This window comes from Anomaloglossus baeobatrachus, chromosome 4, assembly GCF_048569485.1.
Source record: "Anomaloglossus baeobatrachus isolate aAnoBae1 chromosome 4, aAnoBae1.hap1, whole genome shotgun sequence".
In the NCBI taxonomy this organism is placed as follows: Eukaryota; Metazoa; Chordata; class Amphibia; order Anura; family Aromobatidae; genus Anomaloglossus; species Anomaloglossus baeobatrachus.
In genome coordinates, this window is record NC_134356.1 from 698876091 (window position 1) to 698940935 (window position 64845).

The 64845-nt window shown below is 53.8% G+C and overlaps 2 protein-coding genes across 2 annotated transcripts; one reads left to right on the plus strand and one right to left on the minus strand.

Moving 5' to 3' along the window:
• The first annotated feature begins 29278 nt into the window (after nucleotides 1–29278).
• On the plus strand, nucleotides 29279–47151 carry RNF167 (ring finger protein 167). Its single transcript, XM_075346732.1, has 10 exons — nucleotides 29279–29864; nucleotides 40011–40103; nucleotides 40213–40299; nucleotides 40519–40641; nucleotides 40840–40927; nucleotides 41761–41851; nucleotides 42896–43001; nucleotides 43143–43236; nucleotides 43711–43791; nucleotides 46562–47151. Exons 2-10 carry the CDS (start codon nucleotides 40011–40013, stop codon nucleotides 46834–46836), a joined length of 1038 nt encoding a protein of 345 aa, XP_075202847.1. The 5' UTR covers nucleotides 29279–29864; the 3' UTR covers nucleotides 46837–47151.
• An 8185-nt stretch (nucleotides 47152–55336) lies between these two features.
• On the minus strand, nucleotides 55337–60574 carry PFN1 (profilin 1). Its single transcript, XM_075343270.1, is given in 5 exon segments — nucleotides 55337–55572; nucleotides 55574–55608; nucleotides 56466–56649; nucleotides 60357–60383; nucleotides 60385–60574. Coding segments are annotated over 5 exon segments (405 nt in total). The 5' UTR covers nucleotides 60481–60574; the 3' UTR covers nucleotides 55337–55509.
• Between the last annotated feature and the right edge of the window lie 4271 nt (nucleotides 60575–64845).

A 64845-nucleotide genomic window follows, 5' to 3' on the forward strand; every position in this document is an offset into this window, starting at 1 on the left:
TGAAGCTGGCGTAGCTAACATTATCGCTACGCCAGCTTCACATGCACTCACCTGCCCTGCGACCGTCGCTCTGGCCGGCGACCCGCCTCCTTGTTAAGGGGGCGGGTCGTGCAGCGTCACTGCGACGTCACACGGCAGGCGGCCAATCGGAGCGGAGGGGCGGAGATGAGTGGGATGTAAACATCCCGCCCACCTCCTTCCTTCCGCATATTCTACGGAAGCCGCGGTGACACCGGTAGGAGATGTTCCTCGCTCCTGCGGCTTCACACACAGCGATGTGTGCTGCCGCAGGAGCGAGGAACAACATCGGACCGCCGCGTCAGCGTAATTATGGATTACGCCGACGCTACACCGATGATACGATTACGACGCTTTTGCGCTCGTTAATCGTATCATCTAGGCTTTACACACTACGATGTCGCATGCGATGCCGGATGTGCGTCACTTTCAATTTGACCCCACCGACATCGCACCTGCGATGTCGTAGTGTGCAAAGCTCGCTTTAGGGACAAAAGCCTGGCAGGTGGTGATTAACCTAACTTAACAGGACAATGTACACACAAGGAATACACAGAATGGACAGAGCACCACACCTCAAAGACAAACCTACACAAAATTATACAACCCCCCCCCATATCCCACAATCACAACCTCTCCCTCCTTCTGAATAAGTGAGTACGCCATGAGGTCTACACAGACCTCTGGCCACCTCACTTAAGTCCATGTTGCTCAGCTGTGGATAGTCTATGGTTCTTCTTGCTGGGACAGTCCATCAGCGTTCTGGTGTTGGCTTCCACACTTGTATTGGATGGAGAACCTGTGGATAGTCCCTTGTACAGCAGTAGGATTGGAAGGACAAGCTTCCCTTTGTGTCCTCCTTCACTCAAACTGTGTTTCCTGCACCCACAAATCGGCATTGTAGATCTCCCACATCATTTCCTAGGAGAATATGCGCAGGCAGGCCACACATTGCTTGACCCCAAAGCCAAAGTCCAGGTCTAGTCGCCTTTGGGATATTCCTCCTTTGTCCTCCAGCCAATTCAATAACAATCCCTGGTCCATGATGTATCGCCTCTGGCCGAACCACCCAGGGATCAGCTATTGTGAGAAATGCCCCGGAGTCACAAAATCCAATGACTCTCTGTCCATCCAGCACGACCTTCTGTAAGTGCTTACTTTGATGGTAAGAGGAACTTGGGGCTGTGACTCGCACCCCATAAACCCCTAGTGGCCGACCATGAGTGTCTGAGTCATTAGGCAAGTCAACTTGAAGGGGTGAGAACTCTTCCCCCATTGTATTTGGCTGTAGAGAATGAACAGGTCGATTTGGTGCAAGGTCATTCCTCAGTCGACCAGCAGGGCAAGTATCTTGTAAATGCCCAGGCTGCCCACATCGATAACATCTCCTCTGCGTCATACTCCTTCCAATGTGCATTCTGGAGAAGGCAGTAGGAGAACCTGGTGACAAAGGCCGGAGGCCATACACTCCAACAGGGGCATCTATGGTGCAGGGGTCAGCGGTACCCTCCGGTGGAGGAGGTGGAAAGTCTTCCTCAGGCGGGATGGACTGCACAAAATGCACCGGACGAGATGGAAGTGCGTGGGGGTCCCTCCGAGTCCTTGAAAAACAACTGGATTGCAGGTGCCCAGGTTGCCCGTACCCATAACATCACCTCTCTCTGATTCCCCCAGGGCATGGTCGGAACTGTTGGGGCCCGGAATTGTGAGACGTGGTTGTCATCGGCCTGCAGCTGCGTGGAGGGGTAGACTCGTAGTGGTGTCAGAAGTTGTGCGTCCGGGGTGCCGGCACGAGTGAGACATGGCAGCCAATAAGGAATGGACACCGGGGGAAGATAAAGCTACAGGACTTAGCTGCTACAGGAAGCTTCCTAGGGCAAGTCAGCCGAGTTTTCCCCTGAGGACAGAAGGACACAGCACGGGGGTCCTAAGGGCCTGAAGCGTGAGAAGGAAAGTGACCTGCAATAAAGAAGGCTCCTGTATTGTTTATCAGAGTCTGTATGTGCGTTATGTCGCCATCCTTGTTTAAGACGAGGGCCCAGCAAATCGAGATGAAGGTAAAGACAGTTACATCTGAACTCATCCTCATATACAGAAGTCAGGGGAAGCAAGGCCGGCCATCACACGCCTCACCTCTTCACATGGGAAGTCTCGGAACTGTGCCCTATGTGAGTCTGGGGTGATAGGATGGTAATCCAGGATAGTCCGCTTTACAATGTTGTAATCCCGGTTCTGCTGTGAGTCAATGGTGCGATAAGCCTCTGCCAGGCTTCCGTTCAGGAGTGTTATGTCACCACCGGAGTCCACTCCATCGACTTCTGCTCCGATCGCCAGGCGACGCCGTGTTCCTGCCATGGATGGTGCTGGTGATGGGAGAGGAGTCGATGCCAGTGGCGCTGGTGGGTGCAGGCTCAGCTCATTCACTGGTCTGGGTTTCCTGGGGATCTGCAGTGCCACTGGCTGACTGTAGGTGGCGGGTGTCTCCCAGCTGAAGTACCATCATTCAGCTACAGCCTATGGGAAGACACCACACCCTTTTTAATGCCCCTCCTGTCTGCAGACCACTGCCAGAGATAGTTCTGAAAATTCTGGCTCCTGTTTCGTCCTGTGATTTCGTGTGCTGATTACCGCTTGTTTCCTGACTACCCTCCTGCCTGATGTTTTTGTACCTCGCTGCCCGATCCGGTTTTCACCTCTGTTTGTTTCCAATTACGTCCTTGCCTGCCGATTCTGTCCCTGTTCCGCAATTCCCGGTTTGACCCTGCCTGATGACTACTCTCTCAGACTGCAGCCTTCCACAGGTAGTGATCTCCAGGGCCCTGTGTAATTCCAAATCCCTGTATAGGGGTTAAAGGGTTTCAGGGTTCTGGGGGTCCTGCTTGGTGAGTGGCTCCCTCTAGCCTGTCCATAACAGCCCATCTGAGCCCGTGGAATCCAGGCAGGTGTTACATTATCTCTGGCCGAAGTCAGCAGACAAAAGGGGCATCAAAAAGGACATGGTGTCTTCCCATTGGCTGTAGCTGAATGATGGTACTTCAGCTGGGAGACACCCGCCACCTACAGTCAGCCAGTGGCACCACGGATCCCCAGGAAACCCAGACCAGTGGATGAGCTGAGCCTGCGCCCACCAGCGCCGCTGGTGTGACGCCCTGGACTAGTCAGGTCGTCCCAGGTAGTCACACACAACACCAGACCCCCTCCCGACTAGGTGGCATCAGTCAAACTAAAAACCTTGTAACCACCCTCCAGGTTTGATGTCCACACCAGGGGGCGGAGCCAGGCGGTTGACTCCGCCCACCGAGGAGTTCACAGGCCTGGAGGTGGGAAAACAGACACACAGTTGATATAAGATCAAGTTGACAGTGCAGAGTAGTTTTGACAATGAAAGAGAGAGGTTTGGGTCCAAGGCCTGCCATAGACTACTCCGGTGGCTGGGTTGGAGCCCAGTCACCTTTGGCAAGGAGGCAGATGGTGGTGGCCACCTGCAGGAGCTGGGATTACAGCCGGTGGAACCGTAGGGACCGGGGTCGGCGGTGGCCCGCTGGTACTGAACCGGGGAACCGATTGGAAACCGGAGCACCATGAGGGGTACTCAGACCCAGACGAAGCCCTGAAACGACAGGGCCGAGTCAAATCAACTGATTGCGGGCCAACGGGCTCCTACGGCATATACAAGTCAGGGAGCGGACTACCGGTGTCTAGGCATAGGAGTCAAACATTTACACACAGGGGTGCAGAAGAAAGGCGGAAACCACCAACTTATACCGGGAGAAGCTGCAGCCGGCTGCGGGCCCCGTTCATCACTCCGTTTGGTTTACCAGAGACTCCAGTGTATTGTGTCAGAGTGAGTACAGCAGTGCCTTTGGGCCGCACCGCACCCAGCACGCACTCACTCCCACGCCTCAGCACCTCCCTCTGGCCCCCAGTTCCATCGCTCCCCTACCCACGGAGGGGTCAACACCAAGCTGCGCAACACCGTCCCCGGGAGGCCTAGTTAACGGCAGCGGTGGTGTCCATCCATTCACCACAACCCGTGGGTGGCGTCACGAACTTACAATCCAAACCAAACAACCACGACCCCGGCCGTGGAACACCTCACCCAAGTCCCCGCGTGTAGCGCCAACTCCTTTGCAGAGCGACGTGACCCCCGGGTCCGTGAGAGACTCGAGCCACCACCCGCTGTATGAGCACGGATCCGAGCGGCTCGGCGGTCGCAGCCGAGCCCGCGGGGCGGTACACATCGACTCTTCTGGCGTCACGAACAGGATAGAATCGTCCACTCACCTGTGGAAGTGCGCCTTGAGATTATCGCCAGCAGCGTCCCGCTGAAAAATTGGAGAATCCGCCATCTTGGGCGCGAAAAGTTCCCGCCCGAGCCGTCTTCCCTGAACAGAAAGGGCGCGAAAGCGAAGCCCCGCCCCCCAAGAGCGGAGCGGAGCAAAAAGCAAGTGAAGTGCTCGGAAAAGACCAAGGTTGGACGGGAAGAAAATGTCCGTACCTACCAGAGATGGCGAAAGGGCGTCAGCTGCGGGAGCAGCGGCGCCCCAAGATGGGAACGTGGCGGCTCTCGCTCCAGTCGCAGGAGCAGGGGAGGCCGCGGGTCCAGCAATCGCCCAGGTAATGCTGATCTCCCTGCCATACGTACCCGGTGCTACCTGGCTACCCCAGTACGATGGGAAGCCTGATGCCTTGCAGGTGTTCCTGAAAAAGATAAACACTATCCTTGACCTGTATGCCATGACGGGTAGACAGCGTGCGACGGTAGTGCTAGGGCAGCTGACCGGCGCGGCCGAGCAGGAGACGGAGACCTGGGCAGACGCGGACCGGGCCTCGGTGACCACTATCTTCGAAAAACTCCAGACCGCCTTTGAAACCCTCACCGAGGCCGAGTTGCGGATGCAGTTCTATCAGTGTCGGCAACGGCCCGTTGACAGTATACGAGGCTATGCCTTGCGCTTGCAGACGGCCCTCCGGACACTGACGTGGGTGGACACCATCAGTGAGGCCAACAGCAACAAAATGTTAGTGGAGCCGTTTCTGCAGGGCCTGGGGTCTGCTGAAGATCGCAAACAGCTGCGGTTATGGACTCTGGAGCACGCCGACCTAGACTTTACAGTACTAAAGGAGCGGGCCATCAAGGCCCTGCAAGCACTAACTGTTGGCGCCCCTGACGTGGCCCCTTGGTCGGTTGAAACCGCTCCCGTGTCAGTAGCACCCTCCCTTGGCTCTACCGGCCCCTGCTGCACCCGTCGGGACGATAGAAGCGCTGGCCTCGCAGGTCCAACGCATGAATGAAGATCTCACTCGGATCCTCGCCGCACTACAGCTCCCGACGAGAGTCAAGCCCCAGGAGAAGATCCAGCTCGACAACAGCCCGGAGGACGTCCCTTGGATGCAGCGGAGGAAGGACACCGACCCGCGGTATGGGCCACCTGTGTGCTACAGGTGCAACAAGCCTGGCCATTACTCTAGGCGACGTTCGTTAAACACGCCTGGGCCCGTTCCTGGACTGGGGAAAAGGGGTGCTGCCCACTTCTTAGGGGCAGCATCAAGGCTAGGTTGTTTGGGTGGGTGACTGGAAGACCCGGTTCCCGTATTAATAAAAAAAAAATGTTTGATGTTTGTAACGTTCAAGTGTGTGCCTCCCGTAAGGGAAGATCCAAAAGAGTAAAAGTGTTGAAAAGTTTGTACAAATGTTAGTATACTTGTACTATGTTCCCGTTTTTCTACTTTTCAGAGAACAAAAATAAACCGGTGATGGACGGGCAGCCCGCGGACGATCTGCATTAAACCAAGGGGAAATGTGACGCCCTGGACTAGTCAGGTCGTCCCAGGTAGTCACACACAACACCACACCCCCTCCCTACTAGGTGACATCAGTCTAACTAAAAACCTTGTCACCACCCTCCAGGTTTGATGTCCACACCAGGGGGGCGGAGCCAGGCTGTTGACTCCGCCCACCGAGGAGTTCACAGGCCTGGAGGCGGGAAAACAGACACACAAGTTGACACAAGTTCAAGTTGACAGTGCAGAGTAGTTTTGATAGTGAAAGAGAGAGGTTGGGTCCAAGGGCAGACCTGCGCCCAGGCCTGCCATAGACTACTCCGGTGGCTGGGTGAGAGCCCAGTCACCTTTGGCAAGGAGGCAGACGGTGGTGGCCGCCTGCAGGAGCTGGGATTACAGCCGGTGGAACCGTAGGGACCGGGGTCGGGCGGTGGCCCGCCGGTACCGAACCGGGGAACCGATTGGAAACCGGAGCACCAGGAGGGGTACTCAGACCCAGACGAAGCCCCGAACCGACAGGGCCAAGTCAAATCAACTGATTGCGGACTGGACTTAGGAACCTATCCCACACAAGTCCCGTTAGAAGACAACAGCCCAACCATACAGGGTAAAGCCACCGCCAAGGCATAGAGACCCAAAGGGCCAGCGTCTGCTGGCAAACGGGCTCCTACGGCATATACAAGTCGGGGAGCGGACTACCTGTGTCTAGGCATAGGAGTCAAACATTTACACACAGGGGTGCAGGAGAAAGGCGGAAACCACCAACCTTTACCGGGAGAAGCTGCAGCCGGCTGCGGGCCCCGTTCATCACTCCGTTTGGTTTACCAGATACTCCAGTGTATTGTGTCAGAGTGAGTACACCAGTGCCTTCGGGCCACGCACCGCACCCAGCACGCACCCGCTCCCACGCCTCAGCACCTCCCTCGGGCCTCCGGGACCATCGCTCCCCTACCCACGGAGGGGTCAACACCAAGCTGCGCAACACTGTCCCCGGGAGGCCTAGTTAACGGCAGTGGTGGTGTCCATCCATTCACTTCAACCCGTGGGTGGCATCACAAACTTACAATCCAAACCAAACAACCGCGGCCCCGGCCGTGGAACTCCTCACCCAAGTCCCCGCGTGTAGCGCCAACTCCCTTGCAGAGCGACGTGACCCCCGGGTCCGTGAGAGGCTCGAGCCACCACCCGCAGTACGAGCACGGATCCGAGCGGCTCGGCGGTCGCAGCCAAGCCCGCGGGGCGGTACACTGGCATCGACTCCTCTTCTCATCACCAGCACTATCCACGGCAGGAACACGGCATCGCCTGGCGATCGGAGTAGAAATCGATGGAGCAGACTTCGGTGGTGACGAACAGTAGTACTGGCTTGTGAAACTTGTGCTCGAGCCAAGACACCCCGTACCCGCCATGCCGGATTTCTCCAGTCCCTACCTACTCCAGCAAGCCCTTGGACCCACCTCTCCATGGACTTCATCACTGACCTTCCACCCTCAGTAGGGAAGACTTGTATCTGGGTAGTAGTGGATAGATTCAGCAAACAGTGTCATTTCCTTCCTCTGTCCGGATTACCCAATTCTGAAACTCTTAGCAGGTTGTTTATTAGGCTTATTGTGCGGTTACACGGGGTTCCGGAAAATATTGTTTCTGACCGAGGAACACAATTCGTCTCGAAATTCTGGAGGGCGTTCTGTAAAAAGATCAATATAAAGCTATCTTTTTCTTCTGCCTACCACCCAGAGACCAATGGTCAGACTGAACGTTCCAATCAAACCCTTGAACAATATCTCCGGTGTTATGTGTCTGACCGTCAGTCTCACTGGGTGGAATATCTGCCGCTAGCTGAGTTCGCCATCAATAATCAGTATCAGGAATCCATCCAGACTACCCCCTTTTTCTGCAATTCAGAGCTGCATCCATGTTTTGGTTCTTTTTCTTCCGCTGTGGTGGATACTCCTGAGGCTGAAAAAACTGTGGACAAGCTGAAGGCTATCTGGTCTGAGGTGAAAGAGAACTTGAAGAAGGCAAAAGTTGGTCAAGCCTCCTCTGCTAATAAGAGACGTTCCATGGGTCCAAACCTTGGCATTAGGGACAAGGTATGGTTATCTGTGCCGCCCCCGTGCCAGCAGCCGGCGCTGCTCGGGTCCGGACCTTGAGGGGTGGTGGCTCGAGGGTCTCCGAACCCGGAGATCTCGCGGACATGCCGAATAAAAGGGGGGCGTAGATGTACGGGCTGGGCTGTATTAAGTTCGTGACGTAACCCACGGTGTGTGGTGAACTGGGACACCACCGCTGTAGTTACGGGGTGCCCGGGGGAGATGTTGTGCAGCAAGTTGTTACCCCTCCGTGGGCAGGGATGGTGGCCCTGGGGCCCGGTGGCTCGGTGTGGGGTTAGTGACCGCAGGGGGTGCTGGTGTACTCACTGTAAAACACATGAGTCTCTCGTAAACCAAGGTGCTGGTGGTCGGTGCCGCGGCCGGTTGCATTCAGGGTACCCCACCCGGCTGGTGGTCTCTATCCTTTTCCTGCACTGCTTTGTGTAAGGTGGACTTTCGTAGTGTGAAACTCAGGAGTCCGCTCCCGGCTGGATGTGGCCTAAGGAGCCGTGCCCGCAGACGCGGGCCCGTGGGATCTATGGGCCCTGGCGGTGACCTCTTATCCCTAATCGATGGGCTGTTGTCTTCTATGAGGGACTTTGGGTGGGACAGGACCTCTAGTCCTGGCCTCAATCGGTTAATTAACCAGTTCCACTTGGTTCTGGTCCTGGCTTTAGGGTCCGAGTACCCCCCTTTGTGCTCCGGTTTCCGGGTCGGTTCCCCCTGTCGGTAAAGGCGGGCTACAACCCTGTCCCGGCCAACCTCGGTTCTGCCGAGCCGTCTTCCCGTCTCCTGCTGACGGAGAACACCGTCTGCCTCCTAGCCAGTGGCACTAGGGCTCCTACCTGGCACCGTTCAACTTGAACTTTGCTGCTGGAGCTACACCTAGCTCCAGCCCACACTCCTCTCCAAACTGAACTTCAGACTCATCTAAACTGATCTGCTGTTTTTCCCGGCCTGGGCTGTCTGGACCCCTGTGTGGGCGCGTCCCAACTACCTGGTCATGCCCACTGGTGTGTCTATGTTTCCCTAAGGGGGGTGAGTAGGTTTTCTGGTTGGCTGTGTGTTTCCTAGTGAGGGAACGGTGTAATGCGGGGGCCTAACTGTGACTACCTGGTTTTGCCAGGGCGTGACATATCCACACGGAACATTAAACTCAAGGTCCCTTCTGCTAAGCTGGGTCCCAGATTTATTGGACCTTACGAGATAATTGAGGTCATTAATCCCACAGCTTTCCTCCTGCAACTCGCCCCATCCTTTAAGATATCGAATGTGTTCCATAAGTCCCTCCTCAAGTTATATCGTGTCCCCATTCACTCAGTCAGGACCCCCCTCCTCCTGTTTTGGTTGAAGGTAACTTGGAGTACGAGGTACAGAGAATACTTGATTCCCATGTTGTCTGAGGGACGGTACAGTATTTGGTGCATTGGAGGGGTTACGGCCCTGAGGAGAGGTCATGGGTCCCTGCAAGCGATATTCATGCTAAGGGTCTGGTCCGGCGGTTTCGCCTCCAATTTCCTGGCAAGCCTGGTTTTGAGGGTCCGGAGGCCCCTCGTAGAGAGGGGGGTACTGTTGCATCACCACCGGAGTCCTCTCCATCGACTTCTACTCCGATCGCCAGGCGACACCGTGTTCCTGCCATGGATAGTGCTGGTGATGGGAGAGCAGTCGATGCCAGCGACGCTGGTGGGCGCAGGCTTAGCTCATCCACTAGGCTGGATCTCATGGGGATCTGCCATGCCACTGACTGACTGTGGGTGGCATGTGTCTCCCAGCTGAAGTACCATCATTCAGCTACAGCCTATGCGAAGACACCACAACCTTTTTAATGCCCCTCCTGTCACATGACCACTGCCAGAGATAGTTCTGAACATTCTGGCTCCTGTTTCGTCCTGTGATTTCGTGTGCTGATTACCGCTTGTTTCCTGACTACCATCCTGCCTGCTGTTTTTGTACCTCGCTGCCCGATCCGGATTTGACCTCTGCTTGTTTTTTGATTACGTCTTTGCCTGACGATTCTGTCCCTGTTCTGCTATTCCTGGTTTGACCCTGCCTGACGACTACTCTCATCGGACTGCAGCCTTCCACAGGTAGTGATCTCCAGGGCCCTGTGTAATTCCAAATCCCTGTATAGGGGTTAAAGGGTTTCAGGGTTCTGGGGGTCCTGCTTGGTGAGTGGCTCCCTCTAGCCTGTCCATAACAGCCCATCTGAGTCTGTGGATCCAGGCAGGCGTTACAAGGAGTCCCACTAATAAACGCATCCAGCCAGAGTGGGGAACCTCCATCACCGCACACTGCTGCTCAAAGTCGTTGAAGAACCCCTCCACATCTCCGGAAGCCTCATCAAATGGCTTGAAGTCCCCCCAGGTAATCCGTACAGGCTCCTGGATCACTGGGTTTACACTCAACTCACATTACTCCCTCTGCCGGACCCCATTGCTTCTTGTCTCCTCTGTGCTCGGCGAGCAGCCTCCTCCTTATACTCCTGAGAGACACCTGGGCCCAGAACCGCCATCTCGTCTTAGTACCACTCCAACCAATGTTTTTTTGGGGCAGGGATCGCCATCCCCAGTGCTTGTCCATTAGACATCTGAGAGGAGGGGGTCTGCCTTCGCACCCACCAGTAGATCAATTAAGGCCTTTTTTGTCAGTCCCTGGTAGCTCAGGCCCAGATCTCTGGCTCTCTCCTGTAGACTGGATGCGGTCCAGTTTCTGTACTCACTCTGTGGGTGGATCTCCATTAGGCTGCGCTCTATTGATCCCACCACTGCCACCAGTTGTGATGTGGTCCTTCTCCCATATCACACAATCAACAGAGCAAGAGATAAATGAGTAATCCAAAGAATATTCCATGCAATCCAGAATGTCCATCAAATAATCCACCACACAGAGGGTAAAGTAGTCCAGTAATGGGATAAGTGTCCCGGAGATCAGTCAATATCCTCCAGCAGTCCTTATTCAGGGTAATCAAAGTTTCTCACAGTCTCTCTGAGGTGTCAGCTTCTCCCTCAGAGGATCAATCTTATTCCTTTCTTGTCTTTCTCAGCCAGAATAAATAATCTCCCAGGTAAAAAGAGAGTTTGGTGGATCCCAGGCCCCCTCCCCAGACCTAGGGACAAAAGCCCTGCAGGTGGTGATTAACCTGAAACAGGACAATGTACATACAAGGAATACACAGAATGGACAGAGCACCACACCTTAAAGGGAACCTGTCAGCAGAAATTTCCCCTAAAACCAAACAGATTCCCCCTCTGCAGCTCCTGGGCTGCATTCTATAAAGGTCCCTGTTAGTATTGTGCCCCCTTTCTGACCCAAAAAAGACTTTATATAGAGGTACCTTTTTGGCTTTGGATTCTCTAAATGTGACACGGGGGCGGGCTGCCTGATGGCCGTTATTCTGCCCCCTGGTCCTGTATGCCGCCCCCATTGCTGATTTCCATACTTCTGGACGCCGCCCACTGCTCCAGCCATCCCTGCGCATGCCCAGTGCTCATCTCTCGTGGATGAGCACTGTGCCCAGTGTCACCGCTGGTGACGTGCGCGCAGGGTTTAGATTATGGGCGGTGCTGTTATGTTTATTAACAAGCAACCGCCCATAATCGCGGGACCGCGCTTTCCCCCTCAGCCTGCTTCTTTCTGCGCAAGCGCGCTGCTGGTGACCCCACGTCACCTCCTTCCCATCTTGCCCTGAGGCAGGAAATAGATGGGAAGAGCGCGGAGCGTCTCCTCCTGATCGGTGTTACTGCTCCGCGCTCTTCCCATCTATTTCCTGCCTCAGGGCAAGATGGGAAGGAGGTGACGTGGGGTCACCAGCAGCGCGCTTGCGCAGAAAGAAGCAGGCTGAGGGGGAAAGCGCGGTCCCGCGATTATGGGCGGTTGCTTGTTAATAAACATAACAGCACCGCCCATAATCTAAACCCTGCGCGCACGTCACCAGCGGTGACACTGGGCACAGTGCTCATCCACGAGAGATGAGCACTGGGCATGCGCAGGGATGGCTGGAGCAGTGGGCGGCGTCCAGAAGTATGGAAATCAGCGATGGGGGCGGCATACAGGACCAGGGGGCAGAATAACGGCCATCAGGCAGCCCGCCCCCGTGTCACATTTAGAGAATCCAAAGCCAAAAAGGTACCTCTATATAAAGTCTTTTTTTGGGTCAGAAAGGGGGCACAATACTAACAGGGACCTTTTATAGAATGCAGCCCAGGAGCTGCAGAGGGGGAATCTGTTAGGTTTTAGGGGAAATTTCTGCTGACAGGTTCCCTTTAAATATGAACCTACACAAAATTATACACAACATATTCCACCATCACAATTATGTATACAGGAGGAGGAAGGATATATTGTGTATACAGGAGAAGGGGGATATATTGTGTATACAGGAGGAGGGGGATATATTGTGTATACAGGAGAAGGGGGATATATTGTGTATACAAGGGGAGGGAGATATATTGTGTATACAGGAGGGGGATATATTGTGTATACAGGAGGGATATATTGTGTATACAGGAGGAGGGGGATATATTGTGTATACAGGAGAAGGGGGATATATTGTGTATACAGGAGGAGGGGGATATATTGTGTATACAGGAGAAGGGGGATATATTGTGTATACAGGAGGAGGGGGATATATTGTGTATACAGGAGGGGGAGATATTGTGTATACAGGAGAAGGGGGATATATTGTGTATACAGGAGGAGGGGGATATATTGTGTATACAGGAGGAGGGGGATATATTGTGTATACAGGAGGGGGAGATATTGTGTATACAGGAGAAGGGGGATATATTGTGTATACAGGAGGAGGAGGGATATATTGTGTATACAGGAGGGGGAGATATTGTGTATACAGGAGAAGGGGGATATATTGTGTATACAGGAGGAGGGGGATATATTGTGTATACAGGAGGAGGGGGATATATTGTGTATACAGGAGGAGGGAGATATATCGTGTATACAGGAGGAGGAGGATATATCGTGTATACAGGAGGAGGGAGATATATTGTGTATACAGGAGGAGGAGGGATATATTATGGATATAGGAGGAGGGAAGATATATTGTGTATACAGGAGGGGGATATATTGTGTATACAGGAGGGGGATATATTGTGTATATAGGAGGGAGATACAGTTAGGTCCAGAAATCTTTGGCCAGTGACACAATTTTGGCGAGTTGGGTTCTGCATGCCACCACATTGGATGTGAAATGAAACCTCTACAACAGAATTCAAGTGCAGATTGTAACGTTTAATTTGAAGGTTTGAACACAAATATCTGATAGAAATTGTAGGAATTGTCACATTTCTTTACAAACACTCCACATTTTAGGAGGTCAAAAGTAATTGGACAAATAAACCAAACCCAAACAAAATATTTTTATTTTCAATATTTTGTTGCGAATCCTTTGGAGGCAATCACTGCCTTAAGTCTGGAACCCATGGACATCACCAAACGCTGGGTTTCCTCCTTCTTAATGCTTTGCCAGGCCTTTACAGCCGCAGCCTTCAGGTCTTGCTTGTTTGTGGCTCTTTCCGTCTTAAGTCTGGATTTGAGCAAGTGAAATGCATGCTCAATTGGGTTAAGATCTGGTGATTGACTTGGCCATTGCAGAATGTTCCACTTTTTTGCACTCATGAACTCCTGGGTAGCTTTGGCTGTATGCTTGGGGTCATTGTCCATCTGTACTATGAAGCGCCGTCCGATCAACTTTGCGGCATTTGGCTGAATCTGGGCTGAAAGTATATCCCGGTACACTTCAGAATTCATCCGGCTACTCTTGTCTGCTGTTATGTCATCAATAAACACAAGTGACCCAGTGCCATTGAAAGCCATGCATGTGTGAAGCCCCACAGGTGTTGTGTCGGTGCATTACCTTCAGGGACTCCACTCGGCTGGATCTTGTCACAGGTAGGAGATCTTCTTCTTGTCGTGACGCCACTCTCAGTATTGCGGTCAGTGGGGACCGCCACTGCAGGTTGAGGGACGCCTGGGGCTGATGGTGAGTGCAGTTAGTTGGAATAGCCTCCTGAGAGTGAGGCAAGCCCCAGGGCCCTGTGTAGGTGCGTAGAACCACAAGGCGCAGAATAACTCCACACAGGCAGAATGTCTTTCAGGGTTTTTACTCACTTCAGGTGGCAGGGTGAGTAACCCGGGCGTAGCTGGGATGAACCAGGCGGGAATCAGGTATCCTTCAGGCTGACTTCTGATGGTGACTACCAACTTGCCTTCCTTAGTCCTTGGTGGTTTGGGGTAACCCCGACTTTTAGTCCCTATGGGGGTCACCCAGGGAAGTTGCTGAAGCCTCTCTCCCCTTCGTTTGCCGTTTGCTTGTTGCCTGGGCCAGATCACTCCAGCTGCTTGCCTCCTGTGACCTATGGGCCCTAACTGTGGCTACGTGGCTGCGGCTTTTAGTTGTTGTGGTGTGGGCTTTGAGGGCCCCACACCGGCAGGTTTAGCAGGGAAAGGTAGATCTATCCCCGCTCCGGGATCTGCCGCCCGTTTGGGCCTGGTTCTCCCTAGCTTTCCCCTTCTTCCCACTCTGTGCTCTCTCTCTAGCTGGAGATGGGTTTCGGGTAGCACTCCTAGGTGACCGTTCTCCCCCGTCGGTAGCCACTGCGCGGACGCTGTCAGACTACAGCAGCCCAGGGGAAGGGGTCAGCTCTCCTCGGAGCTCCCTGGACTCTGCTCTGAACCGGCTCACATCTGGGACCTTCACTGCTGCTGCTCCTGTCAGAGCCTCACTTTCCTGCTCCTCACTCCTCCACACTCTGCTGCAGACTGTTTACTCCTCCTTCTCTTTTCCCTTTTGTGCCTGCCTACGCCACCTAGCAACCAGATTCTCTTACCACACCCCTTGAGAGGAGATGGAGGCTTTTGGCCCCCTCCACTATTCCAGTGAAGGTCAAGGCTTTTCCCCCTCCTGGGATCCCCAGGGGTCCTCTCATAGGTACATGTGTGAGACCTGATCACTATGCGCCTGTGTAGTCACACCTCGGTCAGCCTTCTGGATTACCTGTATTGTACTGTCCCCAGCATGGGTGCAGTACTCAGTGGTGCCTGACCAGGTCAGGGGCGCCACACATGCCCATGCCATCACGTTGCCTCCACCATGTTTTACAGAGGGTGTGGCGTGCCTTGGATCATGTGCCGTTCCCTTTCTTCTCCACACTTTTTTCTTCCCATCATTCTGGTACAGGTTGATCTTGGTCTCATCTGTCCATAGAATACTTTTCCAGAACTGAGCTGGCTTCATGAGGTGTTTTTCAGCAAATGTAACTCTGGCCTGTCTATTTTTGGAATTGATGAATGGTTTGCATCTAGATGTGAACCCTTTGTATTTACTTTCATGGAGTCTTCTCTTTACTGGTGACTTAGAGACAGATACACCTACTTCACTGAGAGTGTTCTGGACTTCAGTTGATGTTGTGAACGGGTTCTTCTTCACCAAAGAAAGTATGCGGCGATCATCCACCACTGTTGTCATCCGTGGACGCCCAGGCCTTTTTGAGTTCCCAAGCTCACCAGTCAATTCCTTTTTTCTCAGAATGTACCCGACTGTTGATTTTGCTACTCCAAGCATGTCTGCTATCTCTCTGATGGATTTTTTCTTTTTTTTCATCCTCAGGATGTTCTGCTTCACCTCAATTGAGAGTTCCTTAGACCGCATGTTGTCTGGTCACAGCAACAGCTTCCAAATGCAAAACCACACACCTGTAATCAACCCCAGACCTTTTAACTACTTCATTGATTACAGGTTAACGAGGGAGACGCCTTCAGAGTTAATTGCAGCCCTTAGAGTCCCTTGTCCAATTACTTTTGGTCCCTTGAAAAAGAGGAGGCTATGCATTACAGAGCTATGATTCCTAAACCCTTTCTCCGATTTGGATGTGAAAACTCTCATATTGCAGCTGGGAGTGTGCACTTTCAGCCCATATTATATATATAATTGTATTTCTGAACATGTTTTTGTAAACAGCTAAAATAACAAAACTTGTGTCACTGTCCAAATATTTCTGGACCTAACTGTATATTGTGTATACAAGGGGAGGGAGATATATTGTGTATACAGGAGGGGGATATATTGTATACACAGGAGGGGGATATATTGTGTATACAGGAGAGAGATATATTGTATATACAGGAGGGGGATATATTGTGTATACAGGAGAGAGATATATTGTATATACAGGAGGGGGATATATTGTGTATACAGGAGGGAGATATATTGTATATACAGGAGGGGGATATATTGTGTATACAGGAGGGAGATATATTGTGTATACAGGAGGGAGATATATTGTGTATACAAGAGGGGGATATATTGTGTATACAGGAGAGAGATATATTGTATATACAGGAGGGGGATATATTGTGTATACAGGAGGGAGATATATTGTGTATACAGGAGGGAGATATATTGTGTATACAAGAGGGGGATATATTGTGTATACAGGAGGGAGATATATTGTGTATACAGGAGGGAGATAAATTGTGTATACAGGAGGGGGATATATTGTATACACAGGAGGGGGATATATTGTCTATACAGGAGAGCGATATATTGTATATACAGGAGGAGGGATATATTGTGTATACAGGAGAGCGATATATTGTATATACAGGAGGAGGGATATATTGTGTATACAGGAGGAGGGATATATTGTGTATACAGGAGGAGGGGGATATATTGTGTATACAGGAGGAAGGGGATATATTGTGTATACAGGAGGAGGAGGATATATTGTGTATACAGGAGGAGGGGGATATATTGTGTATACAGGAGGAGGGGGATATATTGTGTATACAGGAGGAGGAGGGATATATTGTATATACAGGAGGAGGAGGGATATATTGTGTATACAGGAGGAGGGGGATATATTGTATATACAGGAGGAGGAGGGATATATTGTATATACAGGAGGAGGAGGGATATATTGTGTATACAGGAGGAGGAGGGATATATTGTGTATACAGGAGGAGGAGGGATATATTGTGTATACAGGAGGGGGATATATTGTGTATACAGGAGGAGGAGGGATATATTGTGTATACAGGAGGAGGAGGGATATATTGTGTATACAGGAGGAGGAGGGGGATATATAGTGTATACAGGAGGAGGAGGGATATATTGTGTATACAGGAGGAGGGGGATATATTGTGTATACAGGAGGGAGATAAATTGTGTATACAGGAGGGAGATATATTGTATATACAGGAGGGGGATATATTGTGTATACAGGAGGAGGAGGGATATATTGTGTATACAGGAGGAGGGGGATATATAGTGTATACAGGAGGAGGAGGGATATATTGTGTATACAGGAGGAGGGGGATATATTGTGTATACAGGAGGAGGAGGGATATATTGTGTATACAGGAGGAGGATATATTGTGTATACAGGAGGAGGAGGGATATATTGTGTATACAGGAGGGATATATTGTGTATACAGGAGGAGGGGGATATATTGTGTATACAGGAGGAGGAGGGATATATTGTGTACACAGGAGGAGGAGGGATATATTGTGTATACAGGAGGAGGGGGATATATTGTGTATACAGGAGGAGGAGGGATATATTGTGTATACAGGAGGAGGGGGATATATTGTGTATACAGGAGGAGGGGGATATATTGTGTATACAGGAGGAGGAGGGATATATTGTGTATACAGGAGGATATATTGTGTATACAGGAGGAGGGGGATATATTGTGTATACAGGAGGGATATATTGTGTATACAGGAGGAGGAGGGATATATTGTGTATACAGGAGGAGGGGGATATATTGTGTATACAGGAGGAGGGGGATATATTGTGTATACAGGAGGAGGAGGGATATATTGTGTATACAGGAGGAGGATATATTGTGTATACAGGAGGAGGGGGATATATTGTGTATACAGGAGGGATATATTGTGTATACAGGAGGAGGGGGATATATTGTGTATACAGGAGGAGGGGGATATATTGTGTATACAGGAGGAGGAGGGATATATTGTGTATACAGGAGGGGGATATATTGTGTATACAGGAGGAGGAGAGATATATTGTGTATACAGGAGGAGGAGGGATATATTGTGTATACAGGAGGAGGAGGGATATATTGTGTATACAGGAGGAGGAGGGGGATATATAGTGTATACAGGAGGAGGAGGGATATATTGTGTATACAGGAGGAGGGGGATATATTGTGTATACAGGAGGAGGAGGGATATATTGTGTATACAGGAGGAGGATATATTGTGTATACAGGAGGAGGGGGATATATTGTGTATACAGGAGGGATATATTGTGTATACAGGAGGAGGGGGATATATTGTGTATACAGGAGGAGGAGGGATATATTGTGTATACAGGAGGAGGGGGATATATTGTGTATACAGGAGGAGGAGGGATATATTGTGTATACAGGAGGAGGGGGATATATTGTGTATACAGGAGGAGGAGGGATATATTGTGTATACAGGAGGGATATATTGTGTATACAGGAGGAGGGGGATATATTGTGTATACAGGAGGAGGAGGATATATTGTGTATACAGGAGGGGGATATATTGTGCATACAGGAGGAGGGGGATATATTGTGTATACAGGAGGAGGAGGGATATATTGTGTATACAGGAGGAGGGGGATATATTGTGTATACAGGAGGGAGATATAGTGTGTATACAGGAGGGGAATATATTGTATATAGGAGGGAGATATATTGTGTATACAAGGCGAGGGGGATATATTGTGTATAAAGGAGGGGGATATATTGTGTATATAGGAGGAGGGGGATATATTGTGTATACAGGAGGGGAATATAGTGTGTATACAGAAGGGGGATATATTGTGTATACAGGAGGAGGGGGATATATTGTGTATACAGGAGGAGGAGGATATATTGTGTATACAGGAGGGGGATATATTGTGCATACAGGAGGAGGGGGATATATTGTGTATACAGGAGGAGGAGGGATATATTGTGTATACAGGAGGGGGATATATTGTGCATACAGGAGGAGGGGGATATATTGTGTATACAGGAGGGAGATATAGTGTGTATACAGGAGGGGAATATATTGTATATAGGAGGGAGATATATTGTGTATACAAGGCGAGGGGGATATATTGTGTATAAAGGAGGGGGATATATTGTGTATACAGGAGGAGGGGGATATATTGTGTATACAGGAGGGGAATATAGTGTGTATACAGAATAGGGATATATTGTGTATACAGGAGGGGGAGATATTGTGTATACAGGAGGGGGATATATTGTATATAGGAGGGAGATATATTGTGTATACAGGAGGAGGGGGATATATTGTGTATAAAGGAGGGGGATATATTGTGTATACAGGAGCGGGATATATTGTGTATACAGGAGGGGGATATAGTGTGTATACAGGAGGGGGATATATTGTGTATACAGGAGGGGGAGATATTGTGTATACAGGAGGGGGGGATATATTGTATATAGGAGGGAGATATATTGTGTATACAGGAGGAGGGGGATATATTGTGTATACAGGAGGGGGATATATTGTGTATACAGGAGGGGGATATATTGTGTATACAGGAGGGGGATATATTGTGTATACAGGAGGGGGGGAGATATTGTGTATACAGGAGGGAGATATATTGTGTATACAGGAGGGGGATATATTGTGTATACAGGAGGAGGGGGATATATTGTGTATACAGGAGGAGGGGGATATATTGTGTATACAGGAGGGGGAGATATTGTGTATACAGGAGGGGGGGATATATTGTGTATACAGGAGGGGGATCTATTGTGTATACAGGAGGGGGATATATTGTGTATACAGGAGGGGGATATATAGTGCATACAGGAGGGGGATATATTGTGTATACAGGAGGAGGGGGATATATTGTGTATACAGGAGGGGGATATATTGTGTATACAGTAGGGGGATATATTGTGTATATAGGAGGGGGATATATTGTGTATACAGTAGGGGGATATATTGTGTATACAGGAGGGGGATATATTGTGTATACAGGAGGAGGGGGATATATTGTGTATACAGGAGGAGGGGGATATATTGTGTATACAGGAGGAGGGGGATATATTGTGTATACAGGAGGAGGGGGATATATTGTGTATACAGGAGGGGGATATATTGTGTATACAGGAGGAGGGGGATATATTGTGTATACAGGAGGGGGATATATTGTGTATACAGGAAGGGGATATATTGTGTATACAGGAGGGGGATATATTGTGTATACAGGAAGGGGATATATTGTGTATACAGGAGGGGGATATATTGTGTATACAGGAGGGGGATATATTGTGTATACAGGAGGGGGATATATTGTGTATACAGGAGGAGGGGGATATATTGTGTATACAGGAGGGGGATATATTGTGTATACAGGAGGGGGATATATTGTGTATACAGGAGGGTGATATATTGTGTATACAGGAGGGGGATATATTGTGTATACAGGAGGGGGATATATTGTGTATACAGGAGGGGGATATATTGTGTATACAGGAGGGTGATATATTGTGTATACAGGAGGGGGATATATTGTGTATACAGGAGGGGGATATATTGTGTATACAGGAGGGGGATATATTGTGTATACAGGAGGGGGATATATTGTGTATACAGGAGGGGGATATATTGTGTATACAGGAGGGGGATATATTGTGTATACAGGAGGGGGATATATTGTGTATACAGGAGGGGGATATATTGTGTATACAGGAGGGGGATATATTGTGTATATAGGAGGGGGATATAGTGTGTATATAGGAGGGGGATATACAGTTAGGTCCAGAAATCTTTGGACAGTGACACAATTTTGGCGAGTTGGGCTCTGCATGCCACCACATTGGATTTGAAATGAAACCTCTACAACAGAATTCAAGTGCAGATTGTAACGTTTAATTTGAAGGTTTGAACAAAAATATCTGATAGAAATTGTAGGAATTGTCACATTTCTTTACAAACACTCCACATTTTAGGAGGTCAAAAGTAATTGGACAAATAAACCAAACCTAAACAAAATATTTTTATTTTCAATATTTTGTTGCGAATCCTTTGGAGGCAATCACTGCCTTAAGTCTGGAACCCATGGACATCACCAAACGCTGGGTTTCCTCCTTCTTAATGCTTTGCCAGGCCTTTACAGCCGCAGCCTTCAGGTCTTGCTTGTTTGTGGGTCTTTCCGTCTTAAGTCTGGATTTGAGCAAGTGAAATGCATGCTCAATTGGGTTAAGATCTGGTGATTGACTTGGCCATTGCAGAATGTTCCACTTTTTTGCACTCATGAACTCCTGGGTAGCTTTGGCTGTATGCTTGGGGTCATTGTCCATCTGTACTATGAAGCGCCGTCCGATCAACTTTGCGGCATTTGGCTGAATCTGGGCTGAAAGTATATCCCGGTACACTTCAGAATTCATCCGGCTACTCTTGTCTGCTGTTATGTCATCAATAAACACAAGTGACCCAGTGCCATTGAAAGCCATGCATGCCCATGCCATCACGTTGCCTCCACCATGTTTTACAGAGGGTGTGGCGTGCCTTGGATCATGTGCCGTTCCCTTTCTTCTCCAAACTTTTTTCTTCCCATCATTCTGGTACAGGTTGATCTTTGTCTCATCTGTCCATAGAATACTTTTCCAGAACTGAGCTGGCGTCATGAGGTGTTTTTCAGCAAATGTAACTCTGGCCTGTCTATTTTTGGAATTGATGAATGGTTTGCATCTAGATGTGAACCCTTTGTATTTACTTTCATGGAGTCTTCTCTTTACTGGTGACTTAGAGACAGATACACCTACTTCACTGAGAGTGTTCTGGACTTCAGTTGATGTTGTGAACGGGTTCTTCTTCACCAAAGAAAGTATGCGGCGATCATCCACCACTGTTGTCATCCGTGGACGCCCAGGCCTTTTTGTGTTCCCAAGCTCACCAGTCAATTCCTTTTTTCTCAGAATGTACCCGACTGTTGATTTTGCTACTCCAAGCATGTCTGCTATCTCTCTGATGGATTTTTTCTTTTTTTTCAGCCTCAGGATGTTCTGCTTCACCTCAATTGAGAGTTCCTTAGACCGCATGTTGTCTGGTCACAGCAACAGCTTCCAAATGCAAAACCACACACCTGTAATCAACCCCAGACCTTTTAACTACTTCATTGATTACAGGTTAACGAGGGAGACGCCTTCAGAGTTAATTGCAGCCCTTAGAGTCCCTTGTCCAATTACTTTTGGTCCCTTGAAAAAGAGGAGGCTATGCATTACAGGGCTATGATTCCTAAACCCTTTCTCCGATTTGGATGTGAAAACTCTCATATTGCAGCTGGGAGTGTGCACTTTCAGCCCATATTATATATAGAATTGTATTTCTGAACATGTTTTTGTAAACAGCTAAAATAACAAAACTTGTGTCACTGTCCAAATATTTCTGGACCTAACTGTATATTGTGTATACAAGGGGAGGGAGATATATTGTGTATACAGGAGGGGGATATATTGTGTATACAGGAGGGATATATTGTGTATACAGGAGGAGGGGGATATATTGTGTATACAGGAGGAGGAGGGATATATTGTGTATACAGGAGGAGGAGGGATATATTGTGTATACAGGAGGAGGAGGGATATATTGTGTATACAGGAGGAGGAGGGATATATTGTGTATACAGGAGGAGGGGGATATATTGTGTATACAGGAGGAGGAGGGATATATTGTGTATACAGGAGGAGGGGGATATATTGTGTATACAGGAGGAGGAGGGATATATTGTGTATACAGGAGGAGGAGGGATATATTGTGTATACAGGAGGAGGAGGGATATATTGTGTATACAGGAGGAGGAGGGATATATTGTGTATACAGGAGGAGGGGGATATATTGTGTATACAGGAGGAGGAGGGATATATTGTGTATACAGGAGGAGGAGGGATATATTGTGTATACAGGAGGAGGGGGATATATTGTGTATACAGGAGGAGGAGGGATATATTGTGTATACAGGAGGAGGAGGGATATATTGTGTATACAGGAGGAGGAGGGATATATTGTATATACAGGAGGAGGAGGGATATATTGTGTATACAGGAGGAGGAGGGATATATTGTATATACAGGAGGAGGGGGATATATTGTGTATACAGGATGAGGGGGACATATTGTGTATACAGGAGGAGGAGGATATATTGTGTATACAGGAGGAGAGGGATATATTGTGTATACAGGATGAGGGGGACATATTGTGTATACAGGAGGAGGAGGGATATATTGTATATACAGGAGGAGAGGGATATATTGTGTATACAGGAGGAGGAGGGATATATTGTGTATACAGGAGGAGGAGGGATATATTGTGTATACAGGAGGAGGGGGATATATTGTGTATACAGGAGGAGGAGGGATATATTGTGTATACAGGAGGAGAGGGATATATTGTGTATACAGGAGGAGGAGGGATATATTGTGTATACAGGATGAGGGGGACATATTGTGTATACAGGAGGAGGGGGATATATTGTGTATACAGGATGAGGGGGACATATTGTGTATACAGGAGGAGGAGGATATATTGTGTATACAGGAGGAGAGGGATATATTGTGTATACAGGAGGAGGAGGGATATATTGTGTATACAGGAGGAGGAGGATATATTGTATATACAGGAGGAGAGGGATATATTGTGTATACAGGAGGAGGGGGATATATTGTGTATACAGGAGGAGGGGGATATATTGTGTATACAGGAGGAGGGGGATATATTGTGTATACAGGAGGAGGGGGATATATTGTGTATACAGGAGGAGGAGGGATATATTATGGATATAGGAGGAGGGAAGATATATTGTGTATACAGGAGGGGGATATATTGTGTATACAGGAAAAGGATATATTGTGTATACAGGAGGGGGATATACTGTGTATACAGGAGGGGGATATATTGTGTATACAGGAGGAGGGGGATATATTGTGTATACAGGAGGGGGATATATTGTGTATACAGGAGGAGGGGGATATATTGTGTATACAGGAGGAGGGGGATATATTGTGTATACAGGAGGAGGGGGATATATTGTGTATACAGGAGGAGGGGGATATATTGTGTATACAGGAGGGGGAAATATTGTGTATACAGGAGGAGGGGGATATATTGTGTATACAGGAGGAGGGGGATATATTGTGTATACAGGAGGGGGATATAGTGTATACAGGAGGGGGAAATATAGTGTATACAGGAGGGGGATATAGTGTATACAGGAGGGGGAAATATAGTGTATACAGAAGGGGGATATAGTGTATACAGGAGGGGGAAATATAGTGTATACAGGAGGGGGATATAGTGTATACAGGAGGGGGAAATATAGTGTATACAGGAGGGGGATATAGTGTATACAGGAGGGGGAAATATAGTGTATACAGGAGGGGGATATAGTGTATACAGGAGGGGGAAATATAGTGTATACAGGAGGGGGAAATATAGTGTATACAGGAGGGGGATATAGTGTATACAGGAGGGGGAAATATAGTGTATACAGGAGGGGGATATAGTGTATACAGGAGGGGGAAATATAGTGTATACAGGAGGGGGATATAGTGTATACAGGAGGGGGAAATATAGTGTATACAGGAGGGGGATATAGTGTATACAGGAGGGGGAAATATAGTGTATACAGGAGGGGGATATAGTGTATACAGGAGGGGGAAATATAGTGTATACAGGAGGGGGATATAGTGTATACAGGAGGGGTAAATATAGTGTATACAGGAGGGGGATATAGTGTATACAGGAGGGGGATATAGTGTATACAGGAGGGGGAAATATAGTGTATACAGGAGGGGGATATAGTGTATACAGGAGGAGGAAATATAGTGTATACAGGAGGGGGATATAGTGTATACAGGAGGGGGAAATATAGTGTATACAGGAGGGGGATATAGTGTATACAGGAGGGGGAAATATAGTGTATACAGGAGGGGGATATAGTGTATACAGGAGGGGGAAATATAGTGTATACAGGAGGGGGATATAGTGTATACAGGAGGAGGAAATATAGTGTATACAGGAGGGGGATATAGTGTATACAGGAGGGGGAAATATAGTGTATACAGGAGGGGGAAATATAGTGTATACAGGAGGGGGATATAGTGTATACAGGAGGGGGAAATATAGTGTATACAGGAGGGGGATATAGTGTATACAGGAGGAGGAAATATAGTGTATACAGGAGGGGGATATAGTGTATACAGGAGGGGGAAATATAGTGTATACAGGAGGGGGATATAGTGTATACAGGAGGGGGAAATATAGTGTATACAGGAGGGGGATATAGTGTATACAGGAGGGGCAAATATAGTGTATACAGGAGGGGGATATAGTGTATACAGGAGGGGGAAATATAGTGTATACAGGAGGGGGATATAGTGTATACAGGAGGGGGAAATATAGTGTATACAGGAGGGGGATATAGTGTATACAGGAGGGGGAAATATAGTGTATACAGGAGGGGGATATAGTGTATACAGGAGGGGGAAATATAGTGTATACAGGAGGGGGATATAGTGTATACAGGAGGAGGAAATATAGTGTATACAGGAGGGGGATATAGTGTATACAGGAGGGGGAAATATAGTGTATACAGGAGGGGGAAATATAGTGTATACAGGAGGGGGATATAGTGTATACAGGAGGAGGAAATATAGTGTATACAGGAGGGGGATATAGTGTATACAGGAGGGGGAAATATAGTGTATACAGGAGGGGGATATAGTGTATACAGGAGGGGGAAATATAGTGTATACAGGAGGGGGATATAGTGTATACAGGAGGGGGAAATATAGTGTATACAGGAGGGGGATATAGTGTATACAGGAGGGGGAAATATAGTGTATACAGGAGGGGGATATAGTGTATACAGGAGGGGGAAATATAGTGTATACAGGAGGGGGATATAGTGTATACAGGAGGGGGAAATATAGTGTATACAGGAGGGGGATATAGTGTATACAGGAGGGGGAAATATAGTGTATACAGGAGGGGGATATAGTGTATACAGGAGGAGGAAATATAGTGTATACAGGAGGGGGATATAGTGTATACAGGAGGGGGAAATATAGTGTATACAGGAGGGGGATATAGTGTATACAGGAGGGGGAAATATAGTGTATACAGGAGGGGGATATAGTGTATACAGGAGGGGGAAATATAGTGTATACAGGAGGGGGATATAGTGTATACAGGAGGAGGAAATATAGTGTATACAGGAGGGGGATATAGTGTATACAGGAGGGGGATATAGTGTATACAGGAGGAGGAAATATAGTGTATACAGGAGGGGGATATAGTGTATACAGGAGGGGGAAATATAGTGTATACAGGAGGGGGATATAGTGTATACAGGAGGGGGATATAGTGTATACAGGAGGGGGAAATATAGTGTATACAGGAGGGGGATATAGTGTATACAGGAGGGGGATATAGTGTATACAGGAGGGGGAAATATAGTGTATACAGGAGGGGGATATAGTGTATACAGGAGGGGGATATAGTGTATACAGGAGGGGGAAATATAGTGTATACAGGAGGGGGATATAGTGTATACAGGAGGGGGATATAGTGTATACAGGAGGGGGAAATATAGTGTATACAGGAGGGGGATATAGTGTATACAGGAGGGGGATATAGTGTATACAGGAGGGGGAAATATAGTGTATACAGGAGGGGGAAATATAGTGTATACAGGAGGGGGAAATATAGTGTATACAGGAGGGGGATATAGTGTATACAGGAGGGGGAAATATAGTGTATACAGGAGGGGGATATAGTGTATACAGGAGGGGGAAATATAGTGTATACAGGAGGGGGATATAGTGTATACAGGAGGGGGAAATATAGTGTATACAGAAGGGGGATATAGTGTATACAGGAGGGGGAAATATAGTGTATACAGGAGGGGGATATAGTGTATACAGGAGGGGGAAATATAGTGTATACAGGAGGGGGATATAGTGTATACAGGAGGGGGAAATATAGTGTATACAGGAGGGGGATATAGTGTATACAGGAGGGGGAAATATAGTGTATACAGGAGGGGGAAATATAGTGTATACAGGAGGGGGATATAGTGTATACAGGAGGGGGAAATATAGTGTATACAGGAGGGGGATATAGTGTATACAGGAGGGGGAAATATAGTGTATACAGGAGGGGGATATAGTGTATACAGGAGGGGGAAATATAGTGTATACAGGAGGGGGATATAGTGTATACAGGAGGGGGAAATATAGTGTATACAGGAGGGGGATATAGTGTATACAGGAGGGGGAAATATAGTGTATACAGGAGGGGGATATAGTGTATACAGGAGGGGTAAATATAGTGTATACAGGAGGGGGATATAGTGTATACAGGAGGGGGATATAGTGTATACAGGAGGGGGAAATATAGTGTATACAGGAGGGGGATATAGTGTATACAGGAGGAGGAAATATAGTGTATACAGGAGGGGGATATAGTGTATACAGGAGGGGGAAATATAGTGTATACAGGAGGGGGATATAGTGTATACAGGAGGGGGAAATATAGTGTATACAGGAGGGGGATATAGTGTATACAGGAGGGGGAAATATAGTGTATACAGGAGGGGGATATAGTGTATACAGGAGGAGGAAATATAGTGTATACAGGAGGGGGATATAGTGTATACAGGAGGGGGAAATATAGTGTATACAGGAGGGGGAAATATAGTGTATACAGGAGGGGGATATAGTGTATACAGGAGGGGGAAATATAGTGTATACAGGAGGGGGATATAGTGTATACAGGAGGAGGAAATATAGTGTATACAGGAGGGGGATATAGTGTATACAGGAGGGGGAAATATAGTGTATACAGGAGGGGGATATAGTGTATACAGGAGGGGGAAATATAGTGTATACAGGAGGGGGATATAGTGTATACAGGAGGGGCAAATATAGTGTATACAGGAGGGGGATATAGTGTATACAGGAGGGGGAAATATAGTGTATACAGGAGGGGGATATAGTGTATACAGGAGGGGGAAATATAGTGTATACAGGAGGGGGATATAGTGTATACAGGAGGGGGAAATATAGTGTATACAGGAGGGGGATATAGTGTATACAGGAGGGGGAAATATAGTGTATACAGGAGGGGGATATAGTGTATACAGGAGGAGGAAATATAGTGTATACAGGAGGGGGATATAGTGTATACAGGAGGGGGAAATATAGTGTATACAGGAGGGGGAAATATAGTGTATACAGGAGGGGGATATAGTGTATACAGGAGGAGGAAATATAGTGTATACAGGAGGGGGATATAGTGTATACAGGAGGGGGAAATATAGTGTATACAGGAGGGGGATATAGTGTATACAGGAGGGGGAAATATAGTGTATACAGGAGGGGGATATAGTGTATACAGGAGGGGGAAATATAGTGTATACAGGAGGGGGATATAGTGTATACAGGAGGGGGAAATATAGTGTATACAGGAGGGGGATATAGTGTATACAGGAGGGGGAAATATAGTGTATACAGGAGGGGGATATAGTGTATACAGGAGGGGGAAATATAGTGTATACAGGAGGGGGATATAGTGTATACAGGAGGGGGAAATATAGTGTATACAGGAGGGGGATATAGTGTATACAGGAGGAGGAAATATAGTGTATACAGGAGGGGGATATAGTGTATACAGGAGGGGGAAATATAGTGTATACAGGAGGGGGATATAGTGTATACAGGAGGGGGAAATATAGTGTATACAGGAGGGGGATATAGTGTATACAGGAGGGGGAAATATAGTGTATACAGGAGGGGGATATAGTGTATACAGGAGGAGGAAATATAGTGTATACAGGAGGGGGATATAGTGTATACAGGAGGGGGATATAGTGTATACAGGAGGAGGAAATATAGTGTATACAGGAGGGGGATATAGTGTATACAGGAGGGGGAAATATAGTGTATACAGGAGGGGGATATAGTGTATACAGGAGGGGGATATAGTGTATACAGGAGGGGGAAATATAGTGTATACAGGAGGGGGATATAGTGTATACAGGAGGGGGATATAGTGTATACAGGAGGGGGAAATATAGTGTATACAGGAGGGGGATATAGTGTATACAGGAGGGGGATATAGTGTATACAGGAGGGGGAAATATAGTGTATACAGGAGGGGGATATAGTGTATACAGGAGGGGGATATAGTGTATACAGGAGGGGGAAATATAGTGTATACAGGAGGGGGATATAGTGTATACAGGAGGGGGATATAGTGTATACAGGAGGGGGAAATATAGTGTATACAGGAGGGGGAAATATAGTGTATACAGGAGGGTGACATTACCGGATGTGAAGTGAAGGAAGCAGGGAGGAGACTGAACAGGAAAACAGAATCCGAGGAGGAGACACAGCGCTGCGATATCTGCACAATACGGGCCTCTGTATACTGTCTCCTCCGCCTGTATACTGTCTCCTCCGCCTGTATACTGTCTCCTCCGCCTGTATACTGTCTCCTCCGCCTGTATACTGTCTCCTCCGCCTGTATACTGTCTCCTCCGCCTGTATACTGTCTCCTCCGCCTGTATACTGTATCCTCCGCCTGTATACTGTATCCTGCCGCCTGTATACTGTCTCCTCCGCCTGTATACTGTCTCCTCCGCCTGTATACTGTCTCCTGCCGCCTGTATACTGTATCCTGCCGCCTGTATACTGTCTCCTCCGCCTGTATACTGTATCCTGCCGCCTGTATACTGTCTCCTCCGCCTGTATACTGTATCCTGCCGCCTGTATACTGTATCCTGCCGCCTGTATACTGTCTCCTCCGCCTGTATACTGTCTCCTCCGCCTGTATACTGTCTCCTCCGCCTGTATACTGTCTCCTCCGCCTGTATACTGTCTCCTGCCGCCTGCCCGGAGATGACAATGTAACACCGGGACCGGGGGCTGCTACAAACGGTGAGAACCGGAGCTCAGCGGTGTATCTAATGCTGGAGGCACGTGAGGTGTAGATACAGGGTATCCAAGGCTGAATGTACCGCGAGCCTGAATCATCTGTGTGTATCACCTCCTTATATCACACTCTGCCTTATTATTACCTCCTTATATCACACACTGCCTTATTATCACCTCCTTATATCACACTCTGCCTTATTATCACCTCCTTATATCACACACTGCCTTATTATCACCTCCTTATATCACACACTGCCTTATTATCACCTCCTTATATCACACTCTGCCTTATTATCACCTCCTTATATCACACTCTGCCTTATTATTACCTCCTTATATCACACACTGCCTTATTATCACCTCCTTATATCACACACTGCCTTATTATCACCTCCTTATATCACACACTGCCTTATTATCACCTCCTTATATCACACACTGCCTTATTATCACCTCCTTATATCACACTCTGCCTTATTATTACCTCCTTATATCACACACTGCCTTATTATCACCTCCTTATATCACACTCTGCCTTATTATCACCTCCTTATATCACACACTGCCTTATTATCACCTCCTGATATCACACACTGCCTTATTATCACCTCCTTATATCACACTCTGCCTTATTATCACCTCCTTATATCACACACTGCCTTATTATCACCTCCTTATATCACACACTGCCTTATTATCACCTCCTTATATCACACACTGCCTTATTATCACCTCCTTATATCACACTCTGCCTTATTATTACCTCCTTATATCACACACTGCCTTATTATCACCTCCTTATATCACACTCTGCCTTATTATCACCTCCTTATATCACACACTGCCTTATTATCACCTCCTTATATCACACACTGCCTTATTATTACCTCCTTATATCACACTCTGCCTTATTATTACCTCCTTATATCACACACTGCCTTATTATCACCTCCTTATATCACACTCTGCCTTATTATCACCTCCTTATATCACACACTGCCTTATTATCACCTCCTTATATCACACACTGCCTTATTATCACCTCCTTATATCACACACTGCCTTATTATCACCTCCTTATATCACACACTGCCTTATTATCACCTCCTTATATCACACACTGCCTTATTATCACCTCCTTATATCACACACTGCCTTATTATCACCTCCTTATATCACACACTGCCTTATTATCACCTCCTTATATCACACTCTGCCTTATTATCACCTCCTTATATCACACTCTGCCTTATTATTACCTCCTTATATCACACACTGCCTTATTATCACCTCCTTATATCACACACTGCCTTATTATCACCTCCTGATATCACACACTGCCTTATTATCACCTCCTGATATCACACACTGCCTTATTATCACCTCCTGATATCACACTCTGCCTTATTATCACCTCCTTATATCACACACTGCCTTATTATCACCTCTCTATATCACACTCTGCCTTATTATCACCTCCTTATATCACACGCTGCCTTATTATCACCTCCTTATATCACACTCTGCCTTATTATTACCTCCTTATATCACACACTGCCTTATTATCACCTCCTTATATCACACTCTGCCTTATTATTACCTCCTTATATCACACACTGCCTTATTATCACCTCCTTATATCACACTCTGCCTTATTATTACCTCCTTATATCACACACTGCCTTATTATCACCTCCTTATATCACACACTGCCTTATTATCACCTCCTGATATCACACTCTGCCTTATTATCACCTCCTTATATCACACACTGCCTTATTATCACCTCCTTATATCACACTCTGCCTTATTATTACCTCCTTATATCACACACTGCCTTATTATCACCTCCTTATATCACACACTGCCTTATTATCACCTCCTGATATCACACACTGCCTTATTATCACCTCCTTATATCACACTCTGCCTTATTATCACCTCCTTATATCACACACTGCCTTATTATTACCTCCTTATATCACACTCTGCCTTATTATCACCTCCTTATATCACACACTGCCTTATTATCACCTCCTTATATCACACACTGCCTTATTATCACCTCCTGATATCACACACTGCCTTATTATCACCTCCTTATATCACACACTGCCTTATTATCACCCCCTTATATCACACACTGCCTTATTATCACCTCCTTATATCACACACTGCCTTATTATCACCTCCTTATATCACACACTGCCTTATTATCACCTCCTTATATCACACACTGCCTTATTATCACCTCCTTATATCACACACTGCCTTATTATTACCTCCTTATATCACACGCTGCCTTATTATTACCTCCTTATATCACACACTGCCTTATTATCACCTCCTGATATCACACACTGCCTTATTATTACCTCCTTATATCACACGCTGCCTTATTATTACCTCCTTATATCACACACTGCCTTATTATCACCTCCTTATATCACACTCTGCCTTATTATCACCTCCTTATATCACACACTGCCTTATTATCACCTCCTTATATCACACTCTGCCTTATTATCACCTCCTTATATCACACACTGCCTTATTATCACCTCCTTATATCACACACTGCCTTATTATCACCTCCTTATATCACACACTGCCTTATTATCACCTCCTTATATCACACACTGCCTTATTATCACCTCCTTATATCACACGCTGCCTTATTATTACCTCCTTATATCACACTCTGCCTTATTATCACCTCCTTATATCACACACTGCCTTATTATCACCTCCTTATATCACACACTGCCTTATTATCACCTCCTTATATCACACTCTGCCTTATTATTACCTCCTTATATCACACACTGCCTTATTATCACCTCCTTATATCACACTCTGCCTTATTATTACCTCCTTATATCACACACTGCCTTATTATCACCTCCTTATATCACACACTGCCTTATTATCACCTCCTTATATCACACTCTGCCTTATTATTACCTCCTTATATCACACACTGCCTTATTATCACCTCCTTATATCACACTCTGCCTTATTATCACCTCCTTATATCACACACTGCCTTATTATCACCTCCTTATATCACACACTGCCTTATTATCACCTCCTTATATCACACACTGCCTTATTATCACCTCCTTATATCACACACTGCCTTATTATCACCTCCTTATATCACACACTGCCTTATTATCACCTCCTTATATCACACACTGCCTTATTATCACCTCCTTATATCACACACTGCCTTATTATCACCTCCTTATATCACACTCTGCCTTATTATCACCTCCTTATATCACACTCTGCCTTATTATTACCTCCTTATATCACACACTGCCTTATTATCACCTCCTTATATCACACACTGCCTTATTATCACCTCCTGATATCACACACTGCCTTATTATCACCTCCTGATATCACACACTGCCTTATTATCACCTCCTGATATCACACTCTGCCTTATTATCACCTCCTTATATCACACACTGCCTTATTATCACCTCTCTATATCACACTCTGCCTTATTATCACCTCCTTATATCACACGCTGCCTTATTATCACCTCCTTATATCACACTCTGCCTTATTATTACCTCCTTATATCACACACTGCCTTATTATCACCTCCTTATATCACACTCTGCCTTATTATTACCTCCTTATATCACACACTGCCTTATTATCACCTCCTTATATCACACTCTGCCTTATTATTACCTCCTTATATCACACACTGCCTTATTATCACCTCCTTATATCACACACTGCCTTATTATCACCTCCTGATATCACACTCTGCCTTATTATCACCTCCTTATATCACACACTGCCTTATTATCACCTCCTTATATCACACTCTGCCTTATTATTACCTCCTTATATCACACACTGCCTTATTATCACCTCCTTATATCACACACTGCCTTATTATCACCTCCTGATATCACACACTGCCTTATTATCACCTCCTTATATCACACTCTGCCTTATTATCACCTCCTTATATCACACACTGCCTTATTATTACCTCCTTATATCACACTCTGCCTTATTATCACCTCCTTATATCACACACTGCCTTATTATCACCTCCTTATATCACACACTGCCTTATTATCACCTCCTGATATCACACACTGCCTTATTATCACCTCCTTATATCACACACTGCCTTATTATCACCCCCTTATATCACACACTGCCTTATTATCACCTCCTTATATCACACACTGCCTTATTATCACCTCCTTATATCACACACTGCCTTATTATCACCTCCTTATATCACACACTGCCTTATTATTACCTCCTTATATCACACGCTGCCTTATTATTACCTCCTTATATCACACACTGCCTTATTATCACCTCCTGATATCACACACTGCCTTATTATTACCTCCTTATATCACACGCTGCCTTATTATTACCTCCTTATATCACACACTGCCTTATTATCACCTCCTTATATCACACACTGCCTTATTATCACCTCCTTATATCACACACTGCCTTATTATCACCTCCTTATATCACACACTGCCTTATTATCACCTCCTTATATCACACTCTGCCTTATTATCACCTCCTTATATCACACTCTGCCTTATTATTACCTCCTTATATCACACACTGCCTTATTATCACCTCCTTATATCACACTCTGCCTTATTATCACCTCCTTATATCACACTCTGCCTTATTATCACCTCCTTATATCACACACTGCCTTATTATCACCTCCTTATATCACACACTGCCTTATTATCACCTCCTGATATCACACTCTGCCTTATTATCACCTCCTTATATCACACACTGCCTTATTATCACCTCTCTATATCACACTCTGCCTTATTATCACCTCCTTATATCACACGCTGCCTTATTATCACCTCCTTATATCACACTCTGCCTTATTATTACCTCCTTATATCACACACTGCCTTATTATCACCTCCTTATATCACACTCTGCCTTATTATTACCTCCTTATATCACACACTGCCTTATTATCACCTCCTTATATCACACTCTGCCTTATTATCACCTCCTTATATCACACTCTGCCTTATTATCACCTCCTTATATCACACTCTGCCTTATTATTACCTCCTTATATCACACACTGCCTTATTATCACCTCCTTATATCACACTCTGCCTTATTATTACCTCCTTATATCACACACTGCCTTATTATCACCTCCTTATATCACACTCTGCCTTATTATTACCTCCTTATATCACACACTGCCTTATTATCACCTCCTTATATCACACACTGCCTTATTATCACCTCCTGATATCACACTCTGCCTTATTATCACCTCCTTATATCACACACTGCCTTATTATCACCTCCTTATATCACACTCTGCCTTATTATTACCTCCTTATATCACACACTGCCTTATTATCACCTCCTTATATCACACACTGCCTTATTATCACCTCCTGATATCACACACTGCCTTATTATCACCTCCTTATATCACACTCTGCCTTATTATCACCTCCTTATATCACACACTGCCTTATTATTACCTCCTTATATCACACTCTGCCTTATTATCACCTCCTTATATCACACACTGCCTTATTATCACCTCCTTATATCACACACTGCCTTATTATCACCTCCTGATATCACACACTGCCTTATTATCACCTCCTTATATCACACACTGCCTTATTATCACCCCCTTATATCACACACTGCCTTATTATCACCTCCTTATATCACACACTGCCTTATTATCACCTCCTTATATCACACACTGCCTTATTATCACCTCCTTATATCACACACTGCCTTATTATTACCTCCTTATATCACACGCTGCCTTATTATTACCTCCTTATATCACACACTGCCTTATTATCACCTCCTGATATCACACACTGCCTTATTATTACCTCCTTATATCACACGCTGCCTTATTATTACCTCCTTATATCACACACTGCCTTATTATCACCTCCTTATATCACACACTGCCTTATTATCACCTCCTTATATCACACACTGCCTTATTATCACCTCCTTATATCACACACTGCCTTATTATCACCTCCTTATATCACACTCTGCCTTATTATCACCTCCTTATATCACACTCTGCCTTATTATTACCTCCTTATATCACACACTGCCTTATTATCACCTCCTTATATCACACACTGCCTTATTATCACCTCCTGATATCACACACTGCCTTATTATCACCTCCTGATATCACACACTGCCTTATTATCACCTCCTGATATCACACTCTGCCTTATTATCACCTCCTTATATCACACACTGCCTTATTATCACCTCTCTATATCACACTCTGCCTTATTATCACCTCCTTATATCACACGCTGCCTTATTATCACCTCCTTATATCACACTCTGCCTTATTATTACCTCCTTATATCACACACTGCCTTATTATCACCTCCTTATATCACACTCTGCCTTATTATTACCTCCTTATATCACACACTGCCTTATTATCACCTCCTTATATCACACTCTGCCTTATTATTACCTCCTTATATCACACACTGCCTTATTATCACCTCCTTATATCACACACTGCCTTATTATCACCTCCTGATATCACACTCTGCCTTATTATCACCTCCTTATATCACACACTGCCTTATTATCACCTCCTTATATCACACTCTGCCTTATTATTACCTCCTTATATCACACACTGCCTTATTATCACCTCCTTATATCACACACTGCCTTATTATCACCTCCTGATATCACACACTGCCTTATTATCACCTCCTTATATCACACTCTGCCTTATTATCACCTCCTTATATCACACTCTGCCTTATTATCACCTCCTTATATCACACACTGCCTTATTATCACCTCCTTATATCACACACTGCCTTATTATCACCTCCTGATATCACACACTGCCTTATTATCACCTCCTTATATCACACACTGCCTTATTATCACCCCCTTATATCACACACTGCCTTATTATCACCTCCTTATATCACACACTGCCTTATTATCACCTCCTTATATCACACACTGCCTTATTATCACCTCCTTATATCACACACTGCCTTATTATTACCTCCTTATATCACACGCTGCCTTATTATTACCTCCTTATATCACACACTGCCTTATTATCACCTCCTGATATCACACACTGCCTTATTATTACCTCCTTATATCACACGCTGCCTTATTATTACCTCCTTATATCACACACTGCCTTATTATCACCTCCTTATATCACACTCTGCCTTATTATCACCTCCTTATATCACACACTGCCTTATTATCACCTCCTTATATCACACTCTGCCTTATTATCACCTCCTTATATCACACACTGCCTTATCACCTCCTTATATCACACACTGCCTTATTATCACCTCCTTATATCACACACTGCCTTATTATCACCTCCTTATATCACACACTGCCTTATTATCACCTCCTTATATCACACGCTGCCTTATTATTACCTCCTTATATCACACTCTGCCTTATTATCACCTCCTTATATCACACACTGCCTTATTATCACCTCCTTATATCACACACTGCCTTATTATCACCTCCTTATATCACACACTGCCTTATTATTACCTCCTTATATCACACGCTGCCTTATTATTACCTGCTTATATCACACTCTGCCTTATCACCTCCTTATATCACACTCTGCCTTATTATCACCTCCTTATATCACACACTGCCTTATTATCACCTCCTTATATCACACACTGCCTTATTATCACCTCCTTATATCACACACTGCCTTATTATCACCTCCTTATATCACACACTGCCTTATTATTACCTCCTTATATCACACGCTGCCTTATTATTACCTCCTTATATCACACACTGCCTTATTATTACCTCCTTATATCACACGCTGCCTTATTATCACCTCCTTATATCACACACTGCCTTATTATTACCTCCTTATATCACACGCTGCCTTATTATTACCTCCTTATATCACACGCTGTCTTATTATCACCTCCTTATATCACACGCTGCCTTATCACCTCCTTATATCACACACTGCCTTATTATCACCTCCTTATATCACACACTGCCTTATTATCACCCCCTTATATCACACTCTGCCTTATTATCACCTCCTTATATCACACTCTGCCTTATTATTACCTCCTTATATCACACTCTGCCTTATTATCACCTCCTTATATCACACACTGCCTTATTATCACCCCCTTATATCACACTCTGCCTTATCACCTCCTTATATCACACTCTGCCTTATTATTACCTCCTTATATCACACTCTGCCTTATCACCTCCTTATAGCACACTCTGCCTTATTATCACCTCCTTATATCACACACTGCCTTATTATCACCTCCTTATATCACACACTGCCTTATCACCCCCTTATATCACACACTGCCTTATTATCACCTCCTTATATCACACTGCCTTATTATCACCTCCTTATATCACACACTGCCTTATTATCACCTCCTTATATCACACACTGCCTTATTATCACCTCCTTATATCACACACTGCCTTATTATTACCTCCTTATATCACACACTGCCTTATTATCACCTCCTTATATCACACACTGCCTTATTATCACCTCCTTATATCACACACTGCCTTATTATCACCTCCTTATATCACACACTGCCTTATTATCACCTCCTTATATCACACACTGCCTTATTATCACCTCCTTATATCACACACTGCCTTATTATCACCTCCTTATATCACACACTGCCTTATTATCACCTCCTTATATCACACACTGCCTTATTATCACCTCCTTATATCACACACTGCCTTATTATCACCTCCTTATATCACACACTGCCTTATTATCACCTCCTTATATCACACACTGCCTTATTATCACCTCCTTATATCACACACTGCCTTATTATCACCTCCTTATATCACACACTGCCTTATTATCACCTCCTTATATCACACACTGTCTTATTATCACCTCCTTATATCACACACTGTCTTATTATCACCTCCTTATATCACACACTGCCTTATTATCACCTCCTTATATCACACACTGCCTTATTATCACCTCCTTATATCACACACTGCCTTATTATCACCTCCTTATATCACACACTGCCTTATTATCACCTCCTTATATCACACACTGCCTTATTATCACCTCCTTATATCACACTCTGCCTTATTATCACCTCCTTATATCACACGCTGCCTTATCACCTCCTTATATTACACACTGCCTTATTATCACCTCCTTATATCACACGCTGCCTTATTATCACCTCCTTATATTACACTCTGCCTTATTATCACCTCCTTATATCACACGCTGCCTTATCACCTCCTTATATCACACACTGCCTTATTATCACCTCCTTATATCACACTCTGCCTTATTATCACCTCCTTATATCACACACTGCCTTATTATCACCTCCTTATATCACACTCTGCCTTATTATCACCTCCTTATATCACACTCTGCCTTATTATCACCTCCTTATATCACACACTGCCTTATTATCAACTCCTTATATCACACACTGCCTTATTATCACCTCCTTATATCACACTCTGCCTTATCTCTCGGTGCGTCGGGGGGCGGCCCCCTCTTCCCCTCGGTGCGTCGGGGGGGGGGCCCTCTTCCTCTCGGTGCGTCGGGGGGGGGGGGCCCTCTTCCTCTCGGTGCGTCGGGGGGGGCCCTCTTCCTCTCGGTGCGTCGGGGGGGGCCCTCTTCCTCTCGGTGCGTCGGGGGGGGCCCTCTTCCTCTCGGTGCGTCGGGGGGGGGCCCTCTTCCTCTCGGTGCGTCGGGGGGGCCCTCTTCCTCTCGGTGCGTCGGGGGCGGCCCCCTCTTCCTCTCGGTGCGTCGGGGGCGGCCCCCTCTTCCTCTCGGTGCGTCGGGGGCGGCCCCCTCTTCCTCTCGGTGCGTCGGGGGCGGCCCCCTCTTCCTCTCGGTGCGTCGGGGCGGCCCCCTCTTCCTCTCGGTGCGTCGGGGGCGGCCCCCTCTTCCTCTCGGTGCGTCGGGGGCGGCCCCCTCTTCCTCTCGGTGCGTCGGGGGCGGCCCCCTCTTCCTCTCGGTGCGTCGGAGGGCTTGTCCTCTTCCTCTGTGGTTCTATGTTCACTCCTCTATTACAGATGATGGGTCGGTGGCCGCCGCAGCGTCTCCTCCTGGGCTCTGTTCTCTTACTACTCTGCTGGGTCAGAGTCTCCGAGAGCAATATCTATGCGGTAAGGAGATATAAATGGAGCGGGACCCCGGGGACCCCCAACTGACAAATCTCCCGTCACCCCCAGGGACCGTACATTATACTGATGTTACAGATGTTTCTTTTCTCAGTACTCGGATAAGAACCGCACGGAGCTGGAGGAGTTCTTGGATCTTCCTGCACAGTTCGGATTTCCACTGCCCCTGGATGGACTGAGGGTGAGTGCTGCGCGGGGGATACAGAGGGGGAGGATGGCTGGAGGGGGGGCGCCTGTGCAAGAGCTGTAACAGGACTGAGGGTGAGTGCTGCGCGGGGGATACAGAGGGGGAGGACGGCCGGAGGGGGGGCGCCTGGGCAAGAGCTGTAACAGCAGATATCACCCACCTACAAATATAAGCCCAGGACAGTGAATGTAAAGACGTTTCTCTATGTAACAGGGTTATATCCTCCACGCCGCACCCGAGAACGCCTGCACCCTGATCACCCCCCCGCCCCTGAAGGACAACAGCACAGTATTCATCGCCCTGATACGAAGGTTTGACTGCAACTTCGATGTCAAGGTAAAAACAAAAGATAAAAATCCAGCACCGCCCCCTGCAGGGTGATGCAGACATGGGAGCTTTGACCCCGCCCCCTGCAGGGTGATGCAGACATGGGAGCTTTGACCCCGCCCCCTGCAGGGTGATAGAAGGGAGCTGTGACCCCGCCCCCTGCAGGGTGATAGAAGGGAGCTGTGAGCTGTGTTTTTTCTCTCCCAGGTTTTGCACGCCCAGCAGTCGGGTTATGATGCTGCTATAGTGTATAATGTAGATTCGGACGCCTTGTTGAATATGGCCTGGAATGACGGTAAGTGACGCTTCTGCACCCGCAGCTCCCCCAGATTTCTGCTCCCATACTCCTCCGTCTCCTACTCTGTCCTGGCCCTTGCCACGCCCGTAAAACCCTCTCCATACCTTTCCAACTCTCGCCACACTCCTCGACCCCTCTCCAGCCTTCACCATGCTCCCCCAGACCCATCCTACAACCCTCGCTGCGCTCCTATGGCCCCTACATCCCTCGCTACGCTCCTATGGCCCCTACAACCCTCGCTGCACTCCTACAGCCCCTACAACCCTCGCTGCGCTCCTACAGCCCCTACAACCCTCGCTGCGCTCCTACAGCCCCTACATCCCTCGCTACGCTCCTACAGCCCCTACATCCCTCGCTGCACTCCTACAGCCCCTACAACCCTCGCCGCGCTCCTACAGCCCCTACAACCCTCGCTGCGCTCCTACAACCCTCGCTGCGCCCCCCCAGACCCATCCTACAACCCTCGCTGCACTCCTACAGCCCCTACATCCCTCGTTGCACTCCTACAGCTCCTACAACCCTCGCCGCTCTCCTACAACCCTCGCCGCTCTCCTACAGCCCCTACAACCCTCGCCGCGCTCCTCTCCTGCCCCTACAACCCTCGCCGCGCTCCTCGCCAGCCCCTACAACCCTCGCTGCGCTCCTACAGCCCCTACAACCCTTGCGGCGTTCCTCTCCGGCCTCTACAACCCTCGCTGCGCTCCTACAGCCCTCGCCGCGCTCCTCTCCGGCCCCTACAGCCCTCGCCGCGCTCCTCTCCGGCCCCTACAGCCCTCGCCGCGCTCCTCGCCAGCCCTTTTTTCATGTCTCTTTTGCCTCCTTTTCCATAGAACACATTCGTGATCAGATCACTATTCCTGCTGTGTTTACGGGAGCGACTGCTGGGAAGAACCTGTCAGAGAAGTTCACCTATTATAACTAGTAAGTCTTATCCCAGGGGCGTGGTCCCTCTCGGGCCGCGGGATCGTTCTCGGGCTTGCCGCGGGATCGTTCTCGGGCTTGCCGCGGGATCGTTCTCGGGCTTGCCGCGGGATCGTTCTCGGGCTTGCCGCGGGATCGTTCTCGGGCTTGCCGCGGGATCGTTCTCGGGCTTGCCGCGGGGTCGCTCTCGGGCTTGCCGCGGGGTCGTTCTCAGGCTTGCCGCGGGATCGTTCTCGGGCTTGCCGCGGGGTCGCTCTTGGGCTTGCCGCGGGGTCGTTCTCAGGCTTGCTGCGGGGTCGCTCTCGGGCTTCTCTCGGGTCGCTCTCGGGCTTGCCGCGGGGTCGCTCTCAGGCTTGCTGCGGGGTCGCTCTCGGGCTTCTCTCGGGTCGCTCTCGGGCTTGCCACGGGGTCGCTCTCAGGCTTCTCTCGGGTCGCTCTCAGGCCGCGGGGTCGCTCTCGGGCTGCGGGGTCGCTCTCGGGCCGCGGGGTCGCTTTCTAGCTTCTCTCGGGCCACGGGGTCGCTCTCGAGTCGCTCTCTGGCTTCGCTTGGGCCGCGGGGTCGCTCTCTGGCTTCTCTCGGGTCGCTCTCTGGCTTCTCTCGGGTCGCTCTCTGGCTTCTCTCGGGTCGCTCTCTGGCTTCTCTCGGGTCGCTCTCTGGCTTCTCTCGGGTCGCTCTCTGGCTTCTCTCGGGTCGCTCTCGGGTCGCTCTCTGGCTTCTCTCGGGCTTCTCTCGGGTCACTCTCTGGCTTCTCTCGGGCTTCTCTCGGGTCGCTCTCTGGCTTCTCTCGGGTCGCTCTCTGGCTTCTCTCGGGTCGCTCTCTGGCTTCTCTCGGGTCGCTCTCTGGCTTCTCTCGGGTCGCTCTCTGGCTTCTCTCGGGTCGCGGGGTCACTCTCGGGCTTCTCTCGGGCCGCGGGGTCACTCTCGGGCTTCTCTCGGGTCGCTCTCGGGCCGCGGGGTCGCTCTCGGGTTGCTCTAGGGCCGCGAGGTCGCTCTCGGGCCACGGGTCCTTGCCGTGCTCCCCTGTAATGCTCCTCTCTCCGCAGCGCTCACGTCTTCCTGCTCCCGGATTATCCCTTCAATCTGGGTTATTACTTCATCCCGTTCATCGTGGTCATCGTGATCATCATCCTCGTCATGTGCACCGTCATGGTGAGTGCCCGCCGGGAGCCACTGGTATCTCGCAGGCTAGCGCTTCCTCCCTGATCACCTGGGAGCATAGCTGGGACTAGTGGTTCTTCCTCGGACTCCTGTGATTGGCGCTGAAGTGTTGCTCCGCCCCTTTTCTTGCAGATTGTGCGCTGTGTGCAGCATCGGAGGAAACTGAGGAAGAACCGACTGACAAAGGATCAGCTGAAGAAAATCCCCGTCCACAAGTTCAAGAAGGGTGAGTGGGGGAGGGGCACAGTCAGCTGACCTCTCCGCCGCCCCGCTGCATCCTGGGTGTGCGGCACAGTCAGCTGACCTCTCTGGCCCGGTGCATCCTGGGTGTGGGGCGCAGTCAGCTGACCTCTCTGGCCCGGTGCATCCTGGGTGTGGGGCGCAGTCAGCTGACCTCTGCCCTGATGCTGAGTGTGAGGCGCAGTCAGCTGACCTCTCTGCCACCCCGGTGCATCCTGGGTGTGGGGCGGTGGCGGGAGGTGAATGTTCGGTGTCTCCTTATCTGAGGTGATCTGCTCTTTGCACCGTCACCACCATGTTTATTACTCTGATCTGATCTTCGTGTGTTGGTGCAGTTACCAGCGCTGGCCACCAGATGGCGCCCGGGCACATACCGGAGACTGATACCGGGTCATGTGACCTTCTGCTGCCTTTATAATGTGCAGAGCGTGTATAACACAAGTGTGGATTTTTGCTGCAGGAGACGAGTACGACGTGTGCGCCATCTGCCTGGAGGAGTACGAGGAGGGCGACAAGCTGCGGGTGCTGCCCTGCTCTCACGGTGAGTGACCGACCGCTGCACTGCATCCTAGGAGCTGTGGAGCTGACACCGGGGCCCCCTGCATCCTGGGAGCTGACACCGGGGCCCCCTGCATCCTGGGAGCTGACACCGGGGCCCCCTGCATCCTGGGAGCTGACACCGGGGCCCCCTGCATCCTGGGAGCTGACAGCGGGGCCCCCTGCATCCTGGGAGCTGACAGCGGGGCCCGCTGCATCCTGGGAGCTGACAGCGGGGCCCGCTGCATCCTGGGAGCTGTGGTGCTGACACCGGGGTCCGCTGCATCCTGGGAGCTGTGGAGCTGACACCGGGACCCGCTGCATCCTGGGAGCTGTGGAGCTGACACCGGGGCCCGCTGCATCCTGGGAGCTGTGGAGGTGACACCGGGGCCCGCTGCATCCTGGGAGCTGTGGAGCTGACACCGGGGCCCGCTGCATCCTGGGAGCTGTGGAGCTGACACCGGGGCCCGCTGCCTCCTGGGAGCTGTGGAGCGGACACCGGGGCCCGCTGCCTCCTGGGAGCTGTGGAGCGGACACCGGGGCCCGCTGCCTCCTGGGAGCTGTGGAGCGGACACCGGGGCCCGCTGCCTCCTGGGAGCTGTGGAGCGGACACCGGGGCCCGCTGCCTCCTGGGAGCTGTGGAGCGGACACCGGGGCCCGCTGCCTCCTGGGAGCTGTGGAGCGGACACCGGGGCCCGCTGCCTCCTGGGAGCTGTGGAGCGGACACCGGGGCCCGCTGCCTCCTGGGAGCTGTGGAGCGGACACCGGGGCCCGCTGCCTCCTGGGAGCTGTGGAGCGGACACCGGGGCCCGCTGCCTCCTGGGAGCTGTGGAGCGGACACCGGGGGCCCGCTGCCTCCTGGGAGCTGTGGAGCGGACACCGGGGCCCGCTGCCTCCTGGGAGCTGTGGAGCGGACACCGGGGCCCGCTGCCTCCTGGGAGCTGTGGAGCGGACACCGGGGCCCGCTGCCTCCTGGGAGCTGTGGAGCGGACACCGGGGGCCCGCTGCCTCCTGGGAGCTGTGGAGCGGACACCGGGGCCCGCTGCCTCCTGGGAGCTGTGGAGCGGACACCGGGGCCCGCTGCCTCCTGGGAGCTGTGGAGCGGACACCGGGGCCCGCTGCCTCCTGGGAGCTGTGGAGCGGACACCGGGGCCCGCTGCCTCCTGGGAGCTGTGGAGCGGACACCGGGGCCCGCTGCCTCCTGGGAGCTGTGGAGCGGACACCGGGGCCCGCTGCCTCCTGGGAGCTGTGGAGCGGACACCGGGGCCCGCTGCCTCCTGGGAGCTGTGGAGCGGACACCGGGGCCCGCTGCCTCCTGGGAGCTGTGGAGCGGACACCGGGGCCCGCTGCCTCCTGGGAGCTGTGGAGCGGACACCGGGGCCCGCTGCCTCCTGGGAGCTGTGGAGCGGACACCGGGGCCCGCTGCCTCCTGGGAGCTGTGGAGCGGACACCGGGGCCCGCTGCCTCCTGGGAGCTGTGGAGCGGACACCGGGGCCCGCTGCCTCCTGGGAGCTGTGGAGCGGACACCGGGGCCCGCTGCCTCCTGGGAGCTGTGGAGCGGACACCGGGGCCCGCTGCCTCCTGGGAGCTGTGGAGCGGACACCGGGGCCCGCTGCCTCCTGGGAGCTGTGGAGCGGACACCGGGGCCCGCTGCCTCCTGGGAGCTGTGGAGCGGACACCGGGGCCCGCTGCCTCCTGGGAGCTGTGGAGCGGACACCGGGGCCCGCTGCCTCCTGGGAGCTGTGGAGCGGACACCGGGGCCCGCTGCCTCCTGGGAGCTGTGGAGCGGACACCGGGGCCCGCTGCCTCCTGGGAGCTGTGGAGCGGACACCGGGGCCCGCTGCCTCCTGGGAGCTGTGGAGCGGACACCGGGGCCCGCTGCCTCCTGGGAGCTGTGGAGCGGACACCGGGGCCCGCTGCCTCCTGGGAGCTGTGGTGCGGACACCGGGGCCCGCTGCCTCCTGGGAGCTGTGGTGCGGACACCGGGGCCCGCTGCCTCCTGGGAGCTGTGGTGCGGACACCGGGGCCCGCTGCCTCCTGGGAGCTGTGGTGCGGACACCGGGGCCCGCTGCCTCCTGGGAGCTGTGGTGCTGACACCGGGGCCCGCTGCCTCCTGGGAGCTGTGGTGCTGACACCGGGGCCCGCTGCCTCCTGGGAGCTGTGGTGCTGACACCGGGGCCCGCTGCCTCCTGGGAGCTGTGGTGCTGACACCGGGGCCCGCTGCCTCCTGGGAGCTGTGGTGCTGACACCGGGGCCCGCTGCCTCCTGGGAGCTGTGGTGCTGACACCGGGGCCCGCTGCCTCCTGGGAGCTGTGGTGTTTGATGCGGCCCAGTAGGGTGTCGGGGGTGCAGATCCTGGGACATGGGGGTGGAGAGGGGGAGACAATGGGGTGCAGATTTGGCGGCGTGGACCTTGGGGTGCACATTTTGGGATGCAGACCCTGGGGCGTGGGGGGTGCAGATTTGGGACGTAGACCCTGGGGTGCAGATTTTGGGACGTAGACCCTGGGGTGCAGATTTTTGGACGTAGACCCTGGGGTGCAGATTTTGGGGCGGGGACCCTGGGGTGCAGATTTTGGGGCGGGGACCCTGGGGTGCAGATTTTGGGACGCAGACCCTGGGGTGCAGATTTTGGGACGCAGACCCTGGGGTGCAGATTTGGGGGCGCGGGCACTAGGGCATAGGTGGACAGATTTTGGGGTGTAGATTTTGGGGGCGTGGACCCTGGGGTGCATATTTGGGGGGCGCTCACACGGTCTTCCCTCTCGTTCCAGCATATCATTGCCCCTGTATCGACCCCTGGCTGACGAAGACCAAGCGGAGCTGCCCCATCTGTAAGTGCCGCGTGCTGCGCTCAGAAGACGACTCAGACTCTGATGATGGCGGTCGGGAGGCGGCGGACGGCGAGCGCGGAGAGGAGGAGAGTGACAACGAGCGGACGCCCCTCCTCAGGCCTTCTCCTACTTTTGGGAGCATGGAGGAATCCCCTCCCCAGATGACTCAAGGGCAGGAACAAGGGGCGACCACAACCACCGCCGTCGTGGTGTGAGGCCCCCACAGCACCGCTCCCATAATCCACTGCTCTGTGACTGACATGTGACCCCTCCCCAATAATCTCCTGAGTGATGAAGATGATGATGATGATGATGGTGGTGGTTGTTCTCCCTCATTCCTCTTACAATGTGATTTCCCATGAGCCTTTGCTCTCCGCCATCTTCTGGAATGCTGAAGGGACACGGGTGTTATTCCTGAGGATGCTGGGGGTTGTAGTGCTCCCCTCGCCCGCACTGTGTGTTACACTCCTGGATTTAATCTTTATCTAATTTTCCTGTACAGGTTTTATATAAATGAGATTTCCTAACGATCCCGGTGTCATGTGATCACCACCCAGGATGATGGTGGCTCAGTGGTGACAACGAGGGCAGAGCTGGGAGTGAGTCACCGCTATAATGTGCCAGCGCCGCCCCGGAGAACGCTCCTTACAGGAGAGCGTAATAACTCATACCAGTGATTATAATAATCATCCTGCTCCGGTCACAGCCAGAGCTGCGCTCACAGCGTCTCATGTCCTCCCGTCACAGCCGGAGCTGTGGTCACCACACGGTCACAGCCGGAGCTGTACTCACAGCGTCTCGTATCCTCTCCTCACGGCCGGAGCTGCGCTCATAGCGTCTCGTGTCCACACCTCACGGCTGGAGCTGCGCTCATAGCATCTCGTATCCTCTCCTCACAGCCGGAGCTGCGCTCATAGCGTCTCGTGTCCACACCTCACGGCCGGAGCTGCGCTCATAGCGTCTCGTGTCCTCCCCTCACAGTCGGAGCTACGCTCACCGCACGGTCACAGCCGGAGCTCCGCTCATAGCGTCTCGTTTCCACACGTCAGGGCTGGAACGGCGCTCACAGCGTCTAGTGTGCGCCCCTCACAGCCGGAGCTGTGGTCACCGCACGGTCACATAGTGTCTCGTGTCCTCCCCTCATAGCTATGCTCACAGCGTTTCATGTGCGCCCCTCACAGCCGGAGCTGTGGTCACCACACGGTCACAGCTGGAGCTGCACTCATAGCGTCTCGTTTCCACACGTCACGGCCAGAACGGCGCTCATAGTGTCTCGTGTTCTCCCCTCACAGCCAGAGCTGTGGTCACCGCTGAAGCTGCGTTCATAGCGTCTCGTATCTTCCACTCACGGCTAGAGCTGCACTCAGTGTCTTGTGTCCTCCCATCACGGCCGGAGCTGCGCTCATAGCATCTCGTGTCCTCCCCTCACGGCCGGAGCTGCACTCAGTGTCTTATGTCCTCCCTTCACAGCTGGAGCTGCACTCATAGCGTCTCGTCTCGTGTCCTCCCCTCACGGCAGGAGCTGCACTCATAGCGTCTTGTGTCCTCCCTTCATGGCCGGAGCTGCGCTCATAGCGTCTCGTGTCCTCCCTTCACGGCAGGAGCTGTGGTCACCGCACGGTCACAAGCTGGAGCTGCACTCATAGCGTCTCGTGTCCTCCCCTCACGGCCGAAGCTGCGCTCATAGCGTCTCGTGTCCTCCCTTCACGGCAGGAGCTGCACTCATAGCGTCTCGTCTCGTGTCCTCCCCTCACGGCAGGAGCTGCACTCATAGCGTCTCGTCTCGTGTCCTCCCCTCACGGCAGGAGCTGCACTCATAGCGTCTCGTCTCGTGTCCTCCCCTCACGGCAGGAGCTGCACTCATAGCGTCTTGTGTCCTCCCTTCATGGCCGGAGCTGCGCTCATAGCGTCTCGTGTCCTCCCTTCACGGCAGGAGCTGTGGTCACCGCACGGTCACAAGCTGGAGCTGCACTCATAGCGTCTCGTGTCCTCCCCTCACGGCCGAAGCTGCGCTCATAGCGTCTCGTGTCCTCCCCTCATGGCCGGAGCTGCGCTCATAGCATCTCGTGTCCTCCCATCACGACCGGAGCTGCGCTCACAGCATCTCTTGTGCTCCCTTCACAGCCGGAGCTGCGCTCACAGCGTCTTGTCTGCTCCCTTCACGGCCGGAGCTGTGGTCACCACCGAATCTGCGCTCATATCGTCTCGTATTCTCCCCTCACAGCCGGAGCTGCGACCATAGCGTCTCGTGTCCTCCCTTCATGGCAGGAGCTACGGTCACAGCTGGAGCTGCGCTCATAGCGTCTTGAGTGTTCCCCTCAAGGCCGGAGCTGCGCTCACAGCGTCTCTTGTGCTCCCTTCACGGCCAGAGCTGTGGTCACCGCTGAATCTGCGCTCATAGCGTCTCGTATTCTCCCATCACAGCCGGAGCTGCGCTCACATCTTCTGTCGTATGCTCCACTTACACACCACATTGGCCAATGAGGGCTCAGCTTTCACTTTACCTCAGCACGGATGGCAGTCTGCTCCCGATCAGTTGTTGCTATGGTGGTGGAATGCCATTCGCTCCGGTTACTGTAGTGATGGAAGGGTGGCCTGCTCCTGTCAGTCGTGTTCCTGTGGTGATGGGCTAGCGGTCTGTTCCTGTGTTGCCGTGGTGATGGGCTGGCGGTCTCCTTGTCAGTTGTGTTTCCGTGGTGATAGTAGGGAGCTGCCTCCAGTAATGGCCGTGCAGGAACCACAGGCTTCATCTCCTGCCACTCCCTACAGCCGGCCCAGAAAGTAAACATGCAGCTGATAACCGCAGACTGCAGCCTCCCTCAGTGCACAGCAGGGGGTGCACACTGATCTTACCATGGAGAGGTCCGCGCTTTCCCTGAGGCTTCTCACCTGTGTCTATACCATATACTCCTGCACCATGTGCACACCCAGCCTCATCTGTCCCCAAACCTGAAGGATTCACCACACACAGCCACCAGCCTGGAGATTATAACACTTAACCACCATGACAGGAAGAGTTATCATAGGGACCGAGGAATGTAGAGTGTGGGACAGGAGCAGTGTGTGGGGCCTGACCCTAAACTTTAACCACCATCATAGGAAGCGTGATAGTGAAGTGAGGAGACAGACCATGAGGGGGAAAGTTGGGTGGTAGCAAGGCAACAACCTGGGCAGGAGGGCAGAAGTGAGGTGGAGAAAAGGCAGCCTGGGCAAAGGCGGTAGCAAGGCAGGTTGGCAGCCTAGGCCGTGGTGAGGTGGTACCCCGGGTGGGAGGTAGTGAAGCAAGGTGGCAGCCTAGGCCATTGTGAGGTGGTACCCCGGGTGGGAGGTGGTGAAGCAAGGTGGCAGCCTAGGCCGTGGTGAGGTGGTACCCTGGGTGGGAGGTGGTGAAGCAAGGTGGCAGCCTAGGCTGTGGTACCCCAGGTGGGAGGTGGTGAAGCAAGGTGGCAGCCTAGGCCGTGGTGAGGTGGTACCCCAGGTGGGAGGTGGTGAAGCAAGGTGGCAGCCTAGGCCATGGTGAGGTGGTACCCCGGGTGGGAGGTGGTGAAGCAAGGTGGCAGCCCGGTCAGTGCAGGCTGTAGCTTTCCTAAAGAACTGGCCTTTGAAGGTCCAAGCTGTGACTAGTCACATGTTAATACACAGAATTCAAGAGGATGGGCGATAATTGGGGAGAAACCGGAGGCAGTGAGGATTGTGAGATATCAGGTCAGTCTGCAGATACATAGAGGATAGCTGTAGTTATGGGAATTTGGAGAGAGGGGGGGGTTGCATAGTAGAGCGGACAGAGGTGATTTAGTTGGGCAGCAGAGGTAGGGATAGATGAGAGGTGCAAGTGTCAGCTGGGAGGTAGTAGTTAAGGTGGGAGAGGATAAGGGCAGCACTAAGAGACTAGTAGTAAGGTAAACATAGATCCTGGAAATATTCTCTTTAGGCAGGCAGTGCAGCTTGGATGTTGAGACTGCACAGTACCTGAATGTCATTTATTAGGATCAATTGGGAAGATTTGTCCACATCCAGCTAAAGGAAGACAATATGGCCGCTACCTCCCTACTGTACAGAACCTTGGAGATTGGCATCTGGGCCCCAGAGATAGATCTGAGAATCATCAGATCATAGGTAGTAGTGGAAGCCATGGGACTAGGAGTGGGCCAAGGCCAAAGTCAAGATAAACCCAAGACAGAGCCTGGCCAGGCCGAAGGCAGAGGGCAGGGCCCAGAGCCTGGCCAGGCCGAAGGCAGAGGGCAGGGCCCAGAGCCTGGCCAGGCCGAAGGCAGAGGGCAGGGCCCAGAGCCTGGCCAGGCCGAAGGCAGAGGGCAGGGCCCAGAGCCTGGCCAGGCCGAAGGCAGAGGGCAGGGCCCAGAGCCTGGCCAGGCCGAAGGCAGAGGGCAGGGCCCAGAGCCTGGCCAGGCCGAAGGCAGAGGGCAGGGCCCAGAGCCTGGCCAGGCCGAAGGCAGAGGGCAGGGCCCAGAGCCTGGCCAGGCCGAAGGCAGAGGGCAGGGCCCAGAGCCTGGCCAGGCCGAAGGCAGAGGGCAGGGCCCAGAGCCTGGCCAGGCCGAAGGCAGAGGGCAGGGCCCAGAGCCTGGCCAGGCCGAAGGCAGAGGGCAGGGCCCAGAGCCTGGCCAGGCCGAAGGCAGAGGGCAGGGCCCAGAGCCTGGCCAGGCCGAAGGCAGAGGGCAGGGCCCAGAGCCTGGCCAGGCCGAAGGCAGAGGGCAGGGCCCAGAGCCTGGCCAGGCCGAAGGCAGAGGGCAGGGCCCAGAGCCTGGCCAGGCCGAAGGCAGAGGGCAGGGCCCAGAGCCTGGCCAGGCCGAAGGCAGAGGGCAGGGCCCAGAGCCTGGCCAGGCCGAAGGCAGAGGGCAGGGCCCAGAGCCTGGCCAGGCCGAAGGCAGAGGGCAGGGCCCAGAGCCTGGCCAGGCCGAAGGCAGAGGGCAGGGCCCAGAGCCTGGCCAGGCCGAAGGCAGAGGGCAGGGCCCAGAGCCTGGCCAGGCCGAAGGCAGAGGGCAGGGCCCAGAGCCTGGCCAGGCCGAAGGCAGAGGGCAGGGCCCAGAGCCTGGCCAGGCCGAAGGCAGAGGGCAGGGCCCAGAGCCTGGCCAGGCCGAAGGCAGAGGGCAGGGCCCAGAGCCTGGCCAGGCCGAAGGCAGAGGGCAGGGCCCAGAGCCTGGCCAGGCCGAAGGCAGAGGGCAGGGCCCAGAGCCTGGCCAGGCCGAAGGCAGAGGGCAGGGCCCAGAGCCTGGCCAGGCCGAAGGCAGAGGGCAGGGCCCAGAGCCTGGCCAGGCCGAAGGCAGAGGGCAGGGCCCAGAGCCTGGCCAGGCCGAAGGCAGAGGGCAGGGCCCAGAGCCTGGCCAGGCCGAAGGCAGAGGGCAGGGCCCAGAGCCTGGCCAGGCCGAAGGCAGAGGGCAGGGCCCAGAGCCTGGCCAGGCCGAAGGCAGAGGGCAGGGCCCAGAGCCTGGCCAGGCCGAAGGCAGAGGGCAGGGCCCAGAGCCTGGCCAGGCCGAAGGCAGAGGGCAGGGCCCAGAGCCTGGCCAGGCCGAAGGCAGAGGGCAGGGCCCAGAGCCTGGCCAGGCCGAAGGCAGAGGGCAGGGCCCAGAGCCTGGCCAGGCCGAAGGCAGAGGGCAGGGCCCAGAGCCTGGCCAGGCCGAAGGCAGAGGGCAGGGCCCAGAGCCTGGCCAGGCCGAAGGCAGAGGGCAGGGCCCAGAGCCTGGCCAGGCCGAAGGCAGAGGGCAGGGCCCAGAGCCTGGCCAGGCCGAAGGCAGAGGGCAGGGCCCAGAGCCTGGCCAGGCCGAAGGCAGAGGGCAGGGCCCAGAGCCTGGCCAGGCCGAAGGCAGAGGGCAGGGCCCAGAGCCTGGCCAGGCCGAAGGCAGAGGGCAGGGCCCAGAGCCTGGCCAGGCCGAAGGCAGAGGGCAGGGCCCAGAGCCTGGCCAGGCCGAAGGCAGAGGGCAGGGCCCAGAGCCTGGCCAGGCCGAAGGCAGAGGGCAGGGCCCAGAGCCTGGCCAGGCCGAAGGCAGAGGGCAGGGCCCAGAGCCTGGCCAGGCCGAAGGCAGAGGGCAGGGCCCAGAGCCTGGCCAGGCCGAAGGCAGAGGGCAGGGCCCAGAGCCTGGCCAGGCCGAAGGCAGAGGGCAGGGCCCACCTGGCCAGGCCGAAGGCAGAAGGCAGGGCCCAGAGCCTGGCCAGGGCCGAAGGCAGAAGGCAGGGCCCAGAGCCTGGCCGAAGGCCGAAGGCAGGGCCCAGAGCCTGGCCGAAGGCCGAAGGCAGGGCCCAGAGCCTGGCCAGGCCGAAGGCCGAAGGCAGGGCCCAGAGCCTGGCCAGGCCGAAGGCCGAAGGCAGGGCCCAGAGCCTGGCCAGGCCGAAGGCAGGGGCCCAGAGCCTGGCCAGGCCGAAGGCAGGGCCCAGAGCCTGGCCAGGCCGAAGGGCAGGGGCCCAGAGCCTGGCCAGTGCCGAAGGCAGAGCCCAGAGTCAGGCAGAAGGCAGAGCCCAGAGTCAGGCAGAAGGCAGAGCCCAGAGTCAGGCAGAAGGCAGAGCCCAGAGTCAGGCAGAAGGCAGAGCCCAGAGTCAGGCAGAAGGCAGAGCCCAGAGTCAGGCAGAAGGCAGAGCCCAGAGTCAGGCAGAAGGCAGAGCCAGAGTCAGGCAGAAGGCAGAGCCCAGAGTCAGGCAGAAGGCAGAGCCAGGAGTCAGGCAGAAGGCAGAGCCCAGAGTCAGGCAGACAGCAGAGCCCAGAGTCAGGCAGAAGGCAGAGCCAGAGTCAGGCAGAAGGCAGAGCCCAGAGTCAGGCAGAAGGCAGAGCCCAGAGTCAGGCAGAAGGCAGAGCCCAGAGTCAGGCAGAAGGCAGAGCCCAGAGTCAGGCAGAAGGCAGAGCCCAGAGTCAGGCAGAAGGCAGAGCCCAGAGTCAGGCAGAAGGCAGAGCCCAGAGTCAGGCAGAAGGCAGAGCCCAGAGTCAGGCAGAAGGCAGAGCCCAGAGTCAGGCAGAAGGCAGAGCCCAGAGTCAGGCAGAAGGCAGAGCCCAGAGTCAGGCAGAAGGCAGAGCCCAGAGTCAGGCAGAAGGCAGAGCCAGAGTCAGGCAGAAGAGCAGAGCCCAGAGTCAGGCAGAAGGCAGAGCCCAGAGTCAGGCAGAAGGCAGAGCCCAGAGTCAGGCAGAAGGCAGAGCCCAGAGTCAGGCAGAAGGCAGAGCCCAGAGTCAGGCAGAAGGCAGAGCCCAGAGTCAGGCAGAAGGCAGAGCCCAGAGTCAGGCAGAAGGCAGAGCCCAGAGTCAGGCAGAAGGCAGAGCCCAGAGTCAGGCAGAAGCAGAGCCCAGAGTCAGGCAGAAGGCAGAGCCCAGAGTCAGGCAGAAGGCAGAGCCCAGAGTCAGGCAGAAGGCAGAGCCCAGAGTCAGGCAGAAGGCAGAGCCCAGAGTCAGGCAGAAGGCAGAGCCCAGAGTCAGGCAGAAGGCAGAGCCCAGAGTCAGGCAGAAGGCAGAGCCCAGAGTCAGGCAGAAGGCAGAGCCCAGAGTCAGGCAGAAGGCAGAGCCCAGAGTCAGGCAGAAGGCAGAGCCCAGAGTCAGGCAGAAGGCAGAGCCCAGAGTCAGGCAGAAGGCAGAGCCCAGAGTCAGGCAGAAGGCAGAGCCCAGAGTCAGGCAGAAGGCAGAGCCCAGAGTCAGGCAGAAGGCAGAGCCCAGAGTCAGGCAGAAGGCAGAGCCCAGAGTCAGGCAGAAGGCAGAGCCCAGAGTCAGGCAGAGCCCAGAGTCAGGCAGAAGGCAGAGCCCAGAGTCAGGCAGAAGGCAGAGCCCAGAGTCAGGCAGAAGGCAGAGCCCAGAGTCAGGCAGAAGGCAGAGCCCAGAGTCAGGCAGAAGGCAGAGCCCAGAGTCAGGCAGAAGGCAGAGCCCAGAGTCAGGCAGAAGGCAGAGCCCAGAGTCAGGCAGAAGGCAGAGCCCAGAGTCAGGCAGAAGGCAGAGCCCAGAGTCAGGCAGAAGGCAGAGCCCAGAGTCAGGCAGAAGGCAGAGCCCAGAGTCAGGCAGAAGGCAGAGCCCAGAGTCAGGCAGAAGGCAGAGCCCAGAGTCAGGCAGAAGGCAGAGCCCAGAGTCAGGCAGAAGGCAGAGCCCAGAGTCAGGCAGAAGGCAGAGCCAGAGTCAGGCAGAAGGCAGAGCCCAGAGTCCTAGGAGGAGGACAGAGCCCAGAGTCAGGCAGAAGGCAGAGCCCAGAGTCTAGGAGGAGGACAGAGCCCAGGTCTAGGAGGAGGACAGAGCCCAGGTCTAGGAGGAGGACAGAGAATTGTGTGTTTGCAGTAAGTAGTGTGTCAGGGCAGTTTGTGGGAACGGCGGCTGTAGTGTAGGTTTATGTTGGGGGGGCAGAGCATATTTGTTGCTTGAGGAGTTTGGAAGTGAAGGGGAGCAGTGATGTGGGGCGATAGTGGATGAGGTGTGGAGTGGAGGCTCAGCCTCTGCAGGACAGGGAGAGTCCTGGCGGCAGATGATGGCTGTGGCACAATCTGTCAGATGTGTGCCTCACACTGACCCTGCATAAGTCTACAACCCCCCCGGAGCTGCTGGTGTGGACCCCAGTCACAGCAGGAGACCCCCGCTCACTGTTGTGGGTTTCTTTGTGGAGCATCTGCAGAAGCTGTGATGTCAGGTGCCCCTACCCCAACCTGGGGTCCTCCATTACCCCAGGGACACCCCCCTCCCCCCACCCCACACCCACGAAGCCCACACCAGACACACCCCACCCCACACATGAAGCCCACACCAGACATGGCATATTTTTTTTATTCTTAAATCAGATATAAATTTGTTTTTTCCTGAAAAAAAAAAAGTTCATTGTGATGACAGGGAAAGCAAAAAACGAGTGATAAAAGGGAGAGGGCAACAAATTATTGGGTTGGTCCGATGTTGGCAGCTGGATCAGTAGTAATGGAGGCCGGCTTCACATGTTTTGATCTCGCAAATACTTTGTCAAGGTGTGTACTTTATCATTGAGCCCTCCCCCCGTGGACGCCTTCTTTTCCCATCGCCATTACATATGCTGCAAGAAACAAGAGCAGGTTACACACCAGAGAGGACAGCGCTGCAGGCCAAAGACAGGCAGAGGAGACAGGAGGACAGCGCTGCAGGACAAAGACAGGCAAGAGAGACAGGAGGCCAGCACTGCAGGACAAACACAGGCAGGAGAGACAGGAGGCCAGCGCCGCAGGACAAACACAGGCAGGAGAGACAGGAGGCCAGCACTGCAGGACAAAAGACAGGCAGGAGAGACAGGAGGCCAGCGCTGCAGGACAAACACAGGCAGGAGAGACAGGAGGCCAGCACTGCAGGACAAACACAGGCAGGAGAGACAGGAGGCCAGCACTGCAGGACAAAAGACAGGCAGGAGAGACAGGAGGCCAGCACTGCAGGACAAAGACAGGCAGGAGAGACAGGAGGCCAGCACTGCAGGACAAAGACAAGCAAGAGAGACAGGAGGACAGCGCTGCAGGACAAAGACAAGCAAGAGAGACAGGAGGACAGCGCTGCAGGACAAAGACAGGCAAGAGAGACAGGAGGCCAGCGCTGCAGGACAAAGACAGGCAAGAGAGAGACAGGAGGCCAGCGCTGCAGGACAAAGACAGGCAGAGAGACAGGAGGCCAGCACTGCAGGACAAAAGACAGGCAAGAGAGACAGGAGGACAGTGCTGCAGGACAAAGACAGGCAAGAGAGACAGGAGGACAGTGCTGCAGGACAAAGACAGGCAAGAGAGAGACAGGAGGCCAGCGCTGCAGGACAAAGACAGGCAAGAGAGACAGGAGGCCAGCGCTGCAGGCCAGAGGCAGGAGCACGGCGCAGACAGCGCTGCAGTACAGAAGACATTGCTCTTGCACAGTGCAATCATGGCCGCTCCCTACCTGTAAATGTCTTGCCGATGGATATGTTGTACGTTGGCCCGCACGCTGACTTAGTCCTGAGATCCAATGTGAAGTCGTCGTGGAAGTTGTCCCTGAGCAGACTGCACCGCAGCCCCCCGAGCGTCAGCCCATTGGTGAAGAAATGAGAGCGATCCTCACACGTCAGAACGTTAATCTCCGCTACCTGCAAAGAGAAGACACCGCGTCACACGAGGCCCTGCTGCAGCTCTGGATGTGACTAGAGCACCGCATCCTGCACAATGCTCACATCTCCCAGGATGCACTGCAGCAGGAAGAGCAAGACTTCTGCTACACTGCACTGACATGTGGCCACATCCTGTGCACACCGCAGCAGCAGCAGGAGAGGCGGTGCCATGAGGCAGAGGCGGCCACTGATCAGCAAGGGTCACTGCAACCGAGGACGACGGCCATCACCACCTGAGCCCCACACATTCCACCTGAGCCCCCGGGCACTGACATCTGCAGCAGCCAGAGGCCTGTCCCATCAGGTCTGAGGAATGCAAAGTATGTGCCCCCCCCCCCCCCACACAGATCCGGCAAGACGCAGCACAGCCAGATCCTCCGAGATAAGGGCCGCCAGCACACATCTGCCCCCCCCCCCCCCCCCCGAGAGCACGGCCGCCACATCTGCCCCCCCCCCCCGAGAGCACGGCCGCCACATCTGCCCCCCCTCCCCCGAGAGCACGGCCGCCACATCTGCCCCCCCCCCCCCCCCCCCCCGAGAGCACCGGCCGCCACATCTGCCCCCCCCCCCCGAGAGCACGGCCGCCACATCTGCCCCCCCGAGAGTACGGCCGCCACATCTGCCCCACAGAGAGCACGGCCGCCACATCTGCCCCACAGAGAGCACGGCCGCCACATCTGCCCCACAGAGAGCACGGCCGCCACATCTGCCCCACAGAGAGCACGGCCGCCACATCTGCCCCACAGAGAGCACGGCCGCCACATCTGACCTCCCGAGAGCACGGCCGCCACATCTGCCCCCCCGAGAGCACGGCCGCCACATCTGCCCCCCCCGAGAGCACGGCCGCCACATCTGCCCCCCGAGAGCACGGCCGCCACATCTGCCCCCCCGAGAGCACGGCCGCCACATCTGCCCCCCGAGAGCACGGCCGCCACATCTGCCCCCCCCCCCCCCGAGAGCACGGCCGCCACATCTGCCCCTGAGATAAGGCCGAGAGCACATCCGCCGCCGCCACATCTGCCCCCGAGACATCTAACCCATCTGGTGCCCATCACATCCTCCCAGTAGAAGTGCAGGCGGGGAGTCACTGAGTCACGGTGCTCAGACGCCACATGCCAGGACCGTGGCACACAATGCCCAGAGAGCCCTGAAACAAGCCGGGCACAGGACACCGCCACATGCCAACAACCCATCACTAAGGTCTAGAGCTGCTGCTCACTGTTATCAGCCAGGTCAGGGGGAGAGATGAAAGCCTGCAGGACTGAAGTGTAGGAGGCTCAGGGTGACAGCAGACACGGATTAACCCTGTGTTTGCCTTGTAGGTGAGGGTTACACGGTGCGGGGGGGGGGGGGCGAGGCGCCGACTTCCTGTCAGGAGAGAGACGCCCGCACTTCCCCTTCACCTCTTCCTATTACTGCGCTCTTATCCTTTTATAGGCAAAGAAGTCATAAACAGCCGAGGAGGAAACCCCCAACCTCCTGCCCCGAAGACGAGCCCCCCCCCAAACAGCCTCCTGCCCCGAGGACGAGATCCCCCCCACCCCAAACAGCCTCCTGCCCCGAGGACGAGATCCCCCCCACCCCAAACAGCCTCCTGCCCCGAGGACGAGATCCCCCCTCCCCCCCAAACAGCCTCCTGCCCCGAAGACGAGATCCCCCCCACCCCAAACAGCCTCCTGCCCCGAAGACGAGCCCCCCCCCAAACAGCCTCCTGCCCCGAAGACGAGCCCCCCCCCCAAACAGCCTCCTGCCCCGAAGACGAGCCCCCACCCCAAACAGCCTCCTGCCCCGAAGACGAGCCCCCCCCCAGACAGCCTCCTGCCCCGAGGACGAGATCCCCCCCACCCCAAACAGCTTCCTGCCCCGAGAAGACGAGCCCCCTGCACTGAGGAGGACACCCCCCCAGCTTTCTGCACTGAGGAGGAGCCCCAACTGCCAAGGAGAACCCCACCCCAGCACCGAGGAGGCCCCCCAGGGCAAAACAGGAGGACCTCTGGTTTTATACTGCCACACAGGGTGCAGGCACAGACCCCCAGTGAAGAAGTCACCACAAGCCCCCCAGGACCACACCAACATAGCCCCCCCATAAGAATATACAAGGAAAGGGGAAGTGCAGCAGCTGCAGGGTGTACGGGTGCACGCTCCCCGGGCACAGGTCACCCACAGTGCAAAGTCAGCTCTGCTACATCCACACCCGATACAGAGGAGAGCACAGGAGAGACCCCCCCCCGATACAGGAGACCCCCCCCCGATACAGGAGACCCCCCCCGATACAGGAGACCCCCCCCCCCGATACACGAGACCCCCCCCCCCCCCCCCCCCCCCCGATACAGGAGAGAGACACCACACACACACACGAGAGACTGCCCCAAAACACAAACCTCCAGATACAGGGGGAAAGACCCTAAAAACTGGTGAGCCCCAGATACGGAGGAGACCCCCAGATAAGTGCACAGTTCCTGCCCACAAGGGGTCGCTCCCCCAGTATAGCAGCGGCCCCGCACATTCCTGTAGTGAGTCGCTCATGGCCCCGCACTTCCTGCCTCCCGGTGGTCGTTCATCATCCGCACATCCCCCCGCACTCCCTATAGCCGATCGCTTCCTGCCCCCTGAGTGCCGCACTCCCCCTCCCCCAGTCCACATCCCCGCACAGATCCTGCCCCCGCACACTCCGCAGTGTAGCATTGGGCCAGGCCCCGCACCCTCCCGCACCATTGCATTGGGCCAGGCCCCGCACCCTCCCGCACCATTGCATTGGGCCAGGGCCCCGCACCCTCCCGCACCATTGCATTGGCCAGGCCCCGCACCCTCCCGCACCATTGCATTGGGCCTGGCCCCGCACCCTCCCGCACCATTGCATTGGGTCGGACCCCGCGCACCCTCCCGCACCATTGCATTGGGCCTGGCCCCCGCACCCTCCCGCACCATTGCATTGGGCCTGGCCCCCGCACCCTCCCGCACCATTGCATTGGGCCTGGCCCCCGCACCCCTCCCGCACCATTGCATTGGGCCTGGCCCCGCACCATTGCATTGGGCCTGGCCCCCGCACCCTCCCGCACCATTGCATTGGGCCTGGCCCCCCGCACCCTCCCGCACCATTGCATTGGGCCTGGCCCCCGCACCCTCCCGCACCATTGCATTGGGCCTGGCCCCCGCACCCTCCCGCACCATTGCATTGGGCCTGGCCCCCGCACCCTCCCGCACCATTGCATTGGGCCTGGCCCCCGCACCCTCCCGCACCATTGCATTGGGCCGGGCCCCCGCACCCTCCCGCACCATTGCATTGGGCCGGGCCCCCGCACCCTCCCGCACCATTGCATTGGGCCGGGCCCCCGCACCCTCCCGCACCATTGCATTGGGCCTGGCCCCCGCACCCCTCCCGCACCATTGCATTGGGCCTGGCCCCCGCACCCTCCCGCACCATTGCATTGGGCCTGGCCCCCGCACCCTCCCCGCACCATTGCATTGGGCCTGGCCCCCGCACCCTCCCGCACCATTGCATTGGGCCGGGCCCCCGCACCCTCCCGCACCATTGCATTGGGCCTGGCCCCCGCACCCTCCCGCACCATTGCATTGGGCCGGGCCCCGCACCCTCCCGCACCATTGCATTGGGCCTGGCCCCCGCACCCTCCCGCACCATTGCATTGGGCCTGGCCCCCGCACCCTTGGCCGCGCCCGTCACTCACCGTGATCTTGCACAGGTCTCCCCCCTGGCTCCGCGGCCCACACCGAGGGCGGCTTGTACCCTACGATGGCGGCGTCCCGCACGTCGGGGCCCATGAGGCTCTTGATGTAATCCTGCCAGGACATCGCGGCGTCTCTCGGGTGTTCTCGGTGCTGCTGCCTCGTGCGGCTGTGGCTGATGCGCGCGCAGGGTCCTATCCCGCCAGCCCCGCCCCTTTATATATGGCGCGATGCCGGTCGCCAATGACGTCACCAGAGGAGGCGGAGACTACTCAGGGCGCAGACAGGAGAAGGAGGCGTGGCTGCGGTCAGAGGCCTCATGCGCGGGCTGCGGGGCAGGGCGCGGCCAGATCCCTACTGCGCAGAAGCCGTGATGGGATGACGTAGAGCGGATGTCCCAAGAGTTACTGCGCATGCGCAAAAACGAGCGCTGTGGAACGGAAAATCAAAACGTCGGCAACATACTGCGCATGCGCCACATGGTGAGTTGGCCTCGCAAAGATGACTGCCACGTGACCATCTGAAATCCAAACTTCGAACTGCGCATCGCCCTCTGCCGTCTGGAAGGTGAATGTGCTCCACAGATTTCCCGAAAATGTCATTCCTATATTCAGCAGTGAATAAAAAACGACTATACCCCAAAACCACAGCAGACCTCACCCCCGCACTGCCCGCAGACCCCACCCCCGCACTGCCCGCAGACCCCACCCCAGCACTGCCCGCAGACCCCACCCCCGCACTGCCCGCAGACCCCACCCCCCGCACTGCCCGCAGACCTCACCCCCGCACTGACTTCACTCCCGCACTGCCCGCAGACCTCATCCCCACACTGCCCGCAGACCCCACCCCCGCACTGCCCGCAGACCCCACCCCAGCACTGCCCGCAGACCTCACCCCCCGCACTGCCCGCAGACCCCACCCCCACACTGCCCGCAGACCCCACCCCCGCACTGCCCGCAGACCCCACCCCAGCACTGCCCGCAGACCTCACCCCCGCACTGCCCGCAGACCCCACCCCCGCACTGCCCGCAGACCTCATCCCCACACTGCCCCGCAGACCTCACCCCCGCACTGCCCGCAGACCCCACCCCAGCACTGCCCGCAGACCCCACCCCCGCACTGCCCGCAGACCTCACCCCCGCACTGCCCGCAGACCCCACCCCCGCACTGCCCGCAGACCTCACCCCCGCACTGCCCGCAGACCTCATCCCCACACTGCCCGCAGACCCCACCCCCGCACTGCCCGCAGACCTCATCCCCACACTGCCCGCAGACCCCACCCCCGCACTGCCCGCAGACCCCACCCCAGCACTGCCCGCAGACCCCACCCCCACACTGCCCGCAGACCTCACCCCCGCACTGCCCGCAGACCCCACCCCCGCACTGCCCGCAGACCTCACCCCCGCACTGCCCGCAGACCCCACCCCCGCACCCCAGCACTGCCGCAGACCCCACCCCCCGCACTGCCCGCAGACCCCACCCCCGCACCCAGCACTGCCCGCAGACCCCACCCCAGCACTGCCCGCAGACCCCACCCCCGCACTGCCCGCAGACCTCACCCCCCGCACTGCCCGCAGACCCCACCCCCGCACTGCCCGCAGACCCCACCCCGGCACTGCCCGCAGACCCCACCCCCGCACTGCCCGCAGACCTCACCCCCGCACTGACTTCACCCCCGCACTGCCCGCAGACCCCACCCCCCGCACTGCCCGCAGACCTCATCCCCACACTGCCCGCAGACCCCACCCCCGCACTGCCCGCAGACCCCACCCCAGCACTGCCCGCAGACCTCACCCCCGCACTGCCCGCAGACCCCACCCCCGCACTGCCCGCAGACCTCATCCCCACACTGCCCGCAGACCTCACCCCCGCACTGCCCGCAGACCCCACCCCAGCACTGCCCGCAGACCCCACCCCCGCACTGCCCGCAGACCTCACCCCCGCACTGCCCGCAGACCCCACCCCCCGCACTGCCCGCAGACCTCACCCCCCGCACTGCCCGCAGACCTCATCCCACACTGCCCGCAGACCCCACCCCCGCACTGCCCGCAGACCTCACCCCCGCACTGCCCGCAGACCCACCCCCGCACCCCAGCACTGCCCGCAGACCCCACCCCCGCACTGCCCGCAGACCTCACCCCCGCACTGCCCGCAGACCCCACCCCCGCACTGCCCGCAGACCCCCACCCCGGCACTGCCCGCAGACCCCACCCCCGCACTGCCCGCAGACCTCACCCCCGCACTGACTTCACTCCCGCACTGCCCGCAGACCTCATCCCCACACTGCCCGCAGACCTCACCCCCGCACTGACTTCACTCCCGCACTGCCCGCAGACCTCATCCCCACACTGCCCTCAGACCTCACCCCCAGAACTTCCCGCAGACATCAGCCCCGCACTGCCCGCAGACCCCACTCCCGCACTGCCCGCAGACCCCACCCCACACTGCCCGCAGACCCCACCCCAGCACTGCCCGCAGACCTCACCCCGCACTGACTTCACTCCCGCACTGCCCGCAGACCTCATCCCCACACTGCCCTCAGACCTCACCCCCAGAACTTCCGCAGACATCAGCCCCTCACTGCCCACATACCTCAGCTCCCGCACTGCCCGCAAAACTCACCCCCGCACTGCCCGCAAACCTCACCCCTGCACTGCCCGCAGACCTCACCCCCGCACTGCCCGCAGACCCCACCCCAGCACTGCCCGCAGACCCCCACCCCCGCACTGCCCGCAGACCTCACCCCCCGCACTGCCCGCAGACCCCACCCCCGCACTGCCCGCAGACCCCACCCCAGCACTGCCCGCAGACCCCACCCCCGCACTGCCCGCAGACCTCACCCCCGCACTGACTTCACTCCCGCACTGCCCGCAGACCTCATCCCACACTGCCCTCAGACCTCACCCCCAGAACTTCCCGCAGACATCAGCCCCTCACTGCCCACATACCTCAGCTCCCGCACTGCCCGCAAAACTCACCCCCGCACTGCCCGCAAACCTCACCCCTGCACTGCCCGCACTCCTCACCCCCGCACTGCCCGCAGACCTCACCCCCGCACTGCCCGCAGACCTCACCCCCACACTGCCCGCACTCCTCACCCCCCCGCACTGCCCGCAGACCTCAGCTCCCGCACTGCTCGCAAATCTCAGACCCACACTGCCCACATACCTCAGCTCCCGCACTGGCCCGCACTCCTCACCCCCGCACTGCCCCGCAGACCTCACCCCCGCACTGCCCGCAGACCTCACCCCCACACTGCCCGCACTCCTCACCCCCGCACTGCCCGCAGACCTCACCCCCGCACTGCCCGCAGACCTCACCCCCCACACTGCCCGCACTCCTCACCCCCGCACTGCCCGCAGACCTCAGCCCCTCATTGCCTGCAGACCTCACCCCCGCACTGCCCACAGAACTCACCCCCGCACTGCCGTAGACCTCACCCCCGCACTACCCACAGAACTCACACCCGCACTGCCCGCAGACCTCACCCCCACACTGCCCGCAGACCTCACCCCCGCACTGCCCGCAGACCTCAGCCCCGCACTGCCCGCAGACCTCACCCCCCGCACTGCCCGCAGACCCCACCCCCGCACTGCCCGCAGACCTCACCCCCGCACTGCCCGCAGACCCCACCCCCGCACTGCCCGCAGACCCCCACCCCCCGCACTGCCCGCAGACCTCACCCCCGCACTGCCCGCAGACCTCACCCCCGCACTGCCCGCAGACCTCACCCCCGCAGTGCCCGCAGACCTCACCCCCACGCTGCCCGCAGACCTCACCCCCGCGCTGCCCGCAAACCTCACCCCCCGCACTGCCCGCAGACCTCACCCCCGCACTGCCCGCAGACCTCACCCCCCGCACTGCCCGCAGACCGCACCCCCGCGCTGCCCGCAGACCTCACCCCCGCGCTGCCCGCAGACCTCACCCCCGCACTGCCCGCATACCTCACCCCCTCACTGCCCGCAGACCTCACCCCCGCACTGCCCGCAGACCGCACCCCCGCGCTGCCCGCAAACCTCACCCTCCCACTGCCAGCAAACCTCAGCCCCCGCACGGCCCGCAGACCTTACCCCCGCACTGCCGCAGACCTCACCCCCGCACTGCCCGCAGACCTCACCCCCGCACTGACTTCACTCCCGCACTGCCCGCAGACCTCATCCCCACACTGCCCGCAGACCTCACCCCCAGAACTTCCCGCAGACATCAGCCCCGCACTGCCCGCAGACCTCAGCCCCCGCACTGCCCGCAGATACCTCACCCCCTCACTGCCCACATACCTCAGCTCCCGCACTGCCCGCAAAACTCACCCCCCGCACTGCCCGCAAACCTCACCCCTGCACTGCCCGCAGACCTCAGCTCCCGCACTGCTCGCAAATCTCAGACCCGCACTGCCCACATACCTCAGCTCCCGCACTGCCCGCACTCCTCACCCCCGCACTGCCCGCAGACCTCACCCCCACACTGCCCGCAGACCTCACCCCCACACTGCCC

Coding starts and splice junctions, on each gene's coding strand:
- RNF167 (XM_075346732.1), top strand. CDS start 40,011: ATGATGGGTCGGTGGCCGCCGCAGCGTCTCCTCCTGGGCTCTGTTCTC. Junction 41,852..42,895: donor AAGTTCACCTATTATAACTA/GTAAGTCTTATC, acceptor CTCTCTCCGCAG/CGCTCACGTCTTCCTGCTCC. Junction 43,002..43,142: donor TCGTCATGTGCACCGTCATG/GTGAGTGCCCGC, acceptor CTTTTCTTGCAG/ATTGTGCGCTGTGTGCAGCA.